The sequence below is a fragment of the Semicossyphus pulcher genome, unplaced genomic scaffold, assembly GCF_022749685.1.
Source record: "Semicossyphus pulcher isolate SPU_LCO1_2020_fin unplaced genomic scaffold, fSemPul1.0.p SCAF_8, whole genome shotgun sequence".
In the NCBI taxonomy this organism is placed as follows: Eukaryota; Metazoa; Chordata; class Actinopteri; order Labriformes; family Labridae; genus Semicossyphus; species Semicossyphus pulcher.
This window is the reverse complement of record NW_027211759.1, coordinates 2,493,015-2,563,049: the sequence shown is the minus strand read 5'-3', so window position 1 is coordinate 2,563,049 and position 70,035 is coordinate 2,493,015. Positions and strand designations below refer to the sequence as shown.

Here is a 70,035-nt window from a genome sequence, read left to right as displayed (position 1 = left end):
TCAGGCTTGGGTGCTGCTCACTGCTCTCTTTCCTCCTCCACCCTCCTGTTGTATTAGATATTCTCCTAAAGACAACAAAGGGCAGCTGTACTCCCCCATCTAGACTCGTCACCTGGATATTATCGTCCCCACCTGAGTTCAGTGGTTGTGAAAGTTATGAATTTGATGTATTTCCTCTTCAAACCTGTAAATGTGACCCGGCTGTAACTCCCTCTCCCTCACCAAACAGGAGACGCAATAGACTTCAGTGTAATGTATACAGCTTCTTGGTATAACAGTGTAGTTGTGTTGGCTGTATAGTTGATATATCCTGCTTCAGTTCTGTGCCATGCCGTTGTGATGGTGTTTTTTTATCAGGGGAATTTGTAACGGGAGATCTCAGGAGATTATTGATGTCAGTCCAACACAGGGTGGGAAATTACTCATTAGATCAGTCTGCGCCCCGTTCGTACCTGGATCTAAAATGCATCTTGGTGAGCTGTGTTGATTGCACATATGGCTTTATTTTTTTGAAGCTATTGAACCTTCCCTTCGTTCAATTTAACCTCCATCAATGGCCTCTCTGACGAGCTGAAAGGACAGCAGAAGAACAACTGTTCAAATGCCCCATGTCTCTCCGTGGCCTCAGTGAAATTGGAGTTATAGGGAAGCTAAGGCACATCATTGAATCAAAATATCAAGAGCAAATGCAAGAGTTGAAAATCAAAACACAACAATGGTAGAAAGGGGATTGCTTTGCCCTTTTTAATGTTTTAAAAAGTATATTTTTAAATAGTACGCCTCATGTCTGAAGCCTGATTTATACTTGAGCGTTGTATCTGTGCTCAGCGGTGGGTCTGTAAGCCACTGTCATGACTTCTTTCTGGCATTAGAACTCATGGAGTTGAAGCTATTTAATGTTGATCAACTTATGCATAACTTATACAAACATGATACGCCCATGGACAATGAGGCTGGTAATCACCATTCAGGTTTTGGCTTTGTGTTTAATCAACCTTGAACCCCTTAAAGCAGCCATCATATTTTGATTATAATGTAAGAAATAACAACACAAAATCAGTTTGGAAGGTGTCTATGGTCGTGATGATCCTAAAGAGCAGTATCAGCTGCAGCTTCTAGCTCACTCTCGAGGCTTTCATGGCGTCGTTTTTGGCTGCAGCAGGCAGCTGCTTTCAGATAAATGGCTCTAAAAACCCACTGTACACAAGTTATCAAACTGCTTCACCTTTGTTTGTTCTTACTGCAGCTGAGCCTGAATCCTGTCTGAAAGGCAGCGCCACTTTCCAGACTTATAGAATCAAATGTATAATGTGAAACGGAAACATGAGCTGTCGCTGGAGATGCATTTTGGAAATATTTTCGATGCCAGGTTTGAACTGCAATCTGTTCATAAGGCTTTGACACAATCTGTAAATATCTGACAATGGAGGGAGTAACGGGCTAAAAATCTATTTTGCTGGTGAATTGGTTGTTTGGATGTTGTAGTTTGTGGGTAAAAAAATAGAGTTGGTTTCCAACCTGAATGAAGCTAAGCTACAACTCTGCTGCTCACTACCATGAAGACTGCAAGATGTAGATGTGATTAGTCTCCATTGGATCGTTCACCACTGACTGGATTATATTACTGATTAATCTTCTACCACAAGAGGGAACTTTGCACACGAACACGTTAAATCTGCTTCTCTTCTTTGTGACCTTTTCTGGCTTTTTTGTGTTTTCCGAGGTCATACCTGATGGAGGATGAACGGCCCAAACTGTCCTCTGTGAGGAAGACTGTAGTCCCATTTTCAGCCACAGTTTTTGGTTTACTCTCTTTGTTGGTGCTCGGACTGTGGCTTTGTGAACTTGAATTTTAGTGTACGCAGTGAAGCTGGGTGATGTGCATCTGTGGATTATCAGTATTAGTGTGTCAGTGCCACTGAACTGCGATTCAGGGTTTACACTGCAAAGAGGTGATTTTGCACTACACAGGGGTGTCCAAAATGCAATGTTTTCTTCTTATTTTAATATTGTTTTAATTGTTGTTTTTGTTTTTTTTGGGGACTGGCTGATGACATTTTCCACCAATGACAGAGAAATGATTCAGCCATGAGTGAGACAAGCTGTGTCTCAATTCAGGGGCTGCATCCTTGGAAGGACACGGCCTACGGAGGGTGAGGCATAGACGCTGTCTACATAGGCACTAAAGCCAAACTGAAATGGGACGGTCTGGTCTACAGAGGATCTCCTGTTTGCGTCACCAGCTGTTCCCGCCCTTACCCTTGCATCACCTAATGTGCTCCTACCAACAGGTAGCTAGCTGGCTAACAATCTATCATAACTAAAGTCACGTAACTTAACCTATTATTTTAAAGATTTGGAGCCTTAGAAACGGGACAGCCTTCAATGTTTCCGCTGTGATGCAATCGGCCTTCAAATACGTCCTGCAAAGGATGCAGCCTCTGAATTGGGACACAGCTACAGAAACCATGTTTACATTCCTATAAGAATAGCAACATTAAGGTAATGGGTCAATTAAAAAGTTTACATGATTGATTTCACCTGATTTCCTTGATAACTTTAGTTTTTCCGATTGTTAAAGGCCGCCACAGAAACATTACAAATGTTCCTTTTTTCAACATTTCCTACTTTTTTGAATGCAAAATGTCTTTTTACAACTATTTACTAAAATCAGTTGTCGGATCAAAGAAAATCCATTTGTCAATGAGACTTCGGCTGAGGCTTTTGAGTGTTTTCATTATGTCTTATTCCACAAATTACTTTTAGATTGACTAATTTCTTAGTCTGTCACATTTATGTGGCGTCTTTAAAGATCTTGTTTTACAAACCAAAAATATACATTTTGCAGTGATGTTTAACTCTAAGGAAAATTCTCACTGTGGTAGGGCTGCCCCCTCAAAATGTGGATATTTTTAATCACAAGTCAGTCGAATATTTTTGATTCTGAGCAGTATGGCCGTAACATGCAACGTTTCTAATAATCTAGAGTGCAACTAAAATACCACAAAAGATCTCCAGAGGGGACATTTGGGTGTCAATAGGACTTCAGTCCAAATTCGTTTGCTAAATTACAATTCAATAAGTTTTGATGTTGTGTCCTTACGGTTACATTTTATTGTTAAAGTTGGGTTCTGATTACATTTGTGTCCCATTAAATGAACAAGATCCTACTTCTCATTTAAAGTTAGTGTCAAAGCTGAAAATAACATCAGGCAGCTAGCTAGATTAAAATTCAAGACCATTAATCAGATAAAAGCCTGGGCGTTGCTTCCTTTTGGTTACGTTGTTTTGCTAAAGGTTGTTCTGATAAGCCAACTTTTTGTGTGCCATTAAAGTACCATAAACCTACTGCTCATCTAAATCTTGAGGCTGTGTCAAAGCAGCTGAAGGAGCAAGCACCACACAGATATTTGCCCTACTGTATATTTTTCCTGAACCATATCAGTTCAGCAATACGACAGCAACATTTAATTGAGTTGATTGCACAGGAGGCTTAGCCGGAGTTATACGTGTCGAATACACCCAGTAGCATGGAAGCATAGCAGTCATGTACCTCACGAGAACATGCAAGGTCTCCTGGTCTCTAAGGTTTCGCTGCAGACTGTGTTACCGCAAACACATTACACAGCTTAATATGATAATGCTTCACTATTGGTTTAACAAATAATACATTTTTGGCACATCAGCACCACGTTGTCAGAAGTATCAGGACTCTGAAAATGTCTATTTAACGTGGCCCTAATAATCCGTTGCCCAACACTTTGGCTCTACATTCGTTAGCTAGTCCAGTCAGCTAGCTAATTTCAGGTTAATTAAGCAGTTTAAAGCGTGATTTTAGTTTGCTAATAGTTGGTAAAGTCTGATCAACAGTTTGTCGGCTGTAGAAGCAACAAAAACATACTTTATGTATAACACCTGAAGCTGCCATAAGTTGAACTGTGGCTCTAAATCCGTTAGCTATTCAATAACTTTATTAAGATGAAGACGGCAAAATATTTGATGTAATTTCCTAAATCCTTACTGCATTCTGTGAACACTAAAGCCATGTCATCAGAGCTTAATATTTTTTTAGTACAAAATAACCACAAACATATGAGCCCAATTTTTCTTGCAATCTTTTTCTTCAATTACCTTAGCTCAATAGATCCTGTTCGTTAGCACGAAACAGGAAAAGATAAGAGTCCAACAGTCATTTCAAAATAAGTGTTAACGAGATAAATACTGAAACGACGTCCAAAACATGCACCGAAAATCAGAGGGGCATTTACACAGCATGTTTCTTCTTCTATTTTTTACTTGCGTATTTTGTGTTAATTCGCGGCCTCTGAAAATCAGTTGTAAAGGACAGTTTTAACCTGCTTGACATGAATCCCCCAGAAGCACAGTGAAGTCGTGATGTGAGCCGTGTGGTAGGAGTGAAAGCTAAAAGTGTGGTGCCTTCATTTGGAGTCGTCCTGTGGCCGTACGATGACATTTGCACACTTTGTATGACTCTATCTTTTCTCAGTATGATGTAAAATGTGGTTTTTATTTTTTTTTGAGGGTGGGGCAAAAAAGTAAGAACATGACATCTGTGTAAAGTGGAACTTGCTGTAGTATATTTGCTAGTCATTATTGTACAGTGTTTTACTAATGCAAATGGCTGTAAAACGAGGATATATTTCTCAACCTATGTTTTAATTCTCATAATATACACTGAAGACAAAGTATCAGCATATTTTAGTCAATCCCTTGTTGTTTTCAAGTCAAACTAAATACGTTTCCTACTCGTTCTCTCAGGTGATTTCTCAGTGGCCCAGAATGTTCTCAATGCATATGATATTCAGAAATGTGAAGCGATGTGGTTCTCATGTCATGTTTCTTAAGTCAGATATAATTTGTACTGTTAACATATTAAAGAGAAGGATGTACTGTAAAGCTCTTTGGTGTCGACAGTGAATTGTACCGCACTGAGAGGGAAAAGTACAAGGTGGAAAACGGTCTCTAAATCTGCAGAAGTAAGTATGAAGTTCAAACCTGAAGGAGTTTATCCGACTAAAGATTTATCGCAAATGCCGACTGAATTTATCTTTTATATTACTTTAAAATCCATTGTATAAGACGCACTTGTAATACATTTGTTTTAATCCAAAAAGTGGGCTGCGTCCCATAAACTGTTGCAACTAATATACCAGTATAAAATGCAGAGGTGTTTTATTGTGTTACGGTATTTTACCCAGACGATGGCGCAATAATTTTCGCTAAAGCGTCGTCACGGACATGCACCGTCATGATCACCAGTGCAGCCGCCACTCTCACAACGATCACGGTTAACGTAGGCTGAGCTCAACAACCGCACCGGTAGCTAGCAGGATTGGAAACTCAACATGATGAAAACAGATGGTAGGCTATGATTTGAATGTTGTTCAAAAGAGAATACGTTTAAATAGTGGGGCGCTGGTTTAGCTCAAGTGGTACAGCAGGCGCCCCATGTACAGAGGCTACAGTCCTCGTCGCACTGATCGCAGGCTCGACTCCCGTCTGCCGATCATTTGGTGCACGTCATCCCCCACTCTCTCCTCCTCACATTTCCCGTCTCTCTTCAGCTGTCCTATAAAATAAAGGCAAAAAGAAAATCCTTTATAAATTGAAGTAATGTTGAAATAACTTGTACACTTTTTTATTGATAAATATCTTTATAAAACTTTTCTCTCTCTGGGATAACTTCTGGTGCGATTTATATTCTGGATTTTATGGTATTTTTTGTGCTATTGACCAACCGTAAAACATCTTGAAATCACTTGCACGTAATGTAACCTGAAGCTCATTATTTTCTTTTAAAGTTCCATGAAATGAAAACAGTCTTTTTGATTATGTGATCAGGTTTAGTGCCTTTGGAGTTCATTTCTACGGAGAAAACTTCAGCCACGTCTGTGACATCAGTCGAGTCAGAGTGCTGCAGAGTTCTGCTTTGGTTCTGTCATCACTGTAATTTTCCTTCCACTTCATTCTTTCTATTTTGGTCTCACCACATCTCAAAGCATGGATTAAGTCCTGAGCTGGGGTTGAAAACACTATATTATTATTATAACTGCACTAAACACTAACATGTTAGGCCAAGAAATTGCCCCCAGAACTAAAATCAACCCCCTGTAATGATCTTAAATGAGCATTGGACACGCTTGCAAAAAGAAAAGCCATCTTGTAGATCTTTACTAAATCAGCTAGCTGAACATGCTAGCTTATGTGTTTGCTATGTGCTAGCAACAGGAGTTCTTCATACAAGCAGGTTAAGTGTCCGTCAGATATTCAAGCTGAATTTAACTAATTTAATATCGTTTTAAAGCAGCTGAACTTTGATTATGTTTGGGGTTAAGGGGCTTCCTGTGCTTCCACATATGACTCGTGTGTTCGTAGTTTCACGTGCTGCAGTTTGTCTGTCACCAGCAGCCATGTCCCACCCCCCTCCCAATCATCTGTTTCGCTCACTCCTCTCTCAGAGAAACACTAGAGCAGATGCTTTTCCTTTTTTCCGTCTGTGCGGGTGAGGGAGAAGTTTAATTATCTTCTAATAATAATGAAAAGTTTATTTGGATCTTCTCTGTGTCACTTAAACAGCAAAACCTATTTTAGTCGGGCAATCTGGCGTACAGTTTGGGCACTTGTCTTGAGAAATTAAAACACTAGATTCAATTTTTCGTCAGATTTCTTTGCTGTGCATTTATTTGCATGCCCTTTGCGGGGCTTTTTTTTTGCTATAAAAATGGTTTAACATGGATCAGTTCCATTTTATAATCCAACACTGATTTGTCTGATATGCTCTGAAATTCACAAAATATGTTTATTAGTAAAGTAAATATATTTATCATTAAGAGAATAAATTATTGCTACTGAGGGCAGCTTCCTGCATTTTATGTGTGCCTGTACATTAACAACTCCCACTACTGTTATCTATATACATGTGCATGTCCCCTCAAACATCCGTCAGGTAATACATCACTAAGGTATAAACCAAATTTTAGCCTGTTGTGTAAATGAATCATTTTATTCCACTCATTCCTTCAGTCTTCACGTTTCTGACTTTTATATCGTCATCTTTTCACTCCTGCTTTTTCCTTGTTTTCTGCTCAGAGCATCCTGTGTGATCTTCATTAGGAAAGTTTTCCTCTTGTGTACCAGCTCCTGTTAGCAGCTGCTTAATAGCATCCACTTGGTGTGTCTTAAATGACCATATTGAAACTCCACTCTGACTTTTCTTGCCCATCCACCTGCTGCCCCTTTAACTTTCATCACTGCTGCTCCCAAGTTGCCTTCATAGAGAAACTATCTCAGAGCCCAGCTTTGTGTTCACACGCGATATTCTTTGTATCAAGTCAAAGCTTTTTAATCCGCCTTTTCCCCTCTCTCTCCTTCTCTTGTGTTTCATCTCCAGGCTCATGAGGACTGTATTTTTCGTGGATCGGGGGGGAATAATGCCATCAGCTAAAACAATCCAGAAGGAGCTGGTTATTTATAATTTTCAGATAGGGAGGAGATTTTCGGGGTGAAAGGGGGGTCAGATATTCAGTTTCATGCACTGGTGAGCCCATTGGTGTGTAAGAAAATCTACTTCCATAAAGAGAAAGATGGTGTTTCCTTTGCCTTGTGGGAATGCAATATATACCAACTTATAATGCTTTAACTGAGCAGCTTCCCAGACCTGTCTGTCCAACCTTTTCCCGTCTCCGACTAAAGGGTAAGCTATCTTTTCTTTTCCCTGCTGTTGATTTGCACTTTCATCCATTTTCAAGCGATTTCCCTTTTGGTATCCAATTTGGAAACAAAGTTTTAAGTTGTGTTCTTTGAGCTCTAGTCAACACAAATGTGTTGTATCGGATGTTTAAACTGTTGTTGACACATTGGTGAAACGAACCAGCTCAATAGAAAGCGTTCCTGCAGGATGATGGGGTGATGAGAATGACTTCTGAGCTTTTGGATGTTAAAATTTTGGGGTTAAAGCAGCCGGTGCTTCAGGCTTGTTGTGCAGTGTGATGTGTGTTGGTGTAAATGGACTCGACAGTTGCAAAGTGATTGTGATGGTGTTTTCATGCAATGAATATTTTCAATGTGTCAAAGTTCAGTCTGATCTGGTGCTTAGTCTGACAGATTTGTTTAATAGCTTCATGTTTGCTGGATGGGTCCAAAAGACACAACTTTAACCCACGAGACCAGTTCTTAGACCCATTGGAAACCACAAGACACGTAACGCCACGTAAAGTCATTTCAGTCATGCAAGTAATTTAACATGACTAGATTTCTTAATTTCACCCAGATAAGATCTTGTTTTAAAACCTGAGTAGTTTTGGTGTTTGAACCTGACCATACGGCGACCTTCTCTCATAGATTAACCACGTTTTCCACGTTTTGTCCAGCAGAGACGTGTAGGTTTGAGGATGTGATATTTGCCATGTAGGGGCACGTTTTAACGAAACACTCCTGTTGGGGGTATCGGGGTGGGAACAGGCGACAGTACAAAGTGTATATCATAAATGTAGTTCTACATGTAAGCTCCAGATTTAAAATACAAAAGTACAAATATACATTATGTACAGAATTTAGAGATGTTGTCAGGTTGTGTACCCGTTTTAAGCTCGAGTAGGAAACTTGTTTTAGGAGATGATTTTGTCATTTTCTTGAACTTCTCTTTCAGGCGGCGATCAATAAATACAATGCAATTATTTTATCTGTGGCCGTCGCAGGCTTGTAAAGTGTCCGTACGATCGTTTCATTTGGACTGAATGAAACTATGATTTTTTCTGTTTAAGATTCCTTTCCATTACCGGACATCAAATACTCCACAGAAATCAGACGTATACATATATATAAATATGTTGTTTTGTGTTAGCTTCAAGGCTTGGTGACTTTAAGATAGATTACTGTTAGGAGTCACGTTTCCTGCATGTTTCGACTGTGGTCTGGACATGAGCTGCTAATTTAACGTTGTTGAGCACGATTTACTGGTCAGATGACCCTTGACCTTTACTGAAAAGATTATATTTATGTTAATTTACAAGGAAATGTGAGAACAAGAGAATAGCACTCATATTGAAAGTTTTTTTTCCTCGATATTTGACATTAAAAATAACTTCATTATGCTGACGGTACTCTGCTGTAACACGGTAAAAGTACACGCTGTAGTTTTAATAAGGTGGATATTTATTACAAGCAGAACATACATGTGAGTTTTTAAGACAAAATGTTTAGTTATTGGTTATTTGACCAACAATAAAAAGTATTAATACAAATGTTTATTCACTTTAAATTAAAAGTCTGACAGTAAATCATTCACATTGAAAAATTGTAATCGTAAATGTGAAATACAAAAAATAAAACAACTATTTAAACAAATAAGACATTTTAAGTCAATTATCAAAGTGTTTGAAAAATTAACTCTGAATTTATTCTTTTGCTCCCAAATCCCCAAAATGTCACTGTTTATGTTTAAATTCCATCGTCCACTCGTTAATCATGATAATCAGAGTTTTCTCCGATCTAAATTCAGGCAGTGTTTCTTTCAGTTATGTAATCATGTAAAGATCTTTTTCTTAGAAAGTCTTGTGGATGTAGTTCATACCAAGTCCCTCGTCCGTCTGTTCATTTGGATTCAACAGCAATTCTTACGGGTTTTGATGGATTGTAATGCAGGATGGATCGTCTGTTATTCGGGGTAAAATCTCAGTGTCGTAACAGAAATACTGCATCAGACTTTGTCTTGATATTGGCTATTGATATTATGTTTTGTATAAGTCATGTAAAGTCTCCATTGTTGTTGACAGATACTCAATGTTATAGGACTCGCAGCGGGATTGGGAGTTAAGTACACAGTCTGTTACATTCTCAGCAAAGTCTTTCAGGCATTATGTCAAATATCAGGGAGCCTTCGGACTCTATTTGCCGTTTGGACTGAGTGATTGTGGATCTGGATTGTTTCTCACAGCCTCTATTTTCAGAGAGGATGAGTGCTGTCTCATTCATGTCAGAGATGTTTGGTACCAACAGAGGAGGTATCAAGTGTTTCCTGATAATCTTCCAGAAGACAGAGCCTTCATGACAGGGAGCCCGGGGGGGACAAATGGACCCTAGATCCTTGTCCTAAATTAGAACAGAGGTTTTTTCTTGAGGCAAACTGTTGATGCTCCTATTCGGAGTCATGTTTCGTCTAAGTGGAGCTGTTACTCCGGAAAGTGCGGACAGAAGCATTCCAGTCGTCAACCTGACCCAAACTTCAGCTTGGGTTGTTTTCTCTGTTGGTGTTAGCAATGCACTTTACTGTGATGACTTTTCTGTGTTCATGAGATACTTATACAGCCAAGAGTCTGTCTGTGCATGTTGACCTTTTATTTCAACATTGTGTTTTCAGACTTTGAAGCCAAACAAACGCCAAGATGTCAGAGTGAGTAATTCTGCCCCATATTCTTCAATGAGCCGGTTTATTTTACTTCAGATCAAAAACACTGTTAAAGACCTGAAGCTTGACATATAGACTTCATGAGAAAAAACTTGAAAATTCAGAGATTAAAGTCGTACATTTGCCAGAAAAAAGAGGCAAATTTGTGAGATTATAAAGTCATAAATGTGCAAGAAACAAAATCTTGGAAAAAAGTGTTGAAGTGAGAAAGACAGAGCGACCATCTGCTTCAAAAAGACGTTTCTGTGCTCCCCGTTTGCCCCAGGGGTTACCGTCACACGTGGAGGGATGAAAGGAAACAAACCTGCATTACTAACACAAATATACAGAACTACTTTAAGTCACTGGTTTCAGTCATTTTGTTGTTTGGATGGAGGCTCAGACAACAAACAACCACCTCAAGGTTGTGATGGACGACTATGTTTGTGCACATAAATTAGCAAATTACTTTATTTCTCTCAAATTTGCCAACAGGACTCTGAACACTGTAGAAGTGTTACAGAAACAAAATGTATGCAAACATCTTATAATTTGGTGAATTCATTCCGAAAAGAGTCTGAAAAGAGTTTTTTTTTAATAAAGAAATGTAGAATTATTTCAGGACTTTTCTTAAACCAAGTCATTTTTTGCACATTTGATGAGCTATGAATATAAAGTTTATATTTTAAATGAGAGATTTTTCATAACAAATGGACGTTTTCTCCAACTCCTCAGGAAAAAGATATCTTCGAGTCGTAAGCATCAGATCAAGGTAAAACAGCGTTTGCTCCACTGATTTAATCTCTTCACAGGCTTTTCAGTCAAAAGATTTTCCAATGTGAATAAAGCAATGAAGAGAGATCATTTCTCTATAATATAAAAATGTGTATTTTACATTAATATCTGCTTTTGTCCGGCAGAGTTTGATGCTCTCCATCGCCAAAGGTTTACTGGAGGAAGAAGATAGGGAGCGAGAGCGGGAGAGGACGAGGTACATGGCTGAGACCTGTCCTGCTGTGTCCATGCCCAGGAGCATGCAGGAGCTGCAGGTACGCACTCTAACAGAGTCCTTCATTATACTGAACTCTATATAACTATAACTATAGCTCATTTCATACAAACATAGGAACAAACTAAGAACAGAAATTGTAAGAATAGACTTGACAATAATTACAACATTAAAAACATGTCTGAAATAAATAAATAAAAACAAGTACAAAGTTAAATAATTAGATGTTCTGTATTCCTCTGTAGAGTAGGCAGCTGTAGAGCCAACTAGATGTACACAACGAAACGAAACCCACCTGTTATTCATCTCTCTGGTGTTTTTGTGTGTAAAAGAGTAACAGCCAGTGAGAACCATCACCATCGTGTTTAGTTGATGTCGATCAGTTTGGTATCTTAACGTGTATTTGTTTTTGTGTTCAGGAGATGTGCAGGGAGATCCACCACAAAATCGACGGGATCGATGAAGAGCGATACAACCTGGAGATGAAAGTGAATAAATCCAACAAGGAGGTAGACGAGACACAAATCTGAAAAAGATGTCTGTCTTTTATTGTATGTGTTGTGTTTGATGTGGACCTGTGTGTCTGAAATAAAGCAAAGTAAAAATAAGTGCACAAGTAACGTAAAGTTATGAACGTCATCACCTACATAGGGCTGACTGACTCCGAATTTTGTGTGTGGAAACAGTTTGAAGCGTCGACTTTTTGTTCCATCAGCCGACATGAGTCTCTTGCTTCACCTGTAAGTCTCAAGGTATTAGATTTTTACAAGAATGCTGCAGTCTGCTGGGCATTTAACCCGTGATTAAAGTGGGTAAGGGATTTTAGTAAGGGAGTAAAAAAGTGTCACATGACCAGAGTTGGGTAGCGTTACTCTTAAAAGTAACTATTTACAGTTCTGCATTACCTACTGAGAAATGTGTGTTACCAAAAATGTGTCTACTAGTAGTAGCCTATTGAACGTCTACCTTTGAATGTATCGACTCTACCGTCGTTGCAGAGCCTCGTTTACGGCCCATAACTCTGCAGCCTGATAACAGGAATGACAGACGCAGTATAACCTTTACAGCTCTTTATGATGCTAACAGTCTGACAGTGAACTGGGCAGAGGTGTATTACGCACGGTTGTTTCCTTGACAACAACTCTTCACAGCTGGCGAGCACTTATCCTCCAGACACAGCTTACATTTCACCGCTGTAAGTTGTGTTGTAAGTTTGTAGCGATCAAAACAACCTTCAAAACAACCCGCACCGTCTGGAACCAAACCGCGGAAAGATCTCTTAGTGTGTCAGAGGCCAGTGTGTTTTTTAGTCAGTGGAGGAAATGAACGTTAGCTTACCCCGGCCTCAAGATCCCGTTGAAAAGTCCACGTTATATAGTTGTTGCTTGTGTGAACTCCAAGTCTCGACGCTGGAGTCTGTTCAGGAGGAGGATTACCTGTGGAGTGTGTATTTCACTGTCAGAGTTTTTCCAGGGTTTGGTGTCAGACTGTGCGGGTTGTTTTGAATGTTGTGATTGGATTATTGAATGACTGTTGGTGTTAACTGTGGGAGACATGAATGAATTTACTGAAAGGTGAGCGGTGATGAAGTGACACCTGCCTGGAGGATACAAGAACACATGCTGTTCTCGTCCCTTTCGCCCCAAAATTCAAAATAATGTGAATATTTCCACAAAGTAAACGCTGTCCTGTCTGCCAGCTCGCTCGTTGAGTCAGCTAGCTACACATGCGCACTGACACAGCTGTGTTTACCTTCTGCTGGTACGCAGCGACCTGCTAGGAAGTAGGAGAGAATCAGAAACAGAGCTTCATCTTTCATCATTTCATCATTTTTCAGGCTTTGACAACAACCAAAAAGGCAGTTACTCCTTTCATGCCCCCGAAAGGCAAAAAATGTTTCAAAAATGGTAAAAAATCAAATGAAAACTTTACTTTAAGTTTGGTGTTTTAAAACAAGCTCATGGTCCAAAGAAAGTTGAGAAACCTTATGATGTGTCCTGACGAGTCCCAGCCCAAAGCTCTGTGGACTGCTGAAGCCGTTTGAAGTAAATCCAGACTGAATTTTTTCATTATCCACCTCTAGATTGACGACCTGAAGATCAAAGTTCAAGACCTGATGGGCAAATTCAAGAAGCCCGTCCTGAGAAAAGTGCGTATGTCCGCCGACGCCATGTTGAAAGCTCTGCTGGGCTCCAAACACACGGTCAACCTGGACCTGAGGGCCAACCTGAAGCAGGTGAAGAAGGAGGTGAAAGAGGAGGTGAGGAACTTACTGGAAGTGTTTTTGTTTTATGAATCTTTTTGGAAGGGAAGCACCTTTCCTCATATGTGCAGGAGGTAACGTTTATGAGTTAGCAGACACGTAAGTATACAATAAAACAACGCTGTTAATAATGAGCCGTACTATAAAGTGTCACAGAGACGGTTTCATGTCGTCCTCTTGCTGTTTCAGGATAAGGAACTGCGCGACGTCGGTGATTGGCGCAAAAACATCGAAGACAAATCTGGCATGGACGGGAGGAAGAAGATGTTCGAGGGCGAGGCTTAACTCAGTCTTATCTTCTGAACTGCAGCATTTTTAATCCCCACTAATTGTATAGCAAAAACATTCTTTTGAAATACCTTGAAAACTGTAGAAACTTTGAATAAACAGCTGCTGAGGAAGCTGATTTTGTCCTCCTTGCTTGGCCTAGCACAAATGTCTTACTTGATCAACAAATCAAACAAAACTCTAATATCTGGTGTTTGATTAATCTCTGAGCGTTGCAGATACGGAAAGATGCACATGTGAATGGAAATTAGTGGATGCAGCGTCTCTTTAGCTTGCAGGAATGTTAAAAAGCAGTGAACATGATCCAACACTGAGCTACAGACCTGCTCTCATTTCCTGGTTGTTGCTGTTTTATGACGTGTAAAGCTTCGAATGGTGTCGGACAGACCGACCGTTTAGCAAGAGGAGGCGCCTTTAACACATCGTTGAGGAGACGAAGTTGTAATTTCAAAGTGGGACGTAAAGAAAGACCCCAAATAATTTCCTGTTGCAACATTTGTCGCATTAAACTAACTGTGTATACTGCATTAGGAAGATAAATATTTTTAACGAACAAACATTTCGTCACATATTTTCCACAGAAACAGATCTAAGGTAAGTAAAGGCTTCTCTTTTTTACGTTTGTTGTTTTAATATTTTCTTTTGGTCAACTTTTTACTTCATATTTACTTGATTTGTCTAAATCAGACTGCTAAAGCTTCATATTAACTTGACATTATCTTTTAAATACAGAAAAATGACTGTGGATTTGTCCCCCATGATGAGGTTATATTTTAATTTACAATATGAACTTCAAAAAGATTCCTGTGTCAGTCTGCATACGGGCACTTTAGTCCTGTTTGAAGACATACTTTGAAATCTGTGAGCCTCTCCTTTAGGGTCAGTAAATTATGATTGTTTCAGCTTTAGTTGTCAAAGATCAGATTAAGAAATCGGTTTATTGACAAACAAGACTTGCCCTAGATATCGTATCCAATAATATTCGTTATCCGGATATCCACTCGCTACACCAGAAGCGAAGGATTGTCGCTCCTTGGAGCTAAATGATGTCAGACGGTGGCTGATGGGCAAGGGTAGCAAAATCCTTGTTTTAATGTGAACAAAAACAAACCACAAAAAACTTAAACAGTTTCAGTAACAAGCTCTTAAAAATCTCCAGAAGCCAAAATCCATCCTTTATACACAATAGTGAGCATTTATAAAGTATAAGAAATTAGCTTCATTTTTAATCTAGTTTCTGTACAACTTAATAGTAGCGTAATAGTAAAATTAAGCATAATCATAAGGGCAGCCATACTGCAGCATTTTGGCCGTTAGCACACAGCGTTAGCAAGAGTTTATCAACCGCAGTTGTCTCTATTCAGCTGTGGGAGTTTAGTGGGGCTGTTAATGATCTATTTTGGGTGGCGGGTGTTTTTTCGGCAGCGGGGTAGTTTATCTCTCTAATGATGTTTCGCTAGCTAAAGGTACAGGGACATAAAGAAGAGTAATTTGTTCCTAGTTTTGGGAACAAATAGAGCAATTTACGCTAACATTGCATGTGTATGCTGCACAATGCTAATTATTAACCATTATTGTGGGCGGAGCCAGGCAAGGGTCAATAAAAACATGAGTGGCCATGCAAACAATGTCTTGAAATATGGTCAAAAAATAAAATTAGCTGTTTTGAATGACATTTTATAATTTTACTTTCACTCTGACTCTAGTGGAGACATTTGAAGTATTTCAAACATAATTTCCAGCGGCTTTAACCTGCACTAGAATTTTAAGTATTCGCACATTTATCTTCTGTAAATTGACGAGTTGATAAAAAGTTCTAGTTTATAAGGAGATAAATGACTTATTGTGGATTTATTGGTCTAAGCTGCATCTCCCATTAATATAGTGACACAGACTTCATCCAGCAGCATGTCAGAGAGTTTCACCAACTATATCTCCTACTTATTTCTGTCTATCTAAAGGCAAAAATAACTGATTACAAAATGCCTCAGTGGTTTAATCACTTTCCTGCATTCTGTCCGCCAGAAGCTCGATGCCACCTGATAATACAGATAACAATCTTAAAGGGCGGGTTATTTATAATGAGGCGAGCCGAGGAAGGGGGCAGATGACACTGTACTGTATTTCATGACCTTGCCAGCTCATTGGTTTGACCAGTAATCCACTTCCATAAAGAGAAAGTGGAGGATTTAGAGGGCTATGAGAGATTGCAATATATACCTTCTTAACTCTCGGTCCGGCTGGGGCTCGGTCTGTGTGTGTGTGACTCTAACGAGCTGATATCTCTGCTCCGATACAGTAAGAACTCCGTCTCTGCCTGTTTAAAAATGTTTTAGTGGATGTAGTCTAAGAGCATGGCATATTTTGATTGTTTGCATGCACATTCTTAGCTTGAAAGCAGTTATAAATGCTAAATCTTGAAGGTAAAACTGTTAGTGTCTTGTTTGTTGAATGAAAATACTGTCATTTAAAAGTTGCTGAAAAAGGTGAAAATCTTTCGAGCTTTGGCCGAATATTTGATGCTTGCTCGCGTGGTTTGTAGGCGCTGTCGAGAGTGATTGATTTTGGTGTACGGTAGTTAGATCTTTTTTATTGATGGTGAAATGCCGTCAATTTTAAAGGCTGTTTGACACTTTTTAGTCGATCTTTAATTGGTGTTCGATTACTTTAATATACTTTAAGTGATAAATAAGTTTAAATGTACAGTTCTTAAATGTTTCTTTCATTACAACAATTTTTATTCTTGTCTGCGGAGTGTTTTTTGTTGTTCTGGATTTCTAAGGTAGATATTTCTGACGTGCACGGTCGCAAAGCGGTGATGTACGATGTGGTGATGTGGCGCACTGAAAGGCAACACCACTACAAGGCTTGAACTTGAAAATCGATCGGTCGGTGTTTATCCTCCTGTCAGCACCCAGGGGTTTCAGACGAAAACCTAGTCTAATCTGCAGCGGCTGCCAACCTCGGTCTCTGTCGTCACTTCACACCTCATTTAATCCCCTCACCAAATTTAGACTGTTTTCTGCACGAGGATTCAGATGTTTCTGCAACAACAAAGATTTAGTTTGTCTTTTACCAAAGAACATAAGAGTGTGATACTAGAGGAGCTGTCACAACAGATGTTGTTTCTGTCGTCTTCCTTTTTTTCTTTTTTGCCTATTTTGCAGACAAGTTCTCTTTTAGATCTATTTTCTCTCTTTAGCTTAAAGGTTTTCTGAAAATAAATAGCACATTACATTCACGACTCAAGTTTTCTGTTTTTCCATGGAAAATGTCTCAACTCGTTTTAATTTTAATCCTCCAGTTTAATCCTCCAGAAACCAATTAAAGTGTTTGAATGTTTAACCACCTTTGGAGCTTTAATGTCCTAAACAAGGAGGAGCACGTGAGACAGATTTTGTTTAAATTTTTTTTCTTTTTGTTTTTACATATTTTAAACTATCTTTTTTTTTTTTTTTTACATATCTATTTTTCTTTTTTTAAAATACACCTTTTTTCAAAGGATTTAGATGCTATTGTACCATCTTGTCTGTATTTTCTCAGCCTGAAGCAGATGAACTGTACGTGCATCTGAGGTCAGCCCAACAGCGAGTTATTTTTGCATTATGCTCTAATGTCTTGTTCGTCCGAGGGATGTTCTGCGGTGTTGGGTTACTGTGAACCCTTCCAATATCCCTGCAGAGACAATCCCCTACTCATAACACACACGCCAATACCTAAGACAAAAATCAGGGCCAAATTTAACCCTGCAGATATTATCCCATCTCCAGAGCAACATGTTGTTATGTCCTCAGGGTTTCGAGTGTCCTAAAATACACTGTGAGCCCTGGAGATACCCCCCCAACCGCCTGTTATTGGTTTACACACGACGGCCATTTGTTCCTGGAGCAGTTATGGGTTTCAGGCCGTCAGACGTCTTTTCTTTCAAGACAAGCCTGCTGTCATTTTTTCCCTCCATAATAAAGACGTTTGGAACAGCTGTTGCTCCAGGAATAGAGTCTTAATCCACTGTTCGTCACAGTGCCTAAACATTACAAACAGCTCAGGCAGCGACTGACTGGCCTCCGAGTACCTCTGGGACCTCAAAGAGCCCCGGCCTGGTACGGAAAAGGTCGGTTTACCCAGTCTAGCGGTATATTTTAGTACTAACAGCAGTAGAGGAAAGTGCAAAATCAAGTAATACACTTATATAGGCTCCTAATTTTATACTTTACTTGATACATTTCTTTTTATGCTATTTTATACACCCACTTAAAAGGACACTAATGGACTTTAAAACATTTTTTGGACAGATTTAATCACTGATTACTTTTAAGATAAATATTTTAAATAAGAAAACAAAGATACTACTCATTGATAAAATACAGTCCATCTGAAAATAAAGTACACTGCATCCCAGCCTTTCAAAAAATCAGTGTCTGGTTGGGACCGTGTGTCTATGGAAGTCCATTTATGCCATTAACAAAACTATATGAAAATTACCCTCTATAATAAAATATCCCCCCATTTTCAGTCATAATTGTCGTATAAAACATCAAAATTATGAGATAATGTCTCTCATAACTATGACTTTTTCTGTCATAATTTCAACTCTTTATCGCATCATTTCGACATAATTATGATAAATATGAGACTATATCTCATGGTTTTATCATCGAGATTAAGTTTTCATCTTATTTCTTTTGTTATTTTATTGTTTGTAATGTGCTTCGATATATTTTCAAATGTGATCCGGAACCCCCGCCGCCCCCCAATCGTCTGGGTAAAATACCGTCACATAGTAATATATCGGACGCAGCCCACTTTTTAGATGTAAGAAAATTTATTAAAAGTGCGTCTTATACACCAAATTTTACGATAACTAAAAAAACGTTTTTTAAATGGTTTTAATTACTACTTCACAGGAAGAACCCAGAGCCAAGTTCACTTAACATCAGGTGTTCCACAAGGGTGCATCCTGGGTCCTCTTATATCAGATTCGGTCAATTTTGTAGAAGTTCTGACCAGCTAATTGTATCTTACATTGGCATGATAAAATCTGATATTTAATATATAGCATTTAGCCTAGCTTGCTATAATGCTCATTTTGGCATGTAACATAGAACCTTTCACCATACGTTCCTTAAGCTTTGTAATATGTTTTAAAATACGCATTTAAATGTGCCATGTTACACAAACCTGCTACATTCAGCATGTGCAACCTGGTAAACAAATATCATGTCTGCATGCTAATGATAGCATGTTAGCATTAGACTCCGAGTTCAGTTTAGGCTGGAAGGTATTCAGTCCTCAGTTTTAGAGGCATCTTTTAATGAAGGGAAAAGTTGGCAAAGTGTACATTTGGACCTGTTGATGGCGCTACAAGACCAGTCAGAGGATCATTAAAGTCACTTTGAGTTATCCTCTGTGGGCTGTATAACCACATTTCTTGTAAATCTATCCAATAGATGCTGAGATATTAAACTTGACTACAGTGTTGGACCACTGTCCCCAGAGCAGCCACGCTGCTAAAATTAGCTTTCTGGTCCTTAAAGGTATTAACACGGCCTCAGTTACAAAGTTCAGTTCCATGAAGTTTCCTGGAATTAACATGAGCCAAATTTGAAATGCGAGACAGATTAGTTTCTATTGGGGGAGTTTCTATTGACATGGAAACAGAACTGTTTAAAGTAAAAATGTGGAGATTAACAAGGGACGTGTGCGTGTACTGTATGGAAAATGTTTTCAGATATTGTTTCTGCTGCTGACATACAATCTGCATAAAATGTTATCTCTGTGGTTAGTCTCGCGTATGAAAGTGTCAGATTCACCTCTCACTAAAAAAGATACTCAAAGCCTGCGTCCTTGTTAGCAGAGGAAGGTTCATGGTATTCATTAATGTTATTTTTGCCATATGGCCATCATGTAACTGGGAAAACATTTTAGACCAATAGGAAGCATATTCTTCTTCATATGTGCACACAATGAATACAAATTGACCTGTATTAATAATAGGTGTTTTGTGTGTCACTAATCAGTTCCATCAAAACTTTACATATCAACTGGTAGAAATGTAATGTTAATGGTCTTTTGTGTTTTTGTTATCAGATAACAACAGGATCCAGCAGCCAAGATGGCCGACGAGTAAGTTTACAGAAATCGAGTGAATGTTTTTATGTTTGTTCCATAGCACCATTCATTAAAGCATTTAAACATTTGTTGTACATTTAGGCCAGAGGATAAAAGAAGAAGTGATTCATTTTTAAGCGAAGGAACCTTTTCAATGTTTATGCTCAAAAGACCATTTGTCACTTTATTTTGATGCAGACCACATGCGGAAGGGAATGCACACACATTTTTTAGATATTGGAATTTGGCATGTTAGCTAATGTAGCATATTATGCCAGTGTTAGTCATGTGATCAAGTACCATGTTACCATACTAATTTCTACAATCTAATCTTGTTTTATGCCTACATTAAGAAATTAAGCATATAAGCATGCTAGTGTTAGCATGTTATGTTAGCATTAGACTCTTATACAGATGAAGCAGTCAGGAAGTCTTGGCAAAGTTTAACCTTTGACAAGCTGCTAGCAAAGTACATAAACAGAATAAGTCTGATATGTAATATACAGCATTTAGCTGTTAGCTCGCTGTAATGCTAACCTTTAGCATGTAACATCGAACACTGATAAACAACAGCATTTCTGCATTTGTAGTGTTAGCACTTTAGCGTTTACCTCAACGTTCAGCTAAAAACCTTTTGAAGGATAAAATATTTTTGAGGACATTTTACAAACTATTTTCTCATCATTTACAACGCTCGAAAGATCATCTGTCTTATAAAACAGAAATTTATTAAAAATAACTTTTGCACTTTTGGCAATCTTTTGGATGTGTTCACTCTTTCGACTGATTTATGGATGTATTGATAGCCTAAAGTACCTAGTACCAGTCTGAGTCATGTTTTGTGTTTTTGTGTGCAGGAAAAGACTGTCCGCGAGGCGTAAGCATACACTGAAGGTAAGGAATCACTGTCGACCAAGTCCAGTTGCCTTTTGGATTAAGCTTAGAATTACCATGACCTGGACTGTAACACCTTTTATTCTCTTGCCTACTTATAAATACTTTATGTTGCATGATGCTGTAATCCACAGAGCTGTATGCTGGTGGTGGCGAATAATTTGTTGGAGGCTGAATCAAACGTGAAATCTGGAGAGCGGGAGAAGTTCCTGGCAGATAAGTGTCCTCCTCTGGAGCTGCCGTACTCCAAGGATGAGCTCACGGTGAGAGAGAAACGGGACAGGCTGTCCCGGGTCGGCCCAGGATTAACTGTAAAAAAAACATGGAGACGAGTTTAAATATATCTTACAAAACACTTACCGTATTCTTATCCTATTATACTTTTTGAAACAATTCTTCTTTGAAACTTTTGCAGAGAACAGAATTCCAAGCATTGTGCATTAACCACTTGATGAATGTATATTAGCCAAGAGTTGGTCAAATTATTTCGTCAAAGTTGAATCACCCAGCGAACTCAACCAAAACTAAAAAAGATGTTTTCTCCTCAGGAACTCTGCCAGAAACTTCACGAGCAGATTGACATCAGTGAGGAGGAGAGATACTGCATAGAGTTCAAGCTGAACATGGTTCTGAATGAGGTGAGATACTTTTCCTGGTATGTTTACTCTATTAATCTTACGCATCTGTGGAGTTAATGTACAGCAGCTTTATGAGGCATTCACTAAACTCTTTTTTAACAACTAGCTAATAAGAGGCCCCCCTTATTATGCAGACTTTCCTTTGTTACAGTGAACAAACAACGGCGACATTGTGAAAGTAAAAGAGGCTTAAGGCTAAAAGAGCTCTGCCTAACTGCGCTCTCATGTGCTATGATTTCCTTTAGGGATTTTTAGTAGGGACATACACTCTAATTAAGAATACATACTTCAAAAGAGTTGCCAACGGAGCAGTGCCTTAAACCTGCAATCCTGCTACGACCAGCAGAGGGAGACTCCAATGGTTGCACAAAGAAGAAAATTCCTTTATTTTAACAGTTTATGGTCTCAGTCTCTAATTTCAAATCGTCTTAAATACAGTTCATTTAGCAAATTGTGGTCCCATTTAGGGTGAATCTGATGATAAAGAAGGGTGTGCTTTAGGGTGGGGCTACCTGTGAATTGACGCTGCCACAGCGACATGTCAACTAGGAGAAACCAAGATGGCGGCGGCCATAATGTCACACCTGAGGCTTCAAAGGGGGATTTAAAAACCAATGGTTGACAATGAAGTGGCTATGTCCATTTCCTTAATACAGTCTATGGCTAGGACCCTGGAGCTGTGCACTTAAGCCCGTTAACATTAATTTAGTCTTATAGCCAAAACATTAATCTTTCCTAAACCTGACCAAGTAGTATTCATGCCTAAATCTAACCAAACTTTCACTGCGTACCAGCTCAGGTTTAGGTACCACCATGACTTCAATGAAATTGCAATTTCCAACCGTTAGCTCTGGAGCAGCACAATAATAATCTTATCCACAAGTTATCCTGGAGGAAACGTTGATGTTTTTGTTACAGCAAAGATATTTTCCTTAAAAACGTCTGTTGTATGCTGTAAAGTTATGGTTATAATGACCATAAAAATACATACAATAACTTATACCTAAAATAAAAGTCTATGTTCCTTCTGTCCTGAATCCTCCTGAAGGTGAGAGACCTCAACATAAAGATTGTGGATCTGAGGGGAAAGTTCAAGAGACCCAGGCTGAAGAAAGTGCGCATGTCTGCCGACGCCATGCTGAAGGCTCTGCTGGGCTCCAAGCACACGGTCAACATGGACCTGAGAGCCAACCTGAAGCAGGTCAAGAAGGAGGTCAAAGAGGAGGTGAGCTGCTTCCTGGTTCAGCCAGACTTCTGTTTAAAACTCAATAAACACGTTAGCTCTAAGGTAAAGTTTAGTTTGACTTCTTGTTATCTCCTTTACATCAGCTTAAACTACAAAAGTCCTTTAAGGATTTGTATTCTTTGATTGTGATGATGATGTTAAGAATAAAGAGTGGAAAGGCAAAAACAGGTCCGCTTCTTTGGTAGATGTAAAACTTGCTGGTGCTAATCTGCTACATGTACCTGGATGTGCTTTGCCTCTCAGTGTGTGTTTTTTAAAATGTTTTGAGAGGTTACTTGGGTTTCATCTTTGTAGCATTTATTTGGGTACAAATAGTTCATCGTTCTGTGTATTTCCCTCTAAGTAGTACCTCGTCATCCTATGAGCTAAATATTGGTATAAACATTATAGAGAGGTACTGAAAACTGAGCCTTTATTATCAATATTTGTTTTAAAGGGATCTATACAAACTAGTAGCTTTTGATTATCAAAGCATCCTGCAGGATCAATCCACGGTTTGTGTGCTTCTGTTGCTTTGTTCCCACATCTTTTTTAATTCTATTATTTGATTATTATTTTTTTTAGTCAAAAAAATCTTATTGTAGAAATTTTTCTTTATATTTTCGGACAGTCCTGCTCACCCCCAGTCAGGGTTCCATCGCTATAACAACCCGCTCACTTTACATTATCCCGCTTATTACACAGCTTTTTACTTAGAAACTTAAAAATGATTATATTTCTTCCATATAAAAATAGTCTGTTACACTTACAGTGAGAGCTGCTACCATAGCAACGGTTAACTCTGTAGCCTTCTTTAAATGAGCTAACTTAGCTGTTGTTACTCACAGTAAAATGAGCTAACCTAGCTGTTATTTCTCATGTTAAATTGAGCTAACCTAGCTGTTATCACTCACAGTAAAATGAGCTAACCTAGCTGTTATTTCTCATGTTAAATTGAGCTAACTTAGCTGTTGTTACTCACAGTAAAATGAGCTAACCTAGCTGTTATTTCTCATGTTAAATTGAGCTAACCTAGCTGTTATCACTCACAGTAAAATGAGCTAACCTAGCTGTTATTACTCACAGTAAAATGAGCTAACCTAGCTGTTATTACTCACATTTAAATGAGCTAACTTAGCTGTTGTTACTCACGTTAAAATGAGCTAACCTAGCTGTTATTACTCACGTTAAAATGAGCTAACCTAGCTGTTATTACTCACAGTAAAATTAGCTAACCTAGCTGTTATTACTCACATTTAAATGAGCTAAGCTAGCTGTTATTTCTCATGTTAAATTGAGCTAAGCTAGCTGTTATTACTCACAGTAAAATGAGCTAACCTAGCTGTTATTACTCACATTAAAATGAGCTAAGCTAGCTGTTATTACTCACGTTAACAGGAGCTAAGCTAGCTGTTATTACTCACGTTAAAATGAGCTAAGCTAGCTGTTATTACTCACGTTAAAATGAGCTAACCTAGCTGTTATTACTCACATTTAAATGAGCTAAGCTAGCTGTTATTTCTCATGTTAAAGTGAGCTAACCTAGCTGTTATTACTCATGCTAAAATGAGCTAACCTAGCTGTTATTTCTCAAGTTAAATTGAGCTAACCTAGCTGTTATCACTCACAGTAAAATGAGCTAACCTAGCTGTTATTTCTCATGTTAAATTGAGCTAACTTAGCTGTTGTTACTCACAGTAAAATGAGCTAACCTAGCTGTTATTTCTCATGTTAAATTGAGCTAACTTAGCTGTTGTTACTCACAGTAAAATGAGCTAACCTAGCTGTTATTTCTCATGTTAAATTGAGCTAACCTAGCTGTTATCACTCACAGTAAAATGAGCTAACCTAGCTGTTATTTCTCATGTTAAATTGAGCTAACCTAGCTGTTATCACTCACAGTAAAATGAGCTAACCTAGCTGTTATTACTCACAGTAAAATGAGCTAACCTAGCTGTTATTACTCACATTTAAATGAGCTAACCTAGCTGTTGTTACTCACGTTAAAATGAGCTAACCTAGCTGTTATTACTCACAGTAAAATGAGCTAACCTAGCTGTTATTACTCACATTAAAATGAGCTAAGCTAGCTGTTATTACTCACGTTAACAGGAGCTAAGCTAGCTGTTATTACTCACGTTAAAATGAGCTAAGCTAGCTGTTATTACTCACGTTAAAATGAGCTAACCTAGCTGTTATTACTCACATTTAAATGAGCTAAGCTAGCTGTTATTTCTCATGTTAAAGTGAGCTAACCTAGCTGTTATTACTCATGCTAAAATGAGCTAAGCTAGCTGTTGTTACTCACATTAAAATAACTAAATGGAATAATTTCCTCTGATGGTGAAGTAAGAAAAGGTGAACAGGGCCGCAGAAATCAGCGCAGCACCTGATGAATGTTTCCCGTCTCATCACTGTCAGTCTGTTGACATTTTCTTTTCCATTACCCGTCTTTAAACACTGCCATATCCCGCACTGTGTTCTTTTAATGTTTACTCCGTGAGCTGTCTTCAGTAGAAAGCCAGTTAAGCTACAAGTAAAGTTTATCACCACTTAAGTCGTGATCATTTCTTTCTAAATGCTATTTCTTATTTTACTTGTAATGTTTTTATTGAAACTAAATGTAATATTGTCTGTGTTTACAGGACAAGCAGCTGCGCGATGTGGGAGACTGGCGTAAGAACATTGAAGACAAGTCTGATAGGAAGAAGATGTTTGATAGTTAAATGTGATCTGTAACTGGTTGTTTGGCTTACGAGTGTTTTTCTGGACAGAATTCGGGACTTGTGTTTTTCTAACTGAGGAGTTTATTCCAAAATGCTGAATAGCCGCTGTAAACCTGTCTATGTCTTTTAAACTGATGTGACGGCTGTGAAGGTGTTACTGATAAACCGTATGAATCTTGATCATATTGAAATCTTGGATACTTTATAAATTTCAGAAGGACGCAGGTAGATTTAGGTTGTCTTGCTTTGGAACAAAACTCTTCAGTTAAATCTATATTGCCTTCTGCTTTAGCCTGTTAAACATACTCTGTGATGTATTTGTACCGTGTGTACCGATGTCAGTTAGTACACGAGTGGTGATTTAAATATTTGCTTTTCTTCTTCCGAGGTTGAGGTTGACTTGTACTTCTGCATCAAAACACTGCTGCATCTTTGATGGGGCTGAACAAACTTTCATCATCTCAATCTTTATTAAATCATTCACTTTGGTGTGTTTAGTACGCCTAATAACAGTCATTTCAAATTGGTACACTCTCTAAAATGTTTTTTTATTTTCACATCTAAGTTAATATGATACCACTTTTACCTGTTTTTATACCTTTATGGCAGAAGAGAAATCTTGTGCTCTTTTCTGGGGAATGTCTTACAACATATCTCTTTTGCATTAAAAGGTTAAAATTAAAAATTAGGTTCACATGAACGTACAAATGTTGTGGCCTTTCTTTAAGTAAAACGTATTTAATATAGTTTTTAATTGATAAGGAACTTCTGTTACCTGACAGACCGACATGATTCTGTGATTTTATTCTGAAAAGCTTCTGGCTCCAGTAACGTTTTCAAACATAATTCATGAATAGATTGGTCCTATTCTCACTCCTACTTTGCCATTTGTCTGCCAACATGTGTGTTATATGTTAGATAAACAATGCCCAGTTTAAAAAGGGAAAAAAACAGGCGTGTTAACCTGACTAAACAGCTACACGCCTGTTTTTGCACGCCATTAGTCATGCAAGCTAAAGCTAAAAAACTGACACATTGCAAGCAACAGTGACTCATCCTTGCAGAAGTATAATTCAGCCGACTGTCTGTACTAAACAACATCATGTCATCTTTTCTAAACTGCTCAAACAAACGTGTGATGTACATTTCTCATCTTGTACCTGTCACATTAAATACAAACGCTTCATGTTCATCCTGTTTATAGTCTTGTTGAATTTGTTAATGCTTGGCTCTATCAGTTTGTTTGAGGACAGAAAGAGAGGATTGTGAGTTTGCAGACATTAGCTTTAGACATAAAAACCTCCCAGACTTCTAAGGTGACTTTTAGAAAAAAAATATGTACTTTAAATTTGGGCTTTTTCTCACCCTTCATCTGCAACACAAATGTTAATCGTTATGCAAACGAAAAATGAAGCCAAGCCATAGCTGATGAGTACGGACGCCCTAAGCGGACATGTATCCGCACACGAGTAATTTCAGTTGTTTTCTTGAGATCTTGATTTATTTATCTCGTTATCATGAGATAACAACTCTGCACCTCCGTAACGTCAGATGGTCATAACTCGTATCCCCAGAGCTTACCCACAGGCTTAACTGACCTCACGTGGCCAATGGCAGCATGGCATGTCCTGCTCTGTGATATCAGTGACCAGCCTGTTGTTCTGTTGTCTAGATCGGCAGAAAATTATCCCGTTATCACGAGAAACCCAGCTTCATTATCTCGAGATAACGAGATAAAGAAGTCGAGATCTCAAGAAAACAACTGAAATTACTCGTTATCGCTGGAAAACGGAGTAAATACAATGTATGGACGCATGTCCGCTAAGGGCTTCCGTAGATTTTACTTACTATTTAAAAGTATTTTGGATGTAATAAGCTTCAGGTCACAGCATTTAAACCTCCCGCTGATTTGGTTTTTATTTTACGGTTTAACTGTAACCTATAACTAAAGTTAACCGTTAGCTAACATTCCCTTTAAGCGTCAGCAGGAACGACAGATGGTTATTTGGTGCAAATATTTATAAAAACTTTGACAATTTTCTGACGTAAAAATGAATCCTCAAAACTCATCTTTAACCCTAAATTGAAAAACAAAACGTAAGCGTATTTGTTATTTTACATTAAGTAAGACTTACATTTTGTCCACTAAGGGAACAGTTGGTGCTAAAATTGAAATATTTATGATGCTGAGTGAATATGTTTGTAGTCATGAAGCTGGATCCTCATTGTCTCTTCATGAATTGGCTCAAGCTTCTTTTATACTACTGTCTGCAGTCTGTTCAAAGAAATACACGGAAGAGTCTTTGTCCAGGTCGAGCAAATAAGGTAGTTTTATTAATAATCCTAATTCAAAGTTGTGTTTCTTAAACAATAATGATTTGATTTCTTTCCTTTTATTCCCTTGCAGATGATCTTAATCATGACCTGGTGGGGTTTGCTGCAGAGGCAAGTTTGTTCTGTTACCTTCTGTTCTTTGATAAACCTTCTTTTCCCTGATCCTTTTTCTCACATCGAAGCGCCAGTAAAATCAAATAAACAGACAATAAAACAACGTTCTCCAACGTTATTCATGGTGGTCTGGAGTCCATAAAAGAACTACACCAAAGTTATTAAACAAAATGTTAACAAAGAAAGTATTAAAATGTATGGAAGGATTATCACTACAAGTCTCACTAACTTTTAGGCCCCTTATCTGGTTCCAAGTTGTTACAAAAATAGTTTTGCTGCATTTTGCTGAGTCATGTTTAATGTACTCGGATGCCTGGAGTATATAAAACCAGATTGTCAGACATTTGGCCGTGACGTTTGTGTTTCCTGCCCCCTCCTGATCTTAAGCCTACAATGTCACAGCACTAAAGTCTTGTGATAGTCCTGGGGAGGACATGTTCAGTTTCATGGTTGAATACTGTCAAGCATCTGCATTGCTGACTACAGTGTTCATTCTGTTACATTTCTAAACACCTAACTGCCTCAACAATGTCTTGTGTTTGGCGTCTCATTCCCCAGAGTTACTGCAGGTTATATTTGACCTCTGCTGCCGGCTGTATCATATCCTCAGAGAACAGCTGCTTCTTCACTTAAGACACCAGCTAGATTTAGAAATGAGCAAACAGGACAGCAGAGCTACAACAGTTTGAATTTTATAATATCCTGTGGAAAAAACACTGCACACAGAGATACTGTGGAAGCACCTAGTAGATACATGAATGATCTGTTTAATGTTGTTTTTGAATGTTCTCCATTCAGGCAGGAGGTGAACTGTTACCCCTGTGCTCGTTTAAGCCTGGGAAAAAATGGACTGGCCTCAGGATATCAGGTAAGAAACATTTGACTAATTGAAGTTACTTTTTCTCTTTAAACAGAAAGTCGAGATAAGACATTGATCTACTACTAAAGTTAATCGGTATCTTGAATGAAACTCGAGACGTGAAAATGAACTACAGTGTCCCACGGCAGTTTGCGATAAAGTTATGAAACGAATAGCTTACATGCAACAGGTCTGCTTCCTTGGTAGAGGTAAACCTTACTGGTGCTAATCTGCTACATGAACCTGGATGTGCTTTGCCTCTCAGTGTGTTTTTTTAAAATGTTTTGAGAGGTTACTTGGGTTTCATCTTTGTAGCATTTATTTGGGTACATAAAGTGCATCGTTCTGTGTATTTCCCTCTAAGTAGTACCTCGTCATCCTATGAGCTACATATTGGTATAAACATTATACAGAGGTACTGAAAACTGAGCCATCCACTTTTATATTTTTAGAACTTTATTATCAATATTTGTTTTAAAGGGATCTATACTAACTAGTAGCTTTTGATAATCAAAGCATCCTGCTGGATTGATCCGCCTATACCTGGTAAAAACTGTTTTCTCTGCAAAAAGAATTATTACTTACTTGGTTACCTCGTTGTTTAGATCATTTGGATAGGTAGGCGGTAGTTCCTGCCGCTGCCATGTAAGGACACAAAGGTTATAGGATTAAAAACTAGGGAATATATATGATTGGTGTCGTGTACCACCGCTGTTCAAAAAAAAAAGACGCCAATGTGGAAGTGCAAAAACTGCAGTTCCTTGAGTGGCCACTTGAGGCTCCAGAAACCAAGAAATAACATTAGCAGATGGGAAAATGCCCATTTTAACAGCAGAAATAAACATGTTTACAAACTGGTACAAAAACAGTTTTGTTATAAATAGCCAATTTTACTGTTCAAGATAACTGTAGAGGAGGTGAATATTTTATAATATTAAACCTTAATTCATAGTAGCCGGGTCACTTGAGTGACAGGTGGACACTGCTGGCTGTCTGCTAGACGCCAACACAGACACGCAGTCACTGAACTTTTTTTAATGCAAATATCGGACAAATAATCTGTCTCTCTCTCTCTGTGATTTATTGAACTTTATGGCTGTGCAAGAAGTCTGAGCTCCAGCTTTTCGGTGAGTTAAATGCTAGTATAATTGTTTTGATATATTAGCACTAAGTAGGTCTATTGTGCTCGCTAAAGCTGGCTTGTTTATCAAACATTTATTTTTCGTCGGGGCATAGGAGGCAGGAGTTGTAGGCTTTTTCCTGCAGACATTACGGCGAACTGAAGTGATGAGAAGGTTATTTTAAGTTACCCAGTACGTGACGTTCACCCGCTGCTATCTCACCCCTCCCTCCTCTGCAGCTCCACCCTCTCATCCAAATATGATCACTTCAGGCTCCAGAAAACCAACATGGCAGCGGCCCGAACTCGAGGCTTCATTTACAGTCATCAGTGGGCGACATCACGGTGGCTACGGCCGTTATTTATTCAGTCTACTGTGTACACTTATCCCATAAACCACATTTTGGGATCTGGGGAAGACACGAGATTCTCTGGAGCTTTTAAAAACACTTCATGTCAATGCTTGTAAAGGTTTTCACAGATGCGTCTGTGTTGGTTTATACAGAGAGTCGGCTTATTAGAAACAATAATTATTCTATCACATAATATTTTTCAACGTAAATGGTGAAGCTCAGTTTAAATATGTGTGGTATTAGCCAGAAAGCTGCTAAGACATCTTGGGTTATGATCATTTATGTTCACAGTATGAATGTGGCCCTTTTTCAGCATGAAGCTCCACACGTCCGGTCACTTTCTTTGTTAAAGCTTGAAAGTTACCCTCATTTTCTTTAGCCTGTCATTCACTGTTGTTACGTTTTTGCATTTGATTTATTGTAGATTTTATTTCCTGTTTTATGTTGTCATTCACCCCTAACTCTTGTGGCTGTTGTGTGTGCCGCCCTTATTGATTTCACCTGTGTAGATTGTCTCACCTGTCCCTCATTACCCACACCTCCATGAGGCCATGTCTACACGCACAGTGTAGTTTTTCCTTCCTTCGTTTCCAAAAAATAACCTCGTCCACACAAGTGCTGATATAAAAAAATCCCCGTCCAAAACACAACAGAACGCTGTCATGACAACGCCACACCAACAGGCGACGATTTGACCCAGTCATGCAAAGAACCAACCAGCCAATCACAAGTCTGAAAAAATCTATTGCCGGGAGATCGCATCCCGCCAAAAACGCTGTTTACCCCGTCAACACGTCTCCATGGAAACGGCGTTTCTAAAAGTCGTTACCGTGTCCGGAGTTTTACAAAAGATCCGTTTTCAGTGACATAAAACGGCGTTTGTGTGGACGAAAGACCAAAACGGAGAGAAAGCTGCGTTTTGAAAAACACCGGTGTACGTGCGGACATGGCCGGAGTCTTCCCGTTTCTTTGCTAGTTCGGTTTTCGTCAAAGTGTCTGCCCCTGCTCCAGGCGTGGATGTTTCTCGTGGCTGTACCAGTGTTTTCCTGGATCTTGTACCTGTTTTTGGATGTTTGCTTCCCACCTGCTCCCCGCGGACTCTTGTTTTTCCTTTTCGTGTTTCATGAAATCCTTAATGAAGTCTGCGATCACGTCCTCTCCCTTTGTGATTCTGACCAAACGTGACAGTTCTGAACTTATTCACTTTACAGTTCTAACTTTCTAAATGAAGGTTGTTAATCAGAGACATCAGCTGCTGTCAATGTCACACCCTTTAACACCTCTAAATAAAACAAGGTGTTGCAACAAGCATTGGTGTTAAAGTGTTAAATTAGTTATTCAGTGACACTTTTAATTAAGACCGAATGTGAGAAATACTCTTTGATGTGTTGTGAGTGAAACAAAGACTCAGAGGCACAAAGACTCACAGAATTCAAGCTGCGTTCACGCCACAGCTGATGTCGGAGAGGTTTAGGTTACTTAATTTAAGTAATTATGTTTACACATTAGTAAATACTGTTTCTTCTCTTGTTCCAGTCCAGTGACTGTATAAAGATGGACGACGCATCAGCCTCAACAAGCAAACAAGAATCTGAAATGTGGGTATAAGACAAACTTTAGTCGTGGATCGTTTCGTTGAAGAGTTGGTCAGGCCCTTGTGATATATTTTCGTATTGGTTAAACCTTAGTGACAGGCGATAAATCTGAGAGCAGACCATCTCTGCGGGTGGCGACACGGACATTCCCGTCCACGCAGCAAACGCGACCAGATGGTGGATGCATCTAAACAAACATCGAGACCATGAATCAAACTCCATGTAAACATACACATATAGTTATTAATGCTGTCACATAGTGAGGAAAGGCCACACGCTTCTCTCGCAATTCCAAACTCGGAATTGGTCGTTCAGAACATTCCTGAGGCTCGAGTTGTCGGTCGGACATCTTGGTAGAAAACACCTGCCCGTCCGTCTGACAGAACCACGAACCTGAGCCACAGCATCACCCTGCAGCGCTACATTCCCAGCATGACTCCATCTTCTCCGCTGTCTGTGCTTCACTCAGACCTGTCACCGCCTGTCGCCCTCAGACTTCAGTCCTATAGTCTGACCTGCTAAATGACTGTCGCTCCGCTGACACCTTTACTGGTCAGCTGGTCTGAGGTGATCACTGGTGAAGAGTTAACACTGAGATCAAAACCTCAAACGCTTTTTAGAAGCTGCACCGGCTTTATCTCCAGATTGATTTAGCTTCTTTGCATCTGTTTTTCACAAGGCTTTGTGTCACGTTGAAACGTTTCTATCGTTGATTTACTCCCTGAAAGAGATCAGGTGAGTTCCTCAAATGATGAGGAAACTATGCATGACTGATATATTTACAAATAACATTAAAAAATGGTTTGCACACTAGGCCATGGTGAGGACTGTTTATCTTGCTTCATCAGAGCAAACGCTCCAGTAAAGCCGTCACTTCCAGTCAATTTCTGTGTCAAGACACCAAATAAAATGTGTAAAAATGGAATGAACCTGAAAGAAATTTCTATTTCATGCTGTCCATCTGCCTAAAGAAGAATCTGCACATTATTTATGATATTTAAGCTGTTCTACTTGTTATTTCAGGTGCTTCGCTTGTATAAAACCACTGATAAGAGACGTGATTACTATCTCACTGTACAAACACTCTTTGAGATCAACACTGACCCACATTTGTTACAGAGCCTCTGATTGGTGGAAAGGCAGCAGGAAGTGGCCAAGTGAACGACTAACAGTTTCCAACATGGATAAATAATCACAAGAAGATATTGAGTGTTGGATTTGCGATCAATGATTCACTGTTAAGAGTCTCATGAAAGACTTGAGGATCAGGACGCTCATGAAAGAGAGACGATCACACCAGAGCCTCGTTAGAACGAATCAGCTGTCTGTCTCCAGCATGCAGCGTTCTGGAGATATTAAGGGCACAGTAAACGATACTCTCTGATGTTTAAACAACATTGCAGACCTATGAAGATCAATATTTGGTGATGAACACATCAACACCCGTGGGGGAAATAGGATGATCGGTCAAATTTGTGGAAAAGTTGCAGAGATTGGACGAAATTGCAAGGTCACGAAAAAAAGAGATTTTACGTGAATGCGCTGAATCGCAACTTTGCAACTTCCTGGAGAAACTAACTTTAGTGTGCATCTAATTATTTAAATACATCTTTTATATATTAGCTCCTGTATCAGCTGTATTTTGTTAGCTTGGTTTAAATAAGAAAAAGCACCATTTAAAGACAAATTGTCATACTTCTATCTACAGCAAACATTTTACAGTGTAACTTTGGTAAACAGATATATTTATAAAATTCTTCCTGGCTCAAACTGGTGATAAAATCTAGGGCTGATAGAAGATAACACGACTAAGGGAACAAACTGGGTATCAAACAGAAAAGGAGAATAAATCATTTTAGTGTAATGCTGGGAACCTAGTGAAAAAACTAAACTGAAGTTCATTCTACTGTAGTGAACTGAACAACCACAAACTGGTTGGTTAAATTGCAGCAGGTTGTCCCCTTTAAGTACGTTGCTGTTGCTACCTTTCTTTAACCCTTCTGTTTTAGGCAGCTTTATTGTACCATCAAATACCTAACAGGGCTTTTGTGAGGCACTTAAATTTACCATTCAATTGTCCAGTTAAAAATTACTTTCCTTTTCCTATAATATAAATTTAGCTGACACGCATTTAAGTTTCTCAAAAAAATTGTTCTGTAAAGTAACTAAAAAATTTCAAACTGCCAAATTATGGAAATACATTTCTAAAAGAAAAAAGCTAACGAAAGTTCAAATATGAAGAATTTATAAACGTGATGTAATTTGAGCTGATGTGCCCTTTAATTTTCTATTGTAGAATCGCTTTAATAAAATGTATTACTTATTACTTATTTTGTGATTCAACAAGCCTTGATTGAACCGTGATATATGGATTTATATATAAAGAATGTTATTGCTGTAAAGTTTCTTGTCCTGTCTGGTCGCTCCAATCACCGGTACTGTCACAGCATTAATAGATGGGCATTAAAATAAAAGCAGTGGGTGGCTCTGCAGAGACTGTGCTGTGTTAAGGTGACGTTGAGCTCGGCTAGCAAGCAAACCTCCCTCCTCGAGTAGGCTTAGTTTGCAGCTAATCTCAAAAATATTCTTCTGCCATTGCGACGGTTTCAGTGAGTTCAGATCACAGTTCTCTTGGTTGGTGCTTAGCTAATGTCTTGTTATCCAGTGATTTACACAGCTGCTAATGCTGGCTAGCTAACGTATCTTGCTTGTCGGACAATTAGGTTGCCAACAGCAGAGGCTATCCAACTGAGGTCATGAAGAAGAGAAAGAGTACATGGTGTTTACGGTTTTTATTATTGTTGTTAATAATATCTTATTGTTACTTTTTGACTCTTAAGCTGCTGTAACCAGTTGATATTCCCCAGTGGGGATCAACCGCAGACTGTATAAAAAGATGGATGACATGACAGCTCCCTTAAGTGAAGCCAAACCCTCTCTGTCGCCCCCTGCTGACTGGCTGCAGTATAGCTCATAAAGCCCGCCTCCTCCATGTTAACAGATGGGACATGAGTCAAACTATAAAATTAAAATACACGTCAAATACATTTTTCTCAAACATGGTTTCTGTCATTATAGTTAGTTCTTATCATGCTGATTTATGTCCAAGTATTCATTTTTCTCACAAGTTTACTTTTAATTAGTTATTTGATGCTATAAAAAGGGGGCGTGGCCTCATGATTGACAGCTCTGTGGACAAATGGGGCTCCTGCAGCGTTCTGTTCCCGAGTAGCAGAGTAGAGGAGGAACGGCGAGAGGAGATTAAACTAACACGCCGGCGTCTTCTTTCACATACTGCAGGACGTTTTCTTTCGTTTTTCTTCAGGTAAATTCCCCCTGAGAAGAATCTGAAGTGATTAAACAAGAATGCTATCAGAGCGAGTCACGGTGTAACGTTATCCGCATGGAAAATCGGCCTTGCTGCCTACTTGACATCATGCCCACATATTTTATCGCAGTGTTAATATGATAGGAGCTTCTGCAGCCTGAGAAAGGTCTGGAAGGAGGTCAGACTCACAGCTCAGATGAGCTATCCAAGATGAAACGCTAACCAGGCCAGCCGACGATTGCTTGATATTAATAGATGGCAGAAATGCGAGCTTGTTTGGCACTTTATGTGGGGCAATCGTTAAAAGTGGTGTCAAAGTTTCACTGTTTTCTCCACTTTTAATTTTGAGCAAAATCCAACATGTGTTTTCAGTAAGTAACTTTTCATATGATTTAGAAAACGCTTAACATCAGAGACATAAAGACCTCATCTTTCAATATTCAGGTAAAAATGAAGAATCAGAACTTAGTGTTTCATGGAAAATATCTGGCATTCAGGCGTCTTCCTTCTTCAGGACTAAACATCCCTAAAAATACCACAGATTCTGAAATTGTGTGATTCAGTTCACACGCATGCCTAAAAAGAAGCAGTTACAGCAGGCGTTTACTCGACTGAGGATCAACTTGCAGTGTTTTAAGAGTTGAATATTGTCTTCCCATTAAAACTCGATGTGAAAAGCTGTAACTCCAAACAAAATAGATCTCACATGACTACTAAAACTAGAGGCATCATTATTTTCTGCAGCTGAAACCAAAGACATCCTGCCGTTACGTCATCATTGTTTATAGGTTACGTTTTATTTTGTTTCGTCACGTTTCATTATGTTTTTTACGTTGCATGTGGTGTAAAACGTTGACAACACAAAGGCGACAGCAAACCGTAAGATGATATTTAACATTATTCTGTTCTGTTTTGTCTCGTAACATTCTGTCACGTTTCATCACATTACGTTTGCTTTCGTTACGTTGCGTGCAGTTCAGAACATGTTGACAACAAGTAGGTGACGGCCAGCTGACCGCGTAAGATCATATTTCTAATTCTTTCAATCGTCCTGGAATAAAAAACAATTATGCCAGGGCCGTCATTTTTTTTGCAGCTGAAAACTTTACGTCATCACATTGTTTATATGTTTTGTTTCGTTGCGTTACGTGACATTATGTGCGGTTTAAAACATGTTGACAACAAGTAGACAACAGCGAACCCACCGTTAAGATCATGTGACACATTGTTTGTTTCAGTCGTGCTGGAATAAAAAACAATTACGCCGTCATTCTTTGTGCAGCTGAAAGCTTTACGTCATCGCATTGTTCATATGTTCTGTTACGTCACCTTTTGTTGTGTTTTGTTGTTTTCTTATGTTACATTGCTTTACAGTGTGTGTGGTTTAAAACGTTGACAACACGCAGGCGACAGCAAACTGACCGTGTAAGATCGTATCTTAAATTGTTCTGTTTCAGTTTTTCTGAAATGACAAAACATTTCAGCCAGGGCAGTCGTTCTTATGGCAACGGAAAGACCTCCATCTTTCGTGCCACCACATTGTGCCTTTGTATACAACATTGTTACGTTATATTTATTTAAGTGTGTGTGTGGGTGTGTGTGTGTGTGGGGGGGGTGATCTGGCTCTGGCTGATTGTTGCATTACTCGGTTTGAATTGATTTAATACCATAAGAGCGCGAAAATCAACGTACAAAGCTCATTTAAAACTTTGTTGTAAAGATTATAAACATGTGAAACGTTTACAAAAAATACATAAAAACACCGAAATACGTAAAAATACCGATGTAGGCGCTGTATTATTGCTGTATTGCAGTTCATACCATCAAACTCCTTTGTAAATATATTTTGTTCATGTTTTCACATTTAGATTCTTTTTATTTGGATTAAAACATTTAGTAACAAACCCTTTGAACCAACAAGTTACATCAACATCAACAAGCGAGTCTAAGAAAGGCACTGGCAAACCATTTCTAGTTTAATTTGGTATTTATCAAAGAATTAAAACATTCTGGATTATATGTGTTAATAACTTGGCTCTTCGTTAGCATGCCTGCCAACCTTTAGCCTCGTCCTATGTTCAGAGGTGTCAGGCAGCTGAGTAGAGGGAGGCTCCGCTGGTTAATTCCTCTTTGGAAAACTATCCGAGCAGAAATCCGTAGGCGGAGGCAACAGTTCGGAGATTCTGCAACTGGAGCTCTTGCCAGCTCTTTGTCATGAAACCTGCATCTAATAAGTGATGAGACATCTTGAAAGGACTTATAGGAAAAGCTTTCGGATCTTGCAAAGAAATGTAATGAACTAGCAACAGGGATGCAAAGCTGAAGCTGGCGTGCGATTAGTGGTTTTTGGAAATACTGTGATCGTGTTTTGGGCTCTTTTCATACTTTGAGTCAAAGTTTTACAACAAAAAAGCTCACTTATTTTGAAATCTGATACTAATTATTGGTAAGACTGATCCCAAGTTGAAGCCGGCATCAAATTATTGGCTTATCGAAAACTACATGAAAGGTTTATTTTGACTTTCTCCATACATCAAGTCCAAGTGTAAGTAGTTTAACCAAAGCAGGTTGTGATCTAGCTTGATGTTTAAACCATCCTTTGTGGTTCTTGAATTTGATGCAAATCACCGTTTAGAACCATACAAAGCTGGAGCTGGCTTTCAATTTGTGGCTTTCAGAAGAGTTCAAGGTTTTTTGGGGGGGCTCTTTCCATACTTCAGTCCAGATTTTACAAGTTCAACCGCAGCAGTTTTTGATATATCTCTGTTTTCTCTTTTTGTTAAGTTAAATTCATCCCTATTATCTGTTTGATCATTTACATTGGTGTAACAAGAGATAATCGATGTCCTGTACATTTCCGATGTCTTTCTGAACAACTGCATTGGAATGCAGACCACGCCTGTTAAGTGCAGGATTTTGAGCATCCTCGAGGATAGACCAAAACAAGTCAAAAACACAGAGGTGACTCTACTGCCCCGCTTCTTTCATCCACCCCGTCTTCATCTGGTGAAACGTTTGGACTCTGATGGTTTTATAGTCCTTTTCCACCTTTTTATAGCGCCTTGGTGGCACCGAGCTGAGTCCTAAAAAGATATCAGGCTCCTCCTCGGCGACGTCTGATTTACAGGGAGATGTTGGCAGGGGATGATGATATTTCAGGACCTTGCTGGGGGATTGGTCTGAGGATCCTGCATTTCCATAAAGAGGAGCTCCATACCCATATCTGAGCCCTCATATATATACACACCCCGGGGATGATTTCCTCACACCGCCCCTGGCCACTGCTGCCGTCCTCCCTGACTCTCCTTCTTGTCGTAGGTGAGACTAGTTTCTCTTTCCTCCTCCTACTCTTGGTCGTCTCTGCATGCCTGAACAGAGCCGGTAAATGGATACAGAACAGCTGAGTGGAGTTCATTAAGAGTCTTTTTGGGGAGAGCTGTTGGTAAAGTGCTAACGTGATGAAAGTCCTGACCTCTTTGATGATAAGTGAATGGAAATGTTATCCAGGATGAAGGAGACGGCTGAAGGTTGTGTGTTTGAGCAACGCTGCACAGAGGTTTGATGGAGCTGAACTGTTTTTTTTGTTGTTTTTTTTGTTTAAAAAATTGGCCGATTCCTGTAAATCAATACCCGCAAAGCTTGGTCCCAGAATGAGTGGAATAATTAACAAGTTAGGAAATTTGATTTATTATATTTCTTTGATCATTTAGGTGAGTGTTTGGCAGCTTGGGATCTTTTGGATTCGGAGACTATGAGAGTTTTGTTATTGTGTATTCTGCAAAAACGTAACCATTAAATGTAGCAGTTTTTTTACTTGGTTTGTGGGAAAATAAGTTCAGTTTCTTTTCTTAAGTAAGACATTTTGTAGAAACTACAGTCATTGCCTTTAAACGATTGAAAGTAAAGCAGAGGATCAAGTAGTCGGTTTTATTAACAGTAAAAATAATCTCAAGGCAGAGATTTATTTTACAGGAAACTTTGAGTTAGTTTGAAGCTTTTCGCTGGTTTAATCGTTGATGTTTAGAAATGTTATCTTTGCACTGAAACCGTTCTTTCTGCGCTCTGGAAAATAACTTATTTTAAATATTTATCTGACTTGTTTTGATCATTTTACATAGAATTCTTTCTTCTGCTCTTAAATTTGAGCTCTCACTTTGACGTTTCTGGATGTTAGTTCTGTAAACAACTGTTACAGGAAACATGGCTTCGTGTGATCAGCTTCATTTGAATGCGTTGCCAAGTTAAACTGTTTGGAAAAGTCTCAGTGTGGAGATCAAATATAAACACTTTCCAAAGCATTGCAAAGGTGTGATTTGGAAAACATTTATTGTAAGGAAACAAATTAAAATACAAGAAAAAAAAGTTTTTTTTATTTTTTTAGCAGTGCTTTGTAATTTTAGTCTTTATTGTGGAAAGTTTTGAAAACAGATTTTGATATCTTTGGATTTTGCTAAAGGTTTGGTCTGGAATTTTTTATTTTTTACAGCGCAATTTTACAGTGTAATTTAAAAGTGTTTAATGTGGAAAGTTTTGAAATCTGATCACCACACCTCCACTGTTCTGGATGTTTGGTTTAGACCAACATCACTTGATCCGACTAAGATGTTTTTACAGTGTATTGTCATTTTAAAGCATTTCATTTGGAAGGTTTGGAAGGTTTTTAAACTGAATCACTATATTTGGACTTTTCAGAACATCAGCTCTGGAAAAAGAAAAAAGCAGTAAAACTGGAAGTACTTGTTTTGACAATGATTGTTTTTACAGTGCGTTGTAATTTTTAAGGGGAAGTTTTGTGGAAATCTACAAATTTTATTACTGTAAGAGAATAATAAACAATGGTTTAAGTTAGTACGCTGCAAAGAAAATGTAAATTTAGATCTTAAAATCCGCCTGAGTGGTTATATCTTTTCAGCCTGTCGCTCTTGGGTTTCAAAGTTCTGACTTAATGAGATGGAAAAGAAAACCTTGATTATTTATAGTGTAAAATAACTTGAAATCTGAGTCCAGCACTGAGTGATTTGTTTTGCAATGTGTGAGTGTGTGTTTGTGTATTAACAGCCGGGTGTGCTGGCAGCTAACACGCTGCCGCAGCACATTCTGCTGGAGGGTTTCCTCCCCACGAAAGGAATTGCAGTGTTAACTCCCAGGGGATATTCAGTTTTGAACACCTGTAAAGGAGCTTATCGTAGGCGTCAGAGGCGACATTTGACCCCAAACTCCAAACTTAGCTCCGTCACGGCTCAGCTGCTCATCGACTGTTGTAATCGCTCACATTTCATACAGACTGTCTGATATTTAAGCACACAGCAGATGATAGCATCATTTATTCCTCCCTGTGGCTCAATGTGCTTCTCTTCTGTTTTTTCTCATCAAACAGGCTGTGAAGAAAAGAAACCGCAAACATGGCTGAGTAAGTGTTACTTTTACATTACTGACAAACTGGAGCTTTTATCCAGATAAAGCAGAACTGCATACCCGACCCGATCCCCATTCAGAATCCTTTTTTTCTTTTGAACAACCCATTGTCAAGATTTGAGAATAAAAGAGGCAAAAAGAAAGACAGGTGAAAATATAAAGGAAGAATGAATAGAAAGAGACAGAATGAAGGATGAAGGTAAGGAAAGAGAAAGGAGATAGCAAAGAGAGGAAAAAGAACATTTTAGATCCGTATTTGAATGAAAGGGTGAAGGCTAGTTCACAACTAAAGCTAGCACTAGCATGATTAGCAAGATGCATCTGTAATTTATTGTAACAGTCCCTTTAATTCAGATCTTAAATGTGGCTAGCAAAACAGGCTTTAAACACCACGTACCTTCCATAAACTGGTCTGTGTGACTCTCAGTGGGAGCATCAGTGACTAAATGAACATCATGCTGTGTTGAAGAAGACTTGAAACTAGAGACTGAGACCATATTAAACTCATTAGGAACATGTTTACTGAGGGAATACATCAAGAGAGAAGTAGGACCATTTTCCCCAAGACTTTTATATAATACAAGGCTACATCCACTTCTAATATACAGTCAGTGTCCTAAACTGATTGTGAGATAAATCATTGAATTAATAAAATGGATCGTTCTCTTTGTTTCTTACAGTAAGAAGATGTCTTCGAGCCGCAAGCATCACCTGAAGGTACAACGGCGTCTGTTTTCTGTATAAGCATGATTGATCAACTGATACTGATGATAATACTAAAACATTAAATGTTAGAAGACTTTAAGACCGGGAACAAGTGGTTATTAGAAAGTTGTTGTGAGTAGCACGAACCAGCAGATTGATTTGCGTGCCTCTGTCATGTACTCTTGTTGTTGTTGTTGTTCTCTAGGAGACACACTAGTGTTGTTCTGATTTCTAACAGTGTTTCTAACTTCAGACTTATCCGACACGTTTGTTGCTTTCTTGGTAAATCTTGTCAAGTCTCTGACAGTCTGCTTTGCCACAGCTGTCAGAGCAGAGATTCAAAGCTGTGAGGCGCCCCCTGCAGGTGGAATCTGTCAGACACAGAAAGTTGTTCATGGTGTCAAACAGGAAGCTGTTGGTGTAGAAAAACTTCTTCAGATTAAAAGTTTCTCTCAATCTTTTAGAATATCTAGCCCCTGCTGTTTTTTACAGTCACGGACAGCTGTTAGAAGTTTAGTGTCTGAAAAAAAAACAATTCTTTCCTTGACTTAAAAAGCGGCTCTTGTTTTTGGCATGTTTTGGCCCAAATGACAGCAGAGCTGCAGGTTCCCCTCTAGCAACCTTTTTTGCATTGAATTGTCCTGAATTGTTTTCATGTGCTCTTGAAGTCAGCAATGTGTGTAATGAAAAGCACGTAATTTTCAGGGGGAGATGGATAGGTCTGTGTTCGATTCCCACGTGAAAACCAACGTGTTGATTTTGACTTTTTAAAAGGGGTTGGGTTAGTTATGTAACGTACGTACGTTACTTATGTTAGTTTCATAACATACATGCATTTGTGCATTTGTTAGATAGGTAGATTGGTGCTTACTAAAACCAAACCATAATCTCCTAACCAAATAGTTTTGGTGCGTTAACGTCACCACACTATAACCACAAGCACAAGCTAACCATGTGTTAATCATTGTTGCACGTCGAACACTCAAACAAAAAGAAGCTTTCGGCCTCTGCACAGAATTTTAATAGTTGTCAAATGTATTTTGTTTCTTCATATTGTGTATGAAACATGTTTAATTAAATACTGAAAGTTTTAATTATATCCGAACCTGCACTTTTTGCTCTGAGCTATTTCTTAGCGTTGGGTTAAGTTAAAACAGTCACGGTGCTACACTAAACACTAAAGCTGTTGTAATACGTTTTTCTGTTGTTTTCTGTAAGTGTGTTTGGGGGTTTTAACTTTAACAAAGACCCAAAGGATTCCACATTCGTCGCAAGTGAAACCAACATTGAAATTAGAACCATTATTTCTGAGCACATTTAAACTCGGCAACTTTTACATATCAAAATATAATTTTAACATCTTTTGGCAAGAGGCTTTAATTAACACTTCCGACAGGTTTGTCTGGAAAATCCTCACATGTATGAGAAGAAAAACATGGCGAAAGAATTGGTTTTCCTTGTATTGACTGCTGACTCGATCTGTCCTGCAGAGTGTGATGCTGTCGATTGCGGCCGGCTGGCTTGTACAGGAGAAAAAGGACATTAAAGCCGCCAAAGAGGCCTACATGGCCGAGAACTGTCCCAAACCCAGCCTGGGCGGAGACCAGGCTGCCCTCATGGTGAGTGGTTGTGGTAGTAAATAAATAAAAGTAGTTAATAGTACAACACACTACTGTAACGTAATAATATAATACTTTTTATACTGATGATGTTTGTTTTTAATAGTGCCAAAGTTTGTGAAATGTGCTTAAACGAAGGCCACAGTCATGCTAGCAGCTTGTAAGGTGGCACAGAGGTGCTCCGACCTAAATGCTAATGTCAGTAAGCTAACATTGTCTTTATGACACTGCTAACAGATTAAAAAAACTCTCCTTGTACTGCATCAAATTGAAAAATGAGGACAAAATATATCGGCCTAATGGGTGGAACTTTTGTTAATTCTTTACGCAAAATGAAGCTTTGTTACAGGCGCTACAATCACAGTCAAGACACCACCTCTAAAACTCAACATAAAAACATTTAGGCTCTAAAAACTACTAACGTATTCATACTTATATATTAGACAGTAAAAGATATCTGTTATGTAACAAAATACGCAGTTTAAAAGTGATCTGTAATGTCTAAAAATCCCAAAACTAATTTATACAATGTATGAATATATGTGTAAATATAAGCGTTATAGCTTATATAATGTCCATCAGTAAAAGGTTGTGATTACCATCTCTATTGTCTTTAGGAAACATGCAAAAAGCTGCACGGCCTCATCGACAAAGTGGATGACGACAGGTACGACTTGGAGGCCAAAGTGGGCAAAGCTAACAAAGAGGTGAGACTCTCCACTGAAGTACAAATATGGCTGCTACAGAGGCAGCTGCTAAAGGGAGGTGGAGGAGGAAGAAGGTGGTTGGGGCATAAGCAATAACTGTATAAAGATGGCCGACGCGTGTCCACCTCCTCTTGTTGTACAATAATGAAGCCTAACCCCCCCCCGGAGCGGGCGCTGCCATCTTGCTCATCTGTATCCAGAGTGTGTGCAGTAGAGATCGGCTGGCGGATCCGCTGTACCGACGTCCCGCCCCTTCCTCTACCTGACACACACCTTTACCTTGTGTCCTTGGCGTGTTGGAGCCCTCAGGTGTCCTTGGCGTGTTGGAGCCCTCAGGTGTCCTTGGCGTGTTGGAGCCCTCAGGTGTCCTTGGCATGTTGGAGCCCTCAGGTGGGCTCAGTCTGCAGCAGAACGGCTTCTTGTGTCGGTCTGAAGCAGATATTCACACTTATGGAAAGTTCAATGACTGTAGTGTTAGTGTTAGTTACGTTCCTCCTCTACTCTGCTACTCGGGAACAGAACGCTGCAGGAGCCCCATTTGTCCACAGAGCTGTCAATCATGAGGCCACACCCCCTTTTTATCGCATCAAATTAAAAGTAAATAAAAAAAAAAAAAGAACACTTGGACATAAATCAGCATGAGAACTAACTATAATGACAGAAACCATGTTTGAGAAAAATGTATTTGACGTGTATTTTGATTTTATAGTTTGACTCATGTCCCATCTGTTAACATGGAGGAGGCGGGCTTTATGAGCTGTACTGCAGCCAGTCAGCAGGGGGCGATAGGGAGGGTTTGGCTTCACTTTCAGGGAGCTGTCATGTCGGCCATCTTTTTACACATTATATGGGTATTCAAGCATGTAGCTTTAGCTTAAATTATGACCCCTACAGATTTTCACTTTTCAGAGTCGTTCGTTTTCTGATCAATCGAGAGGCAGTGAAATCTTGTGCCTCACTGTTTGCTCGATTTCCCCTTTAATCTCCTCGGTCGCTCTGCAGATTGAAGACCTGAGAATCAAAGTGGTCGACCTGGCCGGAGTGAAGAAACCTGCTCTGAAGAAAGTACGTATGTCCGCTGACGCCATGTTGAAAGCTCTGCTGGGCTCCAAACATACGGTCAACATGGACCTGAGGGCCAACCTGAAGCAGGTGAAGAAGGAGGTCAAGGAGGAGGTGAGTTTTGTCAGAAAAGAATTGAACATGGAGTTGAAACAGATGAATACATTTTTGACTGTCTTGCATTGTTTGTGTCTTGCAGCCGGCGGAGGCGGTGGGCGACTGGCGTAAGAACATTGAGGACAAAGCTGACAGGAAGAAGATGTTCGAGACTTCCTAAAGATTTTAACTCTCTTAGTCGCTCTGAGCTGTTAGCACTTTTTATGGAGTTTATGGATTTTTGCATTCAAATGAAATTGTTTCATTAAATCTGTCAGTTTCAGCTCGCTCTGTTATTGTGCGTTTGTATAGCGGGTGTTTAAGTTACAAAATAACCCCTTAGTTTTACAGTTCTCATAATAACAGACTTTTATTCTGTAGTGGTACTTCCTGTTTCCCTCATGTTCACTTTCGACAACTTCCTGCTCGTAGTGTTTTTGTAATAAATGTGTTTTGTTTCATACATCTGATTGTGGTGGGGTATTCTGTCTTTGACTCAGTGACGCACAACGCTGCAGAGGAAGCGCAGACACACCTGAATGATCTCAAACCTTCATGAGATGAAGAGTACTTTATTGTTATGTTTGTTTCTGTCAAACGTTAAAGAAAAACGCCCTCAAACGGAACTCCTGCTGTTTTTTAATTGAACCAAATTTCACCACAGAAGAGCCTCGTTTGATTGATGTTCCTGTGATAAGACGGGTTCTGTTTGACGGTGGGTTCAAGCTTTAACGAGGTTGTGTTGTGCTCTTTGTGGTGCTGTGCATGTCAGTGAGGGATGAGACACAATATCCAAGTTTTAATCTACATTTCACTGTTCAGGAGGCTGTGAAAAGTGAATGTCCAACGATCCTTGCCTAATTCTCTTATAGAACCAGGAAGAGTCGGGAAAATAGGGAACAAATCAATATATTTGAGACAAAGTTTACTTACTAGCTTTTCCAGAGCTTTTGACTTCCTTCTTCAGACTCTGCATGAAACGGGAGCTTTGAGATTACAATGTTATTGCAAATATACTTTCCTGCGTCAGAAATGAACCAAAATACACTATTTTAGGAACATGCATTTATAGGTATCATGTAAATCAACATGCATAATTTTACACAGAAACTTTCATCTGTGATTAAAAATCTCAGATGTTCCTGAACAATCTCAGTGCATCTCAGTAACATAAAGGTTATTTTTATGTTTTTCAAAGAGTTAATACTTAATGTGTTCAGTTAATTAAAGCTCCAGACTTCCCAAATCTGCAACAAATAAAAAACTCCCTATTTAGTAACTTTAACTAGAATTTATAAGCATTTTATTCACATTAAATCCACATTTTATAACATTTAAAGTATTTGTGAGCAGATATACACTACCAGTCATAAGTTTGGACACACTTTCCCATTCACTTGTATGAGAAAATGTGTCCAGACTTTACATTAAGAACATTAAACATACATTTTTATACATGTTGTATTGAATGATGTGTGAACAGAGCGTTCTCCTCTTATAGATGTCCACGAGGAGTTATAGTTGTTGAAAATTACATTAATAAACACTTATATACCTGCTTACAACTGCATTATAAGCTCTTTTAAACATTATTATATTTTTGTGTTGTGGCCTAAACTGACCACTCAGTGTCAGCAGAGGACTTCCTGTTGCACACCTGCTGTCTTCAGTCCTCTGTCACAGACGCGTGACTAACAGCTGAGTGTTGAAGTGATGAGCCTTACAGGAGACACAGAACAACACTGAGCAGTGTTTTAATCTGTTTATTTTGTATTTAATATTTTCTATTGTGTGTTTTACTTTAAATTTGGATTTACTTTTTAAAAAACATTTTTATACGTGGACTGTTTCAGAAAAGTCTTCTTTCTAATACTTTAATGGAAACATTGCCCATCGTATAGTGACTTATAACCACAACTACTGTATTTAAGTACCATTTATGGTATATTTACTGTACCTCACTACATTTAGGAAACCAATGTTGTACTACAATACACGTATTTGAAAGATTAAGTTACTTTATAGATTAAAATTATGAATACGAAACAATAATCAACTGCTAAATGATGATGATGTATTTTAACGGTAAAGGCTGCCCTGCGTAATGGAAATTAAATGGAATTAGCTCCACATTTACCAGCTGCAACATTAATTATGTTTCTTTAATCCTTATTATGATACTTTTCACTATTACTTTTGCCTTTGCATATTTTTTAAAGCCAATATATATGTACTGTTAGGTAAGATTTGGAAAGCAGATTACGCTGTAATTGTTTCCTAATCAACCTGAATAATCAAGGATGGACACTGTCGAGTCAAACAAGGTGAGCGACATCAGTTACCTTTTGTATATGTGTAGATATTGAGTCAGTAAATGTTTATGTGCGTTAAACATGTAATGTACAGTAAATGATATATACAGTTAACTATATGTACAGAGGGTTTTTGGCTAGGAGGTAAAGTTGTTTATCTCATTATTAACGGTTGTTAAATTTCTCTCCCTGTTGTGTTCCCAGTTGCCGTCTGTATCCAGCATGAACTGCAGGAGCTCGTTTTCAAAGCAGCATCAAATAAGGTACATTTCTTTTCTACGTTTAATTTGTTATCATAATTAAATGTTAGCCATTCATAAACGTGCATATTACATGTAAGTTTAATACCACAACAAAAAAGAGAAGCTAGCTACATCTCATCTGCTTTCTTATGTTTGCTAGCAACCAATTGCTAGCTGTAGAAGTTTGCAATGTATCCACATTATTTCTGGACATGGTTACCTTCTGTTACAGATGAAAAAATCTAGATTTCACAGGACCTTAAACATCCTTTTTAGCTTCTTATACAGCAGTATAGTATAATATATTTTTAAAATGGACAAACAGGGACATTTTATCTGTATTTGTTTACCAGCTAGCTATTTTTGCTAGCTCCTTGTCTGTATTATTTCTGGATCTGGTTGTCTTCTGTTCTGGACAAGATTTAAAATGCAGATTTTACAGGACGTTTACAATCTTTGTTCTTGTTTTGTGTAAAACCAGGAACACATTTAACAATACCACTGTGAATGTGTCAGTATTAGCCAAAATGCTAACAACTATATAAGCCAATCAATAGTGTCAATTCTAAATAATTAAAAAAAATGCTTCTACAAAATTTTGGAAAGACAGGAACACTGGCTTCTTAAAGGACCCACAAGAGAAAGTTATTAAAACAGAAGCTAGCTACACTTAATCTAAGTTTGCTAACTAGCTCTTCTTGCTAGCTCCAGGAGGTTGCAGCCTTATTTCTGTTGTCTCCAGTTTCAGACAAGATTTAAAGTTTGACAGGACCTTAACAATCTTTGTCAGCTTCTTCTCATGAATATTTTATATAAAATAATAAATGTGGCACAATATTGAAACTTACTATAACTGTGCCAGTGTTAAGCTGAATGGCTTATCCCTTAAAGCTAATCAATCATGTTACGTTTCTAGATTTAACAGATCCTTTGGTGTGGTGGTTTTGTATTCTTTTTAACAGGGACACATTTCCTGATATCACTGTAAAACAAACAATATGTTAAATCAGAACAGAATAAAGCTGACAAACATGAAGCAGCTCTAAAGAGGATAAAAGGAGTAAACCAGGAGGCATTCTCTCACCAGAGGAGAATAAGAGGTATCTAAGGTGTATATTAATGATGGTTTATTTTATTTAACACCTTGAGTCAGATTAAGTGAGACTCTTATATTTTTCTCCACTGTTCCTCCAGATCTCTTCATGTCCTGCCCCTCTGAGGACTGCTGACCACCTCACACTGACCAGACGTCCGAAATGGAGGATTTACGAGGTGAGCGGTCAAAGGATGAAGGTATTTCAGGAGCTCATTGGCCTGGTTGGTCTCAGAGTTCCTCATGGCCATAAAGAGGAACCTCCAAACCCCGGTCCAAGCACATATATACCCCCACAGATTTAACTTTTTCAGTCTTTGACTCCCTCACTGTCTCCCAGTCCTTCTGTCAGTCTCTGTTGCCCTCCTCGTCGTCACTTCGTAGGTGAGAAACTCTTTTACTTTGTGGATTTTGTGGCTAAATTGAAGTGATGCTCAGTGCTAACAGACTTAAACAACATTACATGTTGGTTTGGAGGATACTTGTAATTTCTTTAGTATTGATCACATATTTTTGATTTTATGTGACGCCGTGAGATGTTTAACAAATATGGTGAAAAAAGAGAATTATCTAACTTTCTGTTTAGTAAAGGAACTAAGGAGCAGAGCTTATATTTCCCCCATATTTTGGTCCTTTTTTGCCTTCTTGAACTCTTTTTGAGTGTTGTGTCGAGAGCAGAGATCTTCTCTAAAGTTCACAAAAACTTGAACTAAATTGGCTCCATTCTAAAAAAAGACACTTTTCTTCAAATTAGTTTTTAATGTGTCCTTTCTGTAAGAGGACTTTCCCAAATTTCTTCTTCCTTTTAAGTAACTAATGTTTAACTCAGACTCCCACTGATCTTTTCTATACAACCTCAGAGTCAGACCACGCATGAAGAAGTTTTGGGTGCTTTGTTTTTATCTTTCCTCCTGACTTACAGAATCACAAACTTTGTGTAAACCTCTCTGGTTGGTTCCAGGTCTAGTTTTTGTGTCTCATGTTACTACGGGTGTATCCAGTTACCTTTAGGTGAAAAATAGCCCGAGTATCAGATTACAGCTGACAGGTGATTACATCAGTAATTACTGATGCTGCAAACACTGTCAGCATCTTTCAAACCACATGTTACAACATAAAAGTGGGCTGAAGAAAACATCATTAGAGGAATACGAGTCTACAAACCTCTTAAAACGAGTGTTTGCTAAATGAAATCTGAAGCGGTTTGAATCTGTTGTTTCTGCTGAGATAAAAGTGGTCAAATTATTCATGTGATTTGGTTTTAAATGCTGAAGTGTATTTTGTTTTTACCGAGTATTTGCGCGAGTTTTTAGCTCCCTTCTCCTGTCAGGTGTCTCATACTCTTTCCCTGTCGCTGCTCATAAAGAAATCATCATAAATGCCACCGTTGACCTTTGACCCCTGAGCCAGGATTAGCCCTGACCTGATTGCCTCTGGTCCAGGATCAATAACATGCTTACTGAATCCTGAAGTTTCTATTTTTAAAATGGAGAAATGACCAAAGAGTCCTTTTAAACCTGCAGAAGGGCCCCGAGAGGCCCCCAGACCTCAGTTTGACCAACACTGAACAGAAGTTTCAATTAAGGTGGTTTAAAGACGAATTAATGATGTGATGGTCATTAAACATGAAGAACAGTTTGTCTTTACACTATAACTCTCATTTGATAAGATTATATTCATTTGTATTATATTATATGATCACGTTCTATCGAACGATGTTATATTAATTACAAAGCCTTATAAGGCGCTCTACAGGGCTGAGAAAACGTAAAACAACCGGACAAAACACTGAAATAAAGTTTAAAAACATAGCATGATAACGTACTAAATAAACTGTTTTAGAAATATTGTTCATTTTACTATTTTTCATTATATTTAAATAAAGAAAATGTTATTTTACACTTTAAAAACTTTCAGAATAACAAAAATGTTATAAACATTCTTCTGAATATATTATTCGGTTTAAGGAGAATTCAAAACAAACTGTAAATGTAATAATAATTGCAAATATTGACGTTTTTTACGTATGGTTTTGTTAGTGTAACTGCGCTCAAAAAAATTATAATATGATTAAAAAAGAGCTAATAAACTAAATGATGTTGTGACTGACGTGTGTGTAGCTCGTGTCTGCGTTTTATTAAGTTAATAAATATATTGTCCGTCTGTTAAATATCAGGCAGCAAACCGGTGACAAAAAAAAATAAAGATTTGTGTTTAAAAAAAAGTGATTAATGACCAAATTAACTCAAAGAAACGACAAGTAGAACTAATTCTTTTCTTTTCCTACACAGAGTCTGAAACAAAAAGGACGCCAAGATGTCTGAGTGAGTTTGAACTTTACTCACACAAATTCAAAATTTTTTTGGGAGAATGTTTTAAAAATGTCCTTTTTTTGTTCTTTAAAGGGGAAAGAAGATGACATCAAGCCGCAGGCATCATCTCAAGGTAACATTTCATTTCTGTGTTAACTAGATGAAAATCTATTAAATCAATGTCTAACATGACTTTAAGGTGATGGGGTTACTCTGCGTCTGCTGGACGTAAAAATAAGGAAACTGTTTGCTAAAATGTTAGCTAAAAAGCTTGATTGATGATTATAGATAAATGAACAGTAATACGTCTGATTCCTCGTCCTGCAGAGTTTGATGCTGCAGATCGCTGCTAACTGGCTTGAGCAGGAAGCTAAGGACATCACGGCCGCCAAAGAAGCATACATGGCGGAGAATTGCCCCGCCCCCGACCTGAGCGGAGACCAGGCAGCTATGATTGTAAATGAACAACCTGGAAACACAACGATAAACACTTCCTTTAAAGTCTACAAAGAGAGCAAGAAGAGATCCTGATCTTGTTTCTCTTCTCGTCTTTCAGGAAATCTGCAAAAAGCTGCACCAGGCGCTCGACAAGATCGATGAGGACAGATACGACTCCGAGGCCAAAGTCGATAAGTCAGACAAAGAGGTAGAGATATCGGCATGAAGCCTTTTAATTTATAAATCGACTGGAAGTGATGTCAGAAGATAATCAGCTCATTACACCAGTAGATGCTTTATTGGAGCGTTTGTTCCAGTCGGGAAAAAAAACAGCCTCAAAAATTCAACATCAACTTTTTTTTTTTAAATTCTGCTGCAAAATCAGACTGGACAAGGAAAGTGTATCATGATTATGTGAGATAATGCGAGATGAAGAAATATAAATCTAAGCTAATGGCAGAAACAGGAAACAGAACTTTTTATCTGTGATTTGCTGGTGTTAAAGTTCATGGTTCAAACATCTCTGTGTGTGCTCATGACTGCAGCCTTTCCTCTCTGTCTGTGTTTGCAGATCGCTGAGCTGAAGCTGAAGGTGGTCGAGCTGGCCGGAGTGAAGAAACCCGCCCTGAAGAAAGTACGTATGTCCGCTGACGCCATGCTGCAGGCTCTGCTGGGAGGAAAACACAAGGTGACCATGGACCTGAGGGCCAACCTGAAGCAGGTCAAGAAGGAGACCAAGGAGGAGGTGAGAACCCTGAACATATTGATTTTATTAAGCGTTATTTGGACACATGAGCTGCATCACTGTGTCGGATCTGTTTCGTCCTTCAGGCTGCTGATGCAGGTGACTGGCGTAAGAACATTGAGGACAAAGCTGACAGGAAGAAGATGTTCGAGACTTCCTAAAGACTTTCACTTCCTCTGCTCCTGCTTCTCTTTCCTCTGTTACATCTGACCTTTTTCATGGAAAAAAACTCGTGCCATTAAATTGTTTTTTTGGAATAAGGCAATGCTGTCATACTGAGGTTTTTTTCCAAGACGGTGTTTGGATGTTTAGACGTAAACATTTTTGTTTTGTTTTTAGCTGAAACAGACATAACATCTATCTCTTTGAAGCCACCAGACTCCATTGAAAAAAACAGTAATTTTACCTTGCAGAACACAGGACTTGCTGGTCTACTGCTGCTTCAGTCAGTTAGTTTTTTTGGGGTTAAACAAATATTTTAAACACAAAAGTTTCACAATAACACAAACAAACTAACTGATATAGGCAGCGGTAGACAAGAGACTCCCTGTTTTCTGTCGGGTGAAATTGCTGTTTTTGTCAATGGAGTCTGGTGTGTTTGCAGAGAGCGATGTAGCGTCTGTTTTTGGTTAAAACAATCATCTTCCTCTGTAACAAAAAGGTCTATCTCTGTAGGGATCCTTTCTGTAATGTCGTCAGACACTTAGAATAACAATCTGAGCCTGTCAGTGGAAACAACGAGAACTTTTAGTGGACGCACTTTGATTGGACGCATTCACCGCTGCAGCCTGCACAGCCTGTTTCCCTTCTGCTGGCTGAAGTAATCTACTGGAGCAATACCAAAACTTGGTCTACCCATTAGTAATTTAGACCCCAAAATATATCAGAAATAGGGGCCAGGTTTAAAATACAGGCATTCTCCTTTAACTGTGAGTGTTACGCTCATACTGAACCACCAGATGTCAGCAGAGAGCCTTTCTCTCGCCTTATTTCTCTCCTGGATGTTTCCCCATCCTGCACATCCTCTCTCTTTAGTCTCTGAGTCATCAAATGTGGATTCATGCCACATATTTCCATCAAATCACACTTCTACTTCTCCATCGCAAAAGAAGGTGCAGCAACCAGAAGCTCAACAGATGGTGAGTAACTGTTTATCTTTTCTCTTAAATCTCATCAGTGCATGTTTTTTCAAACCTCATAAATTCTTCATCTCTCCTGAAAGTGCATTGAGATCACTTTAAAACATCTGCATAGTAACAAACAAACACATAAATAAGTATAAATTATTCCAGATTTATACTCACTGTGTGCGATGTCCTTAATTAGTAAATATTCAATTTACTAATATTATTAAAAACGTGTAAAAATGTGGTGTCATTGAAGATTTTAAGATCTCTATTAGAAAAGAAAATAACTTAAGTACTTAAAATAAAGTATTTTTCAAAAACTAGGTTGGAGGTAAAGGATGTGATATTTCATGTATAACGTGTATAACCTGAATTAAAACTTAAAACAACAAATCCATTTAAAAACCAGGTGTTTGACTCCAAAATCACCACCTGTATTAGTAAGATTTTTAGTGTTTTCACCATTATTATTGGTGTTTTATATTATTAATATCGATAGTCATAATATTTTATTATGTTATTATTATTGTAATAACATAATTCATAAAATGATTGATAACTGTAATAATAATGTACATTATTATTATTGTTCTAATTATTATTATTACTAATAGTATAATTATTAGTATTGAATATCATGCCATTATCTTTATATTCTTGCTATTATTATTGTTATGACTACGTACGCAATATTATCATCAATTTATTATTATTTTAATTATAATTGTTAAAGGATATTATCTTTATTAGTTTTAATATCATGTAATTATATTTATAATGTTTGCTGTTATAATTGTTAGTGTAAATATTTCTGCAATATTATCATCTATTATTTTATTATTAAAAAAAAATTCATTATTATTATTACTATTATTATCATGTCATTATCTTAATCATTATTATTGTTATCATTACTATTATTAATGCATCATTATCATCAACTTTATTATTATTAAAAATATTATCTTTATCATTATTACTATTATGATGGTGATTGTTATTAAAGATTTTGTTTTTAAAATAATATCATTATTACTATCATATCTTATCATTGTTGCTATTATTATTGTTATTATTAATATTAATACACTATTATCATACATTTTATCATTACAATTATAATTATTATCATGTCATCTTTATCATTATTATTGTTATTATTATTAATACATTATTATCATAATCAATTTGATTATTATTGTTTTTGTTGTTATTATTTTATGTTGTTGTTATTATAGTTTCCAGGTTTCTCTTTCATTGTTAAACTGTTGGTTTCTTCAATGGGATTTGGTACACATTGAAAGCTGGTCTAAAAAGGAACCACCTGACTCTGAGTTGATCTGTGGAGCTGCTGGTATTAAAGACTCTGTGAGCGTTAATCATGTCTCCCCCCCCACCCTGCATGTTGTGTAACAATCGCTCCATCCTTTCACTGCTTGTCTCTCTGTGTGCGGGTGGGGGGAACCTGATAGTGTGTCCTGTCTACTGAGCCCACTTCCTGCGGCACAAATTTACGAGGTTCCTCAGAGACTTGCTGCGGTATTTCTGGAGCCTGCCGACCCATTGGTCTGAAGTGTGTGTGTTACCATAAAGAGGGCTGACTTTTCTGCTGAGCCAGCACTTCACACCCTATATACCCTGTTTAATCTTTACTGTTTAGGACTTGGCAGAACCTCCCCCCCTTCTTCTTCTCCTCCTTCGTTGTCGTCGTCCTCGTCTCGTTCAGAAGGTGAGCGTGTCTGCGGCTCTGTTCGGTCCTGTAGGAGACAAAAAAGAGTCACACTGAGATCCGCTCTGCAGGTGGGACTCTGCTTTATTGTGGACAGGTGCTTTAATGCTGTTTGCTGCAGGTGTGACCTCTGACCTTTGAGGTAGAAGCAAAGAGAAGGAGCGAATTGGACTTACTGAAGGACTGAACCGTATAATAATTTCAGGATTTACAGGTTAAAGGAAATGCGTTGTCATTTTGTTGTTTTATTTTGGCGGTGCAAAGTTTGAAATGCCTCATATTTTATATGAAAATCATCCAAATTGTTGGTCTTTGGATGTTTTTTTGTTAAAGGTGCATGGTGTTGGAGAAATTTTGAGGTTAGTGTATAAAATGGTAAAAATACAAATCATAGAGGATGTTAAACATCTGAATCCTAGTGTCATTATTCTGCAGAAAGTTTGGCAGAAATTTAATTTGCATGTTAATAATTTCCAAATTCTTAATTTCTTTGACTAAAATGCTTCTTTTAAATCCTGGTAAATATTCTTTCATTTATTTTTCATCATTAGAAACTTCCCTGCAAGACCAATTTGTTGTATCTGCACGTGCACTGACTAAAAGACTTAGTAAAGTGTTTGGTAATTGAAGTCTGTATGTTCCTTATGATTAGCATCGTGTTACAGACTTTGTCTCCTGGGACATTTTGGCTGAAATTTGATGCTTTGTTATGACGTATGGAAATAAGAAGATTTAACCAAGTGGATATAAGTGCTGTGATTTTATGTTGGATTTAAACTTAAGACTTAATGTGCGTTAGCATCGTGTTGAGCCTTTAAAGTGACCTTTTTAAGACCTTAAGTCATCTGTGTTTCCCATATTTATAAAGTTTAATAGCGCCTGATTCTTTAAATTGTGATGTAAAGCTGTTTCTGGACACACCTCGGTGTCAGCCTGCCGTTTGCATGCCTGCAGGATGTAGGAATTAGTGTTAACGGCTCTCACCGCGTGCTTAGCGCCACATTTGGAGCCTCTGCTGGTGGCATTTCGTGCTCAGATCTTTGGCTCGCTGTAAGAAGTTAAAATCCAGGCAGAATGTCTTCAGAGGGGCAACTGTTCCCCGGCACCTGACCCCGCCCGTCCAAAATTAGCCGGTTTGTGATCGCTGGCAGCCGGTTTTCCATGATAGTGAAGCGTATCGTGTTTCCTGCTGGAGGTCAAAGGTCGCTGATTGATAACTGGGGAGGGAACCGAACCCGTAGAGTTCAGCTGTGGACGGAGTCGGAGAGCTTTACGCGGCCTGTCTGCTCGTGTTTAACTGATGAGTGTTTTCTGTCTCTGAACAGGGTGTGAAGATCACAAACCGCCAACATGTCTGAGTGAGTACACTTCTTCTTCTTTTACTACTTCTTTTGTTCTTCTTCTCCATCTTCTTTATCCTCTGTTTCTACTCCTTGTTCTACTTTATCATCTACTCCTTCTTCTTCTTGTACTTCATTATCTTGTTCTTCTCCTTCTTTAGCTTCCTCTTCATCTTCATCTTCTCCTTTTTTTGTACCTCTGCTACTTGTTGTTCTTTTCCTACTTCTAGTTGTCTTCTATTGCTTCTTTCTTTCCTTCTTCTCTCTCTTCATTATCTTCTATTTCTTCTTCTACCACTTTTAGTCTTCTTCCTCGTCTCTTTCTTCTACCTTGTCTTCTTCTTATACTCTTTCTTCTTCTTCTTCCACTTCTAATCCTTCTTTTCCTTTTACTTCTGCTACTTCTTCTCTTACTTTTTTGCCTTCTTCTCCTTCTCCTTCCTCCACTCCTTCATCTTCGTCTTATACTCCTTATTTCTTCTTCTATTCATCTTCTTTTTATTCTACTCCTTCTCCTTCTTCTAAGCACCGTTCTTCTTCTTCTACTCCTTCTTCTTCCACTTCTTCGATTCAATCTTTATTCGTGTTCTTCTTCTTTTCGGCTTTATCTGCTCCTTGTTCTTGTTCTACTTCATATTCTCCTTCTTCATCTATTATTTCTTTTGGTCTTGTTACCTTAAAATGACAGCCAGCAACATATATGTAAAGCCTTAAAAAATTCTTTTTAGATTTTTGGTCATTTTTAGGCGCCTTAAAACACCCTGCCAAAAAGCACTTAAATCAATAAGGTCAATAAATTCCTGATTATCTCCAAACACCAGTGTAAATCCCAGCTATATCCCCAAAGTGTTGGACTAACTGAGTGCTGCTGTGTCTGAAATGTGTTTAAACTGATCTGAACACATGTGGAGGCACCGGTTCAGTGAGAAGGTCAGCCTCCAGCCTCAGGTGACAGCAGCTGTACGTGTTGCTGGCATGTCTGAGGAGAAACATGATAAAGCAGGTCACAACTAGTGGTTTCAATTTGTTTTCACATCTCAAATCAAAGTGTTTCAAAGCATTCATGTATTTTTAGCAATGTCAGATTTATTACTTTCACATACGTACATGCTGTACAACCCAACTCTCCAATCCAAGGTGCTGATGTAGCTTAAAAATATAAAACACGTTAGAGAGTCTGGTAGGCAGGTACTACCCGTGTTTCGACAGATACAGGCTAGCTTTTACCCCCTTTTCAGTCTGTATGCTAAGCTAGGCTAACTCTCTCTGGATTCTAGCTTTAATAAAATATAACTTAAATAGTGAGCTTTAGAAAAATTTGTCGACAGATTTGTTACCTTTGGACAGAGCCAGGTTGCTGTTTACCCTTTTCCAGTCTTAATGCTAAGCTAGGCTAACCAGCCTCTGAACTGTAGCATAAAAAAGTTAAAATGTGGTAGTTTGTAAGTTTTATGTTAGTAGGCAGATTTGTCAGCATTGGACACAAACAAGCTAGTTGTTACCCTAATTTTCATCAGTTTTGATGCTGAGCTGTTTCCACTTGTTTCCACTATTTATGCTAAGCTAGGCTAACATCTAGCTAAAATCAAAATGAGATAAAACATGTTCATAGTACACCGATTTCTTAATGTTGGACGAACACAGGCAAACAGTTTCCCCTGTCTTTATGCTTAGCTATGCTAACCAGCTGTTAGCTTCAGCTATTTTTGGCTCAAAGGCACAAGAGTGGTATTGATCTTGTAATCTAACTCTCACTATAAGAAATAGAAGCACTCCCTTTGGAAATATTCTCAGGTTAACGGACTCAGTAACAGAAAAAAGACAATTTCAAAGCAGCGAAGATATTGAGAGATGAATGTTTCAGTGGGTCCTGATAGTTTTTAATCTCTGTCTCACAGAGGAAAGAAAATGACGTCCAGCCGCAGGCATCATCTGAAAGTAAGAACAATACCTTTTTTTCCTTTTCACAGGAAGAATTATTGTTAACAATCAGTATATAAATTGGACATGTTTTCACCTCCCTGCAGAGTTTGATGCTGCAGATCGCTGCTAACTGGATCGTGCAGGAGAAGAAGGACATCGAGGCGGCGAAGGAGGCCTACATGGCCGAGAACTGCCCCGGTCCAGACCTCGGTGGAGACCAGGCAGCCCTCATGGTGAAACGACAGTCACGTCTTTGTACTGATGAGTTTTTAATGCCACTTTCATTCTGGAGACTTTTCCCTCTAAGGTGGTAAAGGATTTAGAGCTTCACTGGACACTTTAACGACAGTTCTCCAGGCCCTCGAGTGTTTCGAGCGCAACGGTGTAGTTTTCCTTTTAATGAAGAGAGCACGGGTGTGGTAGCGATTGAAGAGATGAGTGTAAAGCATAATGAATTTAGCTTTTTAACTTCTTACAGTGTAGATCTCAATGTTTGTGTCTGTTCCTGCGAAAACTGAAGACACTCCACCTAAAAGTGTAAATGTCAGTTTGGATAAATCAGGTTAAATATTCACTCCTTAACTTTGATTAACTTTCACAAGTCCTCACAGTTCGCTGCTCACATGCTGTACATATTTTATTATTGGTGGAAGAAGTAAAAATGTTAACACCGTGTTTGTTTGTTTTATGTCATGGCAGGAATTCTGCAAGAAGCTCCAAGCCGCCATCGACAAGATCGACGACGCGAGGTACGACGCAGAGGCCAAAGTGCAGAAGGCCGACAAAGAGGTGAGACACTGGAAGACCTTCTCAAGTGACTCTGACTTTGTTTATTAATAAAAAAGAGACAAAAGCATTTTCAGCAGCTGTCAGTGTTCTTAGTCAGTGTTTATTTTCATATTATAAAGTTTATCCAATCAGCATCCTCACTTCACGAAATCTTAAATAAACTCTCCTAACTTTAGCGTGACCGCTAAGCTATCCTGACGTGCCCTTTTCCACCAGGTGATGTTAATAATGATCCATCCATCCGTTATCTATACTGCTTATCCTGTTCAGGGTCCCGGGGGGCTGGAGCCTGTCCCAGCTGTCACTGGGCAGGAGGCGGGGTTACACTTGTACAGGTCACCTGTCAATTACAGGGCTGACACATGGAGACAGACAGCCTTTCATGCTCACATTCGTACCTACAATCGATTCAGAGTCACCAGTGAACCTAACGAGCATGTCTGTGGACTGTGGGAGGAAGCCGCAGTGAATACAGCAGTAGAAGCACGCACAACTCCAAACTTTGTTTCAGAATAGCGTTTCGGGTGCACGGTAGAAAATCAAATCTAGAAAAACAAAAGCTCCGGCAATCAGAATCATGGATGACTCAGTTTAATGTCGATGATGCTGAAGACGGCACAGAGCCGAAACGCGAGTCATCCAGGAAGCCGGAGTACCCGGAGGAAACCCACGCATGCACGGGGAGAGCATACAAACTCCACACAGAAAGGCCCACGAGTTCCGAACCAGGATTCCAACCAGGAACAGGTGGCAGCGCTAACCACCTCACGGTGCAGCCCGTTAATAATGACAATAATAATAATAACATTATTTATATAAGACCTGTAAAACAAGAGTTTACAAGAGCTTTTACAAACAAAACAAAAACAGGAAGTTAAACAAAGAGGACAAAAGATGAAAAAGAAAGAGAAGATTAAAATTCTCTGAAAGAATTGTTGCAGTAAGTTTACATTAGGTTGTAAAATCATTGTTGTGTCATTGTTTTTGCTAATTTTTTGTATTTGTAATTAAAAAAAAAGAGAGCGTTTTTATTAGTTCAGTAGGTTAAGAAAAGAAGCGTAATTTGCTCGGTAACAGAAGTGAAAGTCAACGAGCGATGTTGGATTGAGAGTTTATAATTTCCTGCCCAGAGAATAAGAAAGAAGTTTAAAAGGATTTGCTGTTATCATACCGACGTTTTTACCAAGCACTAAGAAAATAATCATAATAACTGGAGCATAACTTGTAAACGCTGTAGTCCTGACTTTAGGCATGTGAATCATTTGAAGATACTTGTTACAATGTTACCGTTTCATGTAGCAGACGCTTTTGTCCAAAGCGACGTACATCTGATACTTACAGAACAGCACGGATCCTGTTGTTCTGACCTTTGTCTCTGTCTGTGTTAAAAGCTGCCAAAGACCCTGAAGTTTTGGAGGTAAAGCAGGAACAATGTCACCACCTGCAGCTCTCTCTGACCTTAACTGCTCCTTATTAGGTGGATTTTGCATTTTGGATGGGAAAGATTTTGGTTATAAAAATGTTTTCAATGTAATCTGTTCATTTTTGGGGGTAGTGTACATTTATGTAATAATGTAGCTTTAGCATTAGCATAAAAAGGCTTTCTTCACTAGTAATCTGTAAGTTTTCCTCTGGAGAAAGCGCCCCATGTTCCCCCGAACTCAGACCCCCACAGAGACATGTCGTGATGTTTCTCTGCCTCCAGATTGAGGATCTGAAGATGAAGGTGGTCGAGCTGGCCGGAGTGAAGAAGCCCGCTCTGAAGAAAGTGCGTATGTCCGCTGACGCCATGCTGCAGGCTCTGCTGGGAGGAAAACACAAGGTGACCATGGACCTGAGGGCCAACCTGAAGCAGGTCAAGAAGGAGGTCAAGGAGGAGGTGAGGAAGCGTGCACAAAACTGTTTGGTTTGTCAGATGTGATCACTTGTGGAGGAAGTACTCAGCAACCTAATGAGGGAATACAAATACAAGTTCTGCATCCAAAATCCTGCAGAAATTTAAGTGCACACATTATCTCAGCTTCATGGCCTCCAAGTATCCGCAGTTAAAGAACTCATCCTGCAGCATAAAGACGTCTGAGAGTGATATAATGTTATCATCGTGAGCAGAGGTCGAGGCTGTTATCATCTATTGGTAGGACAGAACACCCACTTTGATATTAAGCTGGAGACCCCTAGTGGCCGTAGTAATTATGACAGGAACAAAGCAGAGGAGGAAGCCAGTTCAAGTGTAAAAAGTAAGAAAGGAAAATTATGTGGTTTGGGCGGGACACGAAAAGCCCTAAGTTTGACCTTTTGTCTTTCCAAGCCAATCACAGCACTGGAGGGCAGGATAAGCACAGTTAAGTCCCGCCCCCACCGGAGGGGGAAACAGTTTGTGGCTCTCCTTTAACTTTGTAAAACATGAAGGTTCCTCCTCATCGCTTTTATCTGCTGACAAAAAGAAGAGACGATCCCGACACACACACTGGAGAGGTCATAAAGCCGATCTTTGTCCGGTCACTTCATGATTGTACCGGCTCATTCCATCAACTAGCTGTAGCTATACAAGAATGTAACTTCAGGTCGTTGCAGATGAATTATTATGCAGTCACACTAAATTTAATGTCGCTTTGTAACATAACTCAACTATATTTATGCGTCACCTTTCATACGATCTGGATTGGGCTGGCCATGACATGTAGAGAGAGATGCTGATTTCAGGAACATTTGGAGTGGGCTCTTAATTATTTCCAGAACTTTAATGTAACAACAAGAAGCAGGAACAGAGATAAAAGTTCAAAGTAAAATAAAACAAAAATACCAGCAGGAAACATTCGTTTTCCTGACGGAACAGCGCTGTATTGTACCGCTTTAATTGGGTGTTTTTATGCTGCTTTTTCTGTCCAAGTCAGGAGGTACTGGGCTAAAAACATATTTCAAAGGGGGTCAATGATGTGAAAAAGTTTGAGAACAATTCAACTACAAAAAGGACCTAACCTGGAGGTTTATTGCCGTGTGATGTGTTCTTAGGTTTGAAGAGCCTGCAGGTTGATTGTTGTGCTAATGTTAAAGAAATGAACGGCGAAAGGTGCCTTGAAGGATAAAAAACCCAACACATCTTTGTAAAAACGTGTCACATAGACGGACAGAGACACTTTTGTTCCGTGATTTCCTCTGTAATGTGAGTGTTGGCGTTTACGAGTCCCTGCTGTCGTTGTCTGCAGTCTACAGAGGCGGTGGGCGACTGGCGTAAGAACATCGAGGATAAGGCCGACAGGAAGAAGATGTTCGAGACTTCCTAAGATCTGTCTTCGGGGACGACAGCGGGGGGGGAGACGTCTCTGTCCGAGGTCTGAGTGACTGAATGTGTCTCTGAGTTCCAGCAGGACACGCAGGGACGAAGTTTAGACACTTTTTTCTTGTTTTTGGGTTGTTTTTGTGAAACCGTCGCCACAGAGGGACACTGAACTGAAACAGAGCTAACGCAGATAAAACGCCTTAAAGAGGAAAACATCACTTCACAATGTACAGCTTTTCATGCAGCAATTAGAAATAAATGTTTTCAAATAAGGATTAATTTGTTTGGTACATTTTTAATGAAGATTAATCCTCATTTTGTGTTTCACCAAATCACACCGCATCAAACTGGATCTTAAAAACTTCCCAAACTGTTTCCACCTTCAACTTTTAGAAACACTTTGTGCACACTCAACATGAACTGGCTGCTTGTTAGCATGTGAATACGTATGTCTATCATACATGGCCCTTTAAAAGCACTTATTAATGCCGAACAACTACCTAACTATATCTGAGAGTTTCCCTTAATAACCTCTTTATTACTGCTTTTTCAGAGTAAATAAGGAAGTTGTTGCACACGATCTAAATATGCTTTTGTCAGTTTTCAACATGTTAGGATAATTATTTATGTTTAATGTTACGACAGAGATCACGAGCGGAAAGGGAAGCAACATAAAAGCAGCTGTTTTTAGTAAAACACAATTATTAACAAAGAAGTTTGATTGTTTTGGGTTGGTTCAGGGTTCAGGGTTGATCAAATATCGATCAATACCTGAATGAAAATGTTTCCACACTGTATGAGGGATGTTTGTTTTGACATTTAAATCCTGTTTCTTAAAACACCATCAGAGCAGCGAAAACATTTTGAACCGTTTCAATGTCTTAAAGGAAAAGTTAACTTTTTTTTTTGTCTGAGATTAATTTAATGTCAGGTTAGCTTAGCATAAAGAATGGACACTGGAGATAAAGTTAGCCTAGCTCTGTCCGAAGTTCAGGAACACCTCAGAAGCTCTCTGATTTACAAACGTTTATCTTGTTTGTGTTTAAAGTACATAAACATAGTCGTGTTTTTAACAGAATATCTGGCCTGTGTATTTTGTAACTGAACATTGAACCCGGCGAGCTGTTTCCACCTGCTTCCTTGCTTGATATATTTTCACTTTAAATAAGAAAGAACAACTTCTGCACAGCAAAACTAAAGAGCTCAAACCAAACGCTCATTTAGAAACACTTGAGTTTTAAAACAGATAACATGTATGATATTTAGGATAAAAAACATTTCTTTGTGTTGAAATGGATTAAACATTAAATATTTAAAGGATATTTTAAGAGGGAAATCAGAACAAAAAGCTCATTTTAACTCAGTTTGAAGACTTTAAAGTTCAACTTCAGAGAACTCTGAAGGTTAAAGAGCTTCTACTTTGTCCAGATTGTGGTCTTTTATATTTAACTCTCTCTCACACACACACACACACAGTGAATCTGGATCTTCAGAGGAGCAGGGAGGGCGGTTTGCAGAGCAGGGCTGGGTCGGGTGTATTTCAGGAGCTCGCAGGCCCATTGGTCTGCCCGGGAATCCATTTCCATAAAGAGGATCTGGGCAATTTGCTGAGACATCGCAACCCACCATATATACCGTATTTCATTTTTCACTGTCTGTGGCTTTGGCAGTGTCTCCTTTTCTTCCACAAGGTGTGTCTTGTCTTCTTCTTCCTCCTCTGAATCGGTGAGAAATCTTATTTTATTCCATCTCTTCTTTTTCTGCAGCCTCTCTGAGAGCAGCATCTTTTACTTTATCAGAGGAAAAAATAGGAATGGGTGCAGCCACATGCCAACCAGACTCTAAAAATCCTCTTTTAAAAGGGATCAGAGACGTTTCTGCACCTTTGAACCATCCGGACATCCTGAACTCGCTTTCTACATGTTTGTTTCTGACATTTGACCTTCTCCTGACAGACCCGAATTTATGAGACCCGTTCAGCTCCAGGTTTAAGATCCTGAAGCTAGAAAGTCTTAAATCTGTCGCGCTCAGACGGCTAAAATACCATCCTGTCATTATGCTCCCTGAAAAGTTAATAATAAGATAAAACTTCTTTCTGACTGAGAGAAAATGTATTCATCTGGATTTAAAAAGTCAAACTTTAAATCTGTGCAACTGTTGGCTCGAGAAAATGTTACTTAACTATATTAGTTGGATAAATTTAGTCTGTAATTTAATGTCTTTAATTGGACAGATCTAATGGCAATTAAGTGCAGAAGACTGATTCATGATTCATTCTTTTTATTTTGTTAGTTTGTAAATCTGTTAATTGTGTTAACCTCTTAAAAGAAAAATATACATTGAAATTGCACGACTTGTAAATGTCTGATAGTCGCTGTCAAAAGTCAAAACAAACTTACTAAACTAAACTAAACTTAACTTAACTTAACTTAACTAAACTAAATTTAAAGAAGTATCAAAGTAATATCGATTAAGCATTTAACTAATCAATCAAGTGATCATTCCTCCTGATTTAATCTCCTTATTTTACCATCTAAAGTAATTAAAGATATGAGCCTTGAACTTTATTCGATGACATTCCACTGGAGAATTTTTTGAATCAACCCATCACCCGATCTGGTCGTAAACCGTCCAAACGCGACATCCGATCCCGACCGTCCCAGTTTAGTTCAGTCGACGTCGCTGCTCTTCAGCTGTGGCCTCGGATCACGTTACGGCACAAATATTCCCGTCCATCCATCTCCTTCAGAACATGCTGATGTCAGAGAAGCTCACACTGACATCCTGATCTGAAGAAGTACGGTGTTCAGCAGAGGTCAAAAATACTCAAATGTTTGCTTCACTCAATGTGTCCTTAATGCGTGTCTTCATGCAGGTTGTGAACCGCAAAAACCACCAAGATGTCTGAGTAAGTTGGCAGGTTTAGATTACACCAAACACACATTCATTTTACAATCTAACTTTTTATTTCTCTGAAAATGTGAATTAAAAAGTTTGTTTTATTTTGAAAAACTGCATTTAAACCATCAGAACTTCAAAATAAGCTTTCACCAAGACGTATAGTTTCACTTGTTAGAAAAGCATCATGTTTAGACTGAGATGGACATTAAATTATAGCTGTAAATGTGCTTTCTGTTTTTATATGCAACTTAATCTGAAACAACTTCCTCCCAAACAGGAAAAAGCTGACTTCCAGCCGCAGGCATCACCTGAAGGTAAACAAGTCGCTTAATAAAGGGATATTTTTAACAGTCCTTGATAAAAATTCAAAGGTTTTTATGACAATATAAGCTATATAAAACCAATTTCATCGTGGAAGATATTCTATATTTTACTTACCGTAAACAAATCCCATAAATAGACCTACATGTTTGTCCTATTGGCACATCCATTAGGCCGTTCCTAATAAAGACCGAAGTCTTTAGAAACACCTGACAAGTCTTTAGTTTCATCTTCAAAAAGTTTTCTGAAAGAACTTCTTAGGAAAGGAAGTAAGGAGAATACTATGCTTGCTTGGAACTACTTTCAGCAGCGGATGAATCCATATTTGGCGACTGTCCTTTAAACAGCATTTCAAACCATGTTTCCAATGCCCCGCCCATGAGTTTCAAATCTGAGTTTGCTACACCTGATAGAAAAAAAAATCAGCTTACCTGATGATTCCCTGTTGTTTCTCCGGCAGAGTCTGATCCTCCAGATCGCACAGAACTGGCTCGAGCAGGAGAAAAAGGACAACGTTGCAGCTAAGGAGGCCTACATGGCCGAGCACTGTCCCGCCGCGGAGACAGGCGGAGACCAGAACACCCTCATGGTGAGAGACGAGAAAACATATTCATTTTGGAACAACATGTAATGATCCCACAGGGAGAAAGCCCAGTGCGTATGTATGACGAGTCTAAGTTAAAAGTAACAACGTTTTAGTCCTTACCTGGAGATTCTTGAAAAGCACTCTGGGAAATATAGAATTGTGGCTAACTGAAGCAGAAAGGCTAACAAACAGAAAGAACATTTTATGGCGCAAATGCAAAATATTTCTTGATATGCTTGAAACTATTTTTAAGCATATCTATAACATGTTTAGCCTAGATTATTACAAAGACTTGAAGCAGCAGCAGGAGTCCTATGGTTAGCTTAAGCTAACTTAGGCTAACAACGTCTTCACCAACATGGACACAAGCTTTCTTTTTTTATATATTTTATTTTTAACTATAAACTATTCAATAAACTATCATTTACCAAAAAAAAGTATATCTAGATTTCACACAGTTCTGACTAGCTTGTGTTTCACTCGCTACATTTTACTGGCTAGCTATGATTCTACGTTTTTTAGTTGTTTTTCTACGTTTTTAATGTTAAAACGTTAAAATAGATGAAAACCTGAAACCTGTCTCAGGAACAAACCCTCTGAAGTCTCAGGATTGTTAAAGTTATAAGATGCTAACGCAGGTACTTCACAGGAAATGTGTGATGCTAACGAAAAGAAACTTCTGAGGAGTTGCTAAAACAGCTAGCCTTGACATGTCAACAATAATAAAATAATATAATAAATATAAATATATAAATATCTATACAGGGAGATAGAGGTGTTGATATGATAGAAAGTGTTAATTGAAGAACTAGCTAGTATAAATAACAGTTGCAGTCAGCCATTATGATTAGCATCGTTAGCGTTACTGTTAGTTACACTGATTTGTTTGTAAATCTCGTGTTTGCAGACTTTAAGGCAAAAATGTTTCTTAAAAGTGTTTAAGATGCTCCATCTCAAAATTAATATAATGTAGTACAGCTACAAAGGACACAACTTATATAAAAACATTAGAAAGTCGACATTTGACCCATCAAACTACATCTGTAGCTGTGTATGTAACAGGAAACTGTGTGTGTTTGCATATCGACAGGAATACTGCAAGAAGCTGCACGCCCTCATCGACACGATCGACGAGGAGAGGTACGACATCGAGTCCAAGGTGCAGAAGGCCGACAAAGAGGTAAACCCCCTCTGACAGAATCGCAACTTAAAGGAGCTTCTTAGGGACAGGAAACTAAGATGGTCTCTTCTCATAGATTGAAGACCTGAAGATCAAAGTGGTGGATCTGAGAGGTGTGAAGAAACCCGCTCTGAAGAAAGTGCGTATGTCTGCTGACACCATGCTGAAGGCTCTGCTGGGCTCCAAGCACACAGTCAACATGGACCTGAGGTCTAACCTGAAGCAGGTGAAGAAGGAGGTCAAAGAGGAGGTGAGTTCGACATATTTTACTGTGTTTATTCTTTAGTTGACGTCTGTATCCTTACAAGAAGTGAGATTATTCTCCTCTAGGAAAGCTTTCAAACTAAATTACAAACCTGAGAATTCAAATTATAAACCGTCGATTCGATGTCAAACAATCCTGACCAGATTACGCCTGAGACCTTTTTATAGCAATTTCCATGTGCACAAACTGTCATAGCAGTTCATTAATTATATTGATGAGAAACGTTAAAGTTATGTTATGGAACCAACACTGTTTTTATTTAAATTGTTTGAACTGAAATAAAATCAATTTAATTCAGGCGTATTGTAAAGTTTAAGTGTTCTATGGATTGAAAAAAAAACATAATATTGGAAAAAACTTGTATAAAACAGGCGTTTATTAGATCAATACAAATCCTGTTTTTATAATGGATACCACTTTTAAATTGAACTCTCAGTCTGCTGAATAGCTTTCAACTGTTTTGGAGGATGAAATTTCAAGTGAAGTAACAATTTGGCCGAAAAGCACACGTTACCTTCCTTTGACGAGAGCGTGGGGTAGGTGCAGAGTAAACCAAACATCTTGCAAAACAATATGACCCAAAGTCACAGAGAGGCCGACCTTCACAGGATTTATTTTGTTTGTGTTTGTTGAAACATGGTTGGTTATATACCCGCTAACACAATGTTTTTGCAAGAAGACTTAAAGAGTAAAAAAACGATAAGATAATCATTTCTTTTTTTTTTTTTACAAATAAGACAGCAGCTTTAAAACTTGATGACATGTAATCAAAAGTTTGTTTTATCTGAGATACAACGTGATTTTTTCCCGTAAGTAAATACTCAGGAAATAAGCCTAAATTTGTGATTCGGTCTTATATTTAGTGAAATGAAACATTCATACTGAAGTTTAGGCAAATATAGCTGGTAAGAGTTTAGTTAGAAGCAGAAGTTATCAATCAACTGTTTGAAGTTGAAGTAAAACTCTAACTATAACTCTATTAACAATAAAACACACAAAGCTAAACCTTTAACATCTCTGACATAAAGAGAAATATTCTTTGACGTGTATTTTTCTTTAAACTGACAGTTTGTGTTTCTCCCGTGCAGCCGACAGAGGCGGTGGGCGACTGGCGTAAGAACATTGAGGACAAAGCCGACAGGAAGAAGATGTTCGAGACCTCCTAAACGTGTCCTTTGTCCTTCTGTTTGTATGAACTCCACGTGTCTTATAAGTGTTGGTTGAACCCGGACGGTTTCTTTATGCTTCAACAGCAGGTTAGCATGTCTGAGCGGAAACTTTAACTGTTTTTATTTTACCTCTTTTATTTTGTTTTGTCCTGGCGCTCTGTCTGGAGGGAGGGGGGAGGAGTGTGGAGAGTTTCTGCAGGTTCACGCCGACACACAACAGCAAGTCTTAAACTCCACACATTCAACGAAACACACACAACTCAACACAAACAATAAAGTCAAATGTGGAAGGAAATACGTGTGGATTTGTTTTTGTGTCTTTATGTGCCTCATTTCTTCTCTCAAGGCCGGAGCTGTTAGTTCAGAAATGCTGCTCATTCCAAACCTTAAAGGCCTTAATCCTGTTTCAACGCCTTCAACATGCTGCCAGCAACATAGTTTAGGTTTAAAAATCACTGGATATTTTATCTTTTTATTCTCTATCATATTATCTTTATCATATTATTCATTCATTCATCATATTTGGGTTTTTTTAAATTGTAAATTTGTCCAAAATAAAACAAAAACTGCCTTTTTTCTGATTCCAAGAAAAGTCATCTGAAAAGTTTGTTTAGTGTGAAATAGTTTAAAATCCTATAAAATGTGATTATTCTGCATTTTTAAAGTCGTTATCCTATGTAATCTATAACTGAATTATGAAGTTGTTAATGCTGTGAAAATAAACAGTTGTTTTAAATAGCTAGTTGATGCCATGATCAGTAAGTTAAGCAGCAGTAGTTTACTTTTTATCCTGTTAAACACTGAATGTCTGATTAGGCATGTGTGTAATGGACGGATAATAAGAAAAAGAAAGTTTAAGCGATATTTTGTGTATTTAATAGTCAAATTAAATGAGGAGGTACTTTCAGAATCATATTTAATGTTTACATTGTGTATCTGAGTCTGTTTATGATCAGAATTAGAGTTCATATTGTTCGTGTCCTTACCTTTAAATCTGCACACACGAGTTCTGACGAATCCTGAGTCCTGCTCCATGAAGGCCTCGTTTCATCCCTGAAGCATTTTTAATAAAACCTAATGATCCTCTGAAGATATTTCAAGAATCCTCAAAGACTCTTCTAAAAATCTGGACGAAAAAATAAGTTCAACAAAGAACCAACAGCGGCTCAGGAGTAGTGGAACTTAAATGCTACGCTTGTCCTGAAGGTGGCGCTACAAGAAAACTCAACGAAATCAAAACCAGACTCCATTTTTCTCCAATATAAACCAGCAATATGATGTCTGTAAACTATTAGACTGCCAACATGACAGCCCCTTATAAGTGAAGCCAAACCCTCTCTGTCGCCCCCTGCTGACTGGCTGCAGTATAGCTCATAAAGCCCGCCTCCTCCATGTTAACAGATGGGACATGAGTCAAACT

The 70,035-nt window shown here is 38.5% G+C and overlaps 6 protein-coding genes across 12 annotated transcripts; all 6 read left to right on the top strand.

Moving 5' to 3' along the window:
- The first annotated feature begins 7,416 nt into the window (after window positions 1-7,416).
- LOC138612436 (troponin I, fast skeletal muscle-like) lies at window positions 7,417-14,083 on the top strand. The gene is made up of 7 exons (XM_069685676.1): window positions 7,417-7,714; window positions 10,379-10,411; window positions 11,141-11,177; window positions 11,326-11,454; window positions 11,834-11,923; window positions 13,498-13,674; window positions 13,867-14,083. The coding sequence occupies exons 2-7, from the start codon at window positions 10,404-10,406 to the stop codon at window positions 13,960-13,962; spliced, it is 537 nt and encodes a 178-aa protein (XP_069541777.1). The 5' UTR covers window positions 7,417-7,714; window positions 10,379-10,403; the 3' UTR covers window positions 13,963-14,083.
- Window positions 14,084-16,168: 2,085 nt separating this feature from the next.
- LOC138612437 (troponin I, fast skeletal muscle-like) lies at window positions 16,169-26,748 on the top strand. Its single transcript, XM_069685677.1, has 7 exons — window positions 16,169-16,263; window positions 20,053-20,088; window positions 20,931-20,967; window positions 21,102-21,230; window positions 21,516-21,605; window positions 22,654-22,830; window positions 25,476-26,748. Exons 2-7 carry the CDS (start codon window positions 20,078-20,080, stop codon window positions 25,554-25,556), a joined length of 525 nt encoding a protein of 174 aa, XP_069541778.1. The 5' UTR covers window positions 16,169-16,263; window positions 20,053-20,077; the 3' UTR covers window positions 25,557-26,748.
- Window positions 26,749-27,928: 1,180 nt separating this feature from the next.
- On the top strand, window positions 27,929-45,238 carry LOC138612840 (troponin I, fast skeletal muscle-like). 5 transcript variants are annotated; one of them, XM_069686312.1, is made up of 8 exons: window positions 27,929-28,005; window positions 28,807-28,872; window positions 40,637-40,669; window positions 41,355-41,391; window positions 42,870-42,998; window positions 43,616-43,705; window positions 44,708-44,881; window positions 44,967-45,238. In XM_069686312.1, exons 3-8 carry the CDS (start codon window positions 40,662-40,664, stop codon window positions 45,042-45,044), a joined length of 516 nt encoding a protein of 171 aa, XP_069542413.1. In that variant the 5' UTR covers window positions 27,929-28,005; window positions 28,807-28,872; window positions 40,637-40,661; the 3' UTR covers window positions 45,045-45,238. The 5 variants fall into 5 exon arrangements, with proteins under 5 accessions (XP_069542413.1, XP_069542414.1, XP_069542412.1 ...); XM_069686313.1 differs by lacking the exons at window positions 27,929-28,005; window positions 28,807-28,872 and adding an exon at window positions 31,884-31,934; XM_069686311.1 differs by lacking the exons at window positions 27,929-28,005; window positions 28,807-28,872 and adding an exon at window positions 38,533-38,577.
- Window positions 45,239-47,235: 1,997 nt separating this feature from the next.
- On the top strand, window positions 47,236-52,236 carry LOC138612841 (troponin I, fast skeletal muscle-like). 3 transcript variants are annotated; one of them, XM_069686319.1, is made up of 8 exons: window positions 47,236-47,438; window positions 48,612-48,689; window positions 50,802-50,834; window positions 50,916-50,955; window positions 51,150-51,278; window positions 51,379-51,468; window positions 51,832-52,005; window positions 52,092-52,236. In XM_069686319.1, the coding sequence occupies exons 3-8, from the start codon at window positions 50,827-50,829 to the stop codon at window positions 52,164-52,166; spliced, it is 516 nt and encodes a 171-aa protein (XP_069542420.1). In that variant the 5' UTR covers window positions 47,236-47,438; window positions 48,612-48,689; window positions 50,802-50,826; the 3' UTR covers window positions 52,167-52,236. The 3 variants fall into 3 exon arrangements, with proteins under 3 accessions (XP_069542420.1, XP_069542418.1, XP_069542419.1); XM_069686317.1 differs by having other exon boundaries at window positions 48,428-48,689; XM_069686318.1 differs by lacking the exon at window positions 47,236-47,438 and adding an exon at window positions 48,114-48,517.
- Window positions 52,237-55,513: 3,277 nt separating this feature from the next.
- Window positions 55,514-62,397, top strand: LOC138612838 (troponin I, fast skeletal muscle-like). Its single transcript, XM_069686310.1, has 6 exons — window positions 55,514-56,219; window positions 58,100-58,139; window positions 58,229-58,357; window positions 58,824-58,913; window positions 60,619-60,792; window positions 62,120-62,397. Exons 1-6 carry the CDS (start codon window positions 56,212-56,214, stop codon window positions 62,195-62,197), a joined length of 519 nt encoding a protein of 172 aa, XP_069542411.1. The 5' UTR covers window positions 55,514-56,211; the 3' UTR covers window positions 62,198-62,397.
- A 2,954-nt stretch (window positions 62,398-65,351) lies between these two features.
- On the top strand, window positions 65,352-68,871 carry LOC138612621 (troponin I, fast skeletal muscle-like; the record flags this gene model as incomplete). Its single annotated transcript, XM_069685981.1, has 5 exons — window positions 65,352-65,408; window positions 65,876-66,004; window positions 67,092-67,181; window positions 67,258-67,431; window positions 68,535-68,871. Coding segments are annotated over 5 exons (528 nt in total), but the record flags the coding sequence as incomplete, so codon positions are not given.
- Between the last annotated feature and the right edge of the window lie 1,164 nt (window positions 68,872-70,035).

What these genes read in the sequence shown, in the direction of transcription:
- LOC138612840 (XM_069686312.1), top strand. An exon ending in GAGACCAGGCTGCCCTCATG is followed by an intron (nt 42,999 to 43,615) that starts GTGAGTGGTTGT and finishes TATTGTCTTTAG; the next exon opens with GAAACATGCAAAAAGCTGCA. An exon ending in AGAAGGAGGTCAAGGAGGAG is followed by an intron (nt 44,882 to 44,966) that starts GTGAGTTTTGTC and finishes TGTGTCTTGCAG; the next exon opens with CCGGCGGAGGCGGTGGGCGA.
- LOC138612436 (XM_069685676.1), top strand. An exon ending in GGAGCATGCAGGAGCTGCAG is followed by an intron (nt 11,455 to 11,833) that starts GTACGCACTCTA and finishes TTTTGTGTTCAG; the next exon opens with GAGATGTGCAGGGAGATCCA. An exon ending in TGAATAAATCCAACAAGGAG is followed by an intron (nt 11,924 to 13,497) that starts GTAGACGAGACA and finishes ATCCACCTCTAG; the next exon opens with ATTGACGACCTGAAGATCAA.
- LOC138612838 (XM_069686310.1), top strand. An exon ending in GCCGCAGGCATCATCTGAAA is followed by an intron (nt 58,140 to 58,228) that starts GTAAGAACAATA and finishes ACCTCCCTGCAG; the next exon opens with AGTTTGATGCTGCAGATCGC. An exon ending in TGCAGAAGGCCGACAAAGAG is followed by an intron (nt 58,914 to 60,618) that starts GTGAGACACTGG and finishes CTCTGCCTCCAG; the next exon opens with ATTGAGGATCTGAAGATGAA.
- LOC138612841 (XM_069686319.1), top strand. An exon ending in GAGACCAGGCAGCTATGATT is followed by an intron (nt 51,279 to 51,378) that starts GTAAATGAACAA and finishes CTCGTCTTTCAG; the next exon opens with GAAATCTGCAAAAAGCTGCA. An exon ending in TCGATAAGTCAGACAAAGAG is followed by an intron (nt 51,469 to 51,831) that starts GTAGAGATATCG and finishes CTGTGTTTGCAG; the next exon opens with ATCGCTGAGCTGAAGCTGAA.
- LOC138612437 (XM_069685677.1), top strand. An exon ending in GGCGTAAGCATACACTGAAG is followed by an intron (nt 20,968 to 21,101) that starts GTAAGGAATCAC and finishes TGTAATCCACAG; the next exon opens with AGCTGTATGCTGGTGGTGGC. An exon ending in ACTCCAAGGATGAGCTCACG is followed by an intron (nt 21,231 to 21,515) that starts GTGAGAGAGAAA and finishes TTTTCTCCTCAG; the next exon opens with GAACTCTGCCAGAAACTTCA.